At 43.6% G+C, this 72089-nt stretch overlaps 2 long non-coding RNA genes across 6 annotated transcripts; one reads left to right on the top strand and one right to left on the bottom strand.

Moving 5' to 3' along the window:
- Positions 1-18919: 18919 nt before the first annotated feature.
- Positions 18920-26622, bottom strand: LOC140459037 (uncharacterized). Its single transcript, XR_011953832.1, has 3 exons — positions 26492-26622; positions 25390-25506; positions 18920-19276 (listed from the first exon to the last, which is right to left on the bottom strand). It is a non-coding gene; the product is annotated as an uncharacterized lncRNA (long non-coding RNA).
- A 139-nt stretch (positions 26623-26761) lies between these two features.
- On the top strand, positions 26762-53802 carry LOC140458929 (uncharacterized). 5 transcript variants are annotated; one of them, XR_011953773.1, is made up of 6 exons: positions 26762-26826; positions 34005-34220; positions 34332-34438; positions 39886-40011; positions 46404-46512; positions 53067-53802. It is a non-coding gene; the product is annotated as an uncharacterized lncRNA (long non-coding RNA). The 5 variants fall into 5 exon arrangements; XR_011953776.1 differs by lacking the exon at positions 26762-26826 and adding an exon at positions 33234-33282; XR_011953774.1 differs by lacking the exon at positions 46404-46512.
- Positions 53803-72089: the final 18287 nt, after the last annotated feature.

Raw genomic sequence — 72089 nt, forward strand, 5'->3', positions numbered from 1 at the left:
AACATCGGCACAGCCGCCCAGATCCAACCGGAAATGGGGATGAGAATGAGTGCGTGGAGTTACTCTCCGTCTCCAGTGATGCAATTGGTGAGCGTGCGTCCTTCTGCGATGGTATAGAGGCGCAAGAAATTCCTCGGTTGAGTGTGCTCCTGCTCAAGGGAATGGTTGTCCCCGTTTATACTATCATAGCGATTTCCGGTGCATCTTTCTAAGATAGCTGAGTGGCACAAGTGGAGCGTGTTGAGCCCTTAAAAACGCATACACACAGAGAATGTGTGGACTGCCCACAGACAGACACCCGAGGCTGGGATCACACCCGGGTTTGTGGTGTAGCCAGACAGAAACGAACGAGGGGCGAAGAATAAATGTTGTCCTGACCAGTCATACTCACACCCCGTGGGTGAATGAGGAAGAATGAAAACAAATTCTCAACATGGAAAACAGGATTTGTATCTGTGTGGACACAATTTGAAAGGATCGTTCACCCTGTGTAGAAAAAAGGACACAGATACCACAGAGAAAGTAGGGCAATATAGGAACTTCTGGAAAAGATTCAATTAACCACAGCGATGGAATCTCATTTAATCAGTAACACTGGAGCGAGACCGTTCACCAGTCCCGTGTGTGGGAAGGGATCACTGAGCAAAATAACCTCCGGAGACTCCAGCAGGATTACATATCCCATCGGGAGATCGATTATGATGTCAATGCGCCTTTAATCCCAACCAGCTTCCTGCTCCATAGCTTTAGTCAGAGTCAGACAACATGAAAACAGGACTGTCAGTCCAACCGATCCATGCTGAACATACTGCCAAACTCACCCATTCCCGTCTGCCTCCTCCTGTACCCGCTGAGTGGTGATAATGCCCTTGTTGTTTTATTAATGTGTTGTTAATCCAAAACCCAGGTAATATTTTGGGGACAAAGAGTTCAGGTCCTGGCATAACAGATGGTGGAGTTTGAATTCAACAAGCACCTGGAATTGAAGAGTTTCTTGATGACCTGAATCAGTTGTGTGGAAAATCCCATCTGATTCACTCATGCCAGTTCGGGAAGCAAACTGCCCTATTCATCTGCTCTGTCCCACAGGAGACTCCAGATGGATAATATCGTGGTTGACTCTTAAATGCCCTCTGGGAAATAACTGATGTACTAGGCATGAATAAACTTATTTTAAAAATCCCACTTTCCCATTCATGTTTGGAATCAATTGTCCATTAAATGTTGCAAACATACCCTCATCCATCACTTCCTCGGCAAGTTAATTACACACGTAAAATACGGTATCTAAACATGTCTTTTTTAAAAAAAAACTCTCTCTTTTCATCTTAAACATATGCCCTCTCGTCTTGCAATCCCCCTCCTGGGAAAAGGCCGCTATCGTTAACTCTAACTTGCCTCTCAATAATTCATAAACTTCTGTCAGGTCACCGTACAAACCCCTAACCACGAGTGAAAACAGTCTCAACTGGGAGAAAGTGAGAACTGCAGATGAGAGATCAGAGTCGAGAGTGTTGTGCTGGGAAAGCACATCAGGTAAGGCAGCATCCGGGGAGCAGGAGAATCAATGTTTTTTTTCACGCAAGTGTCGTTCATCAGGCTTTTCCCCGAAACGTCGATTCTCCTGCTCCTCAAGTACCCGAATATCCAGTACCCCAAACTCGAATCTGAAAATAGTCTCAGCCTATCCAGCCTTGCATGATAACTCAAAACTTCCACAGGCAACAAACGTTTTGTGAACCTATTCCAGCTGAATAATATCATTCCCACAACTGGGCGACCAGAACTGGACATAATATTCGAGAGGAGGCCTCATCAATGTCCTGCAAAACATAACGTCCCAACTACTATACACAAAGGAATGAGCAATGAAGGGAAGTATGTGAAATGCCTTTGAATCATCTTGTCTGTTGGTAATGCAAATTACAAGGAATTATGAACCTGCACACCGAGCTTCCCTGTTCTCCAACATACGCAAAGCCACACGTATTGTTGTACCAAAATGTAATACCTTTCATTTATCCAGATTGAACGCCATGTTGCATTTTTCAGTACAACGACTCATTGGATTAAGATCCTTTCGAAACTTTGATAATCTTCCTCACTGTCTACAATACTGGTATCGCCTGCAAACCTAAGCAGCATGCCTGCAGTGAGTTCCACTGTTTTCTCATATAGATCAATGATTTATATTTACTTGTAGTGGCCGTGATTTAGCAGTGTGCAGATCACACAACAGTTCGTCATGCAATTAACCATGAGGAAGAAAGCCGCAGACTGCTGGGAGATATTAAACAATTGGAAATAAAAATGGTGAAACCAATTCATTCCAGGGAACTGGGTGATAGTGAAGCAAAATTAAACTTCAAACCATCTGCCCACGCTCCAGTTGTGGCACTCAGCTGTCTCAGCAAGATGCACCGTAGATTGCTGTTATTATAAACGGGAACAAATTTTCCCTTCTGTCCCGCCTTTGACCAGAAGCATTCCCAACCTCGGAATTGCTTGCGACTCTAAACCATCATAGAAACACCGTGCATTCTCCGGTTGAGTCACTTGAGCCATCGAGTCTCTCTGCAACTTCATTCCCATCTTGATTTCAAGTTGGTTATTCGCGACTGCACCACTCAGTCCCTCTGAGTCTGGGGCGAGGAACAGGGACCATGTGGCAGCAGTGGTTACTGCCTTGTGTGGGGAAACTCGAGAAGTAACCGATGGTAAACTGCATTGCTATTGAAGTATATATTTCAACAAAAGCTTGGTAAAAACAATGACTGCAGATGCTGGAAACCAGATTCTGGATTAGTGGTGCTGGGAGAGCACAGCAGTTCAGGCAGTATCCGAGGAGCAGTAAAATTGACGTTTCGGGCAAAAGCTCTTTGTCAAGAATACAGGCAGAGAGTCTGAAGGGTGGAGAGATAAGTGAGAGGAGGGTGGGGGTGGGGAGAAAGTAGCATAGCGTACAATAGTAAAATGGGGGAGGGGATGAAGGTGATTGGTCGGGGTGGGGAGGGTGGAATGGATAGGTGGAATAGAAGATAGGCAGGCAGGACAAGTCAGGACAAGTCATGGGGACAGTGCTGAGCTGGAAGTTTAGAAATGGGGTGAGGTGGGGGAAGGGGAAATGAGGAAACTGTTGAAGTCCAGATTGATGCCCTGGTGTTGAAGTGTTCCGTGGTGGAAGATGAGGCGTTTTTCCTCCAGGTGTCTGGTGGTGAGGGAGCTGCAGTGAAGGAGGCCCAGGACCTCCATGTCCTCGGCTTAGTGGGAGGGAAAGTTGAAATGTTGGGCCACAGGGCTGCGTGGTTGATTGGTGCGGGTTTTCCGGAGATGTTCCCTAAAGCGCTCTGCTTGGAGGCGCCCAGTCTCCCCAATGTACAGGAGACTGCACCGGGAGAAACGGATATAATAAATGATATTGGTGGATGTGCAGGTTATAAAAGCTGCACTGATATTGTGCATTTGCTGCTCTGCCTAACATTCCTTATGATACTGTACTTATTGCGAGCGCTTAGTGCGTGTTAGTGGGCTGCCGTGATCGTATAGTGGTTTGTACTCTGCGTTGTGGCCGCAGCAACCTCGGTTCAAATCCGAGTCGCGGCAGTAATTGCTCTATATGACCCAGTCTTTTGTGAAACACAAAGGAATCAGTTGTTTTAAAGTTTTGATTTTCTCCAAGGTGATTTTTTTTTTCCTTCAATCTCTGCTCGCTCACATCTCTGTGTTTCATATGTCAGAATTCAAATCCACCCGTTCTCAGAGATTTCTTCCCTCCTACGATCACTAACCGAACTTTCCATCCCATAACCCCCATTTCATTAATTTGGAGATGGCGTTGTTGGACTATGGAGTACAAAGTTAAAAATGACCCAACACCAGGTTATGGTCTTACAGGTTTAATTGAAGCACTAGCTTTCAGAGAGCCGCTCTTTCATCACGTGTTTGCGGAGTCTTTTCCCATTTCACTAAGGCATTGTAAAGTCTAATACAGACTCTCAGATTGATACCGATCAGTCTGTGTGGCTGGGGTCACTGTTGCTGGGTGAACGTGCCCCAACCCCACCATCGGGACCTGCAGACCATTTGATCCATTTGTTTACCACTGTTGTGTGATCAATACTCATGGAGCAGCTTTTACTGATATGGACCCGAGATAATTCGGGCGGGGGGGGGGGGGGGGGGGGGTCAAGCTCAGGAAAATGGCACGGGACAGTATCGGGGAAAAGCGACTTTATTGGATAAGATCAGTTTCACTGCTTTTCTGCAATGGCCGAGCGCTATTACCACTGAACATTGAACTGTTAATTCAGACACCAGGCACCTGGCTTTGACTCTGACCAGGCTAGGTGGTAGAATTGGGATTCAATAAATATCTGGAATTACGATCTAACAACTCCTATATATCCATGTTCAATTGTTGAAAAAAAAACATCTGACGTCATTTAAGGAATGTAACAGCCATTCTTAAATGCTCGGGCCTCCATGTGACTCCAGACTCACTACAATATGGTTGAGTTTCAACTATCCGCTGTGCAATTAGGGATAGCAATCAATACTGCCGAGCCAGCGACGCCCTCATACTGTAACAGAATAGAAAAAAGTTCATTCGGCCCTAGCTAGATTACTGTGTGCAGTTCTGCAATTCAGAGTCCTGCATGGATGTGATCGCACTGGGAACGTTGCAGTAGAGATTCACTGGGATATTGTCTGGGCTGAAGAGTTTCAGTTGTGAGGAGAGATTGGACAGACTGGGGTTGTTTGTCACTGAGCAGAGGAGATTGGAGAAGACATGACTGAGATGTACTAAATAATGAGGGTTATGGATAGGATAGACTGAAAGAAGCTTTTGTTATTGATGGAGGGATCGAACACTGGGGCCAAAAGATTTCTGGAAAAGGCAGAAAGGTTTGAGTAGATTTGCGGAAAGGGTCAGAGAGGCAGAAATCATTCTAACCTGAAAGAAAATCGAGATGTTAAATTGTGATGCCAAAACATGTAAAATTATGGGCTAAACGATGGAAAACTTGATTCAGGCCGTTAAGCAGTTGTGTTTGACAAGCGCTGCCACAACAGGCTGAAGGGCCTCCTTCGATGTTGTCATCCTCCACTGTATCGTGGTTAGTGTCCCCGCCTGTCACAGGGCTCAATACTCCGCTGGGGGCATCGTAAAGGTTTTAAACCTGTCGCTCTGTTCCCCAGTGATGGGACATCCATTCTCGATGGGACATGTCACAGGAAGGACAGTGATGTCTGAATCAGCTGGGGAAGGACTGCAGCTCCTGGAGAGACCGAGTGTCATGAAAGTGCAAACACGTAACTTCTGCAAACTGCACATTGTGTTTGTGTTGTAATGAAAACCATTTTTTAGAGTTGTTCCTGACTGATATGTTTATTTAAATCGGGAATCTGAGGAAGAAAACAAAGTAAACCCATTCAGATCTGAGTGCAGAAACATTTCCAGCAGCTTTGTGTACAATGAGGTTGTCCAGCATAGAACCGCGTTTGGATGCATTGAATTCGAGTTGGTGGGCGCGGCTTGCTTTCACTAGGTGGAGTTACCAGTGTGTAAAGCCATTACACATGATTCAAATAGTGTTCAATGTGATGGTACATTTGCTCAGTGGTTCTCACTGCTCTTAAGTCTGTAGGTTAGTTGGATTGGCCATGTTAAATTGCGCTGATGTGTCCAGGGAGTGAATTCAGTCAGTTAAGTGAATTAGCCAGGGGTAACGCAGTGATAAGGTCAGCAGTCACACGATGCCAGGTTTTATTCCAGCAGGTTTATTTGTAATCACAAGCCAGAGGCCTGGAGGGATTGAGATGGGAGCTATGTCTGGTTGAGATGCTGTTCAGAGTCTCCCTACAGACTTGATTGTCTGAACTGTACTTCCTGCCTTGTAGGGAATATGTGATTCTATCAGAAAGGACGCTGCCAGCGTTTACTGGGCTGCTCAGACATTGGAGACGATGCTGACGGCGTTTAGTTGGGATGGAATTTTATTTATTTGTGTGTTGGAAAATTTGACACTGAACCAAGGAAAACCGAATGGAAGTTGTCCGGAGTATATGAGGTTTGGAGTCAGTAAATATGTGGTAAATTCACTCTTTCAAGTTCATAAATTTCTGAAAGTCAAGATTTCAAAACCATCGAAGTCGGACTAATAAATGATGGGAGCAGAATTTCTGTCACTCAGACAATCCGTTTCCAAAATATTTGGAAAAGCACATTTAGAGACACAGAAGCAGTGAGTTTCACCAGGAGAGAGACAGCCTGTGGCCAGGTAAAAGTGTAAAGGAGGGTGTAGGGGGTAGAAGGTGCGAGGAAACAATGTCTTATTTGGACGACTTCAGATGCAAATAAATATCGGAAGCGAATGCAGCTGAGTAAGATTCAGCAAAAAAAAACTCAGTTATGAAAGATTTATATTAATATACCACATGAAGCATTATAAATGGAACAGAGCAGATTTTGTATATTGTCAAGGAAAGCTATTCCATAATGAATAGGAAGTGACCCGTCTCTTGGAGACCGATTTCCTGCTTTAATCCCATGCCTTAAAGATTGGAGGACGATCGCCATGATATTGCGTTCATTTGATACCCACTGAAATCTGCCAAAGTAACTGAGCATCAAAACTGGCATCTTGTTTTGTAGTTCAACCTTCTGTTTTTCTCATCAGTATTTTCTTTAAGCTGAAATAAATTCGGAGCAAAATTGAACACAACATTAAACGTTCCAATCATATAAATCCAATTCACTTCCGATCATTGGAATGAACAGAGTGAAGTTACAGCAAAATTAATAAAATGAAACGAACAAAACTGCATTTCCGGGAATTTTACCCAGTTCAGGTTCAGCCATATGAGAAAGACCATCGAGCTAAAACATCACCTTCACTTCTCTCTCCGTACATACTTCTTCACGTGAGAGAGAAACTATCTGAAGAAATTATGCGTCAAGATTAAATGTGCGTGTGAATGTGACGGGAATTTCATGTTTGCTGGTTCATTCTGAGACAGTTCCGACTCGAAATAAATCAAGGACAAGGTATTCCTTCCAAGGACGAGGTCAATTGCTTGGATTTTGCTGGTATTATTATTCCACTGAAAGCAGAAACATAATGGTGTGGATTCGATTCGGCTCAGGGAATTTCTTATCCCCTAGGTGCACCAAATGTGATCTTGACGGGGTCACATGTGAGCCCCTTTGCAATGGGCTGAAGTCTCCTAGGGGTTCAGGCGACGGGTTGCTCTTCCATTGCTCATGTGTGGAGTTGAATCCTTCTCTGGCTGTTATTTCCATCATAAGCAGCTCTTGTTTTCCTTTGTGCCTCGCATCTTTAGGATACTTTGGGTGGAGAATCTTGCTCTTGCCCTTCATTGCAACGGAGATTTGTGATAAATCGATATCTCATCAAAGTCGAAGTAAAGCAATTTGATTCTGTTGTAAGTTACATTGGGATAATGAAAAGGAGTGCAAACGTTTCCTTCCTCCTTTCATTTCATCTTGACTTTCTATGAATTTACATCGAATGATAACAACATCTCTAATAAGGAAGTTAGCATTAAGGCACTTTACCTGAATGCTCGTAGCATTCATAACAAAGCTGATGAATTAATGGCACAGATAATAGTGAATGATTATGATGTAGTAGGCATCACAGAGACTTGGTTACAGGGGGGTCAGGACTGGCAGTTAAACCTCCATGGTTTTTCGACTTATCGAAAAGACAGAGAGGTGGGCAGAGGGGGTGGGGTTGCCTTGTTAGTTAAGAACAAAATTAAATCAATGGTATTGAATGACATAGCGTCGGATGATGTGTAGTCTGTTTGGGTGGAATTGAGGAACCACAAAGGCAAAAAAACCATAATTGGAGTTGTGTACAGACCTCCTAACAGTGGTCAGGACCAGGGATGCAACATGTACCGGGAAATAGAGAAGGCATGTCAGAAAGGCAAGGTTTCATTGATCATGGGTGACTTCAATATGCAGGTGGTCTGGGTAAATAATGTTGCTAGTGGATCTAAAGAAAGGGAATTCATGGAATGCTTACAGGATGGCTTTTTGGAACAGCTAGTTATGGAGCCCACAAGAGAGCAGGCTATTCTGGACCTAGTGCTTTGCAATGAACCAGACTCTATAAAAGATCTTAAAGTAAGGGAACCCTTAGGAAGTAGCGACCATAATATGGTAGAGTTCAGTCTGGAGTTTGAAAGGGAGGAGGCGAAATCTGATGTAATGGTGTTACAGTTGAATAAAGGTAATTATGAGGGCATGAGAGAGGAACTGACTAAAATAGACTGGAAGCAGAGGCTAACCGGGAAGACACTAGAGCAAAAATGGCAGCAGTTTGTAGGTATAATTGAGGACACTGTACAGAGGTTCATTCCCAAGAAAAGAAAGATTAACCGGGGAGGGATTAGACAACCTTGGCTGACAAAGGAAGTCAGGAAATGTATTAAAGAAAAAGAGAGATCCTATAAAGTGGCTAAGAACAGTGGGAAATCAGAAGATTGGGAAGGATACAAAAGCAAACAGAGGATAACAAAGAGTGTAATAAGAAATGAGAGGATCAAATATGAAGGTAGGCTAGCCAGTAATATTAGAAATAATAGTAAAAGTTTCTTTCAGTACATAAGAAACAAACGACAGGCAAAAGTAGACATTGGGCCACTTCAAACTGATGCAGGGAACCTAGTGATGGGAGATAAGGAAATAGCAGGAGAACTTAACAAGTACTTTGCGTCAGTTTTCACAGTGGAAGACAGGAGTAATATCCCAAAAATTAAAGGGTGTCACGGGGCTGAGTTGAGTATGGTTGCCATTACGAAAGAGATAGTGCTAGAAAAGTTAAAAAGTCTTAAAATTGATAAATCTCCTGGCCCCGATGGGATACACCCTAGAGTTCTGAGAGAGGTTGCTGAGGAAATAGCAGAGGCATTGGTTGAGATCTTTCAAGAGTCACTGGAGTCAGGAAAGGTCCCGGACGATTGGAAGATGGCTGTAGTAACCCCCTTGTTCAAGAAAGGATCAAGGCAAAAGATGGAAAATTATAGGCCAATCAGCTTAACCTCGGTTGTTGGTAAAATTCTAGAATCCATCATTAAGGATGAGGTTTCTAAATTCTTGAAAGAGCAGAGTCTGATTAGAACAAGTCAACATGGATTTAGTAAAGGGAGGTCATGCCTGACAAACCTGTTGGAATTTTTTGAAGATGTAACAAGTAGGTTAGACCAGGGGAACCCAGTGGATGTGGTCTATCTGGACTTTCAAAAGGCCTTTGATAAGGTGCCACACGGGAGACTGCTGAGCAAGGTGAGGGCCCATGGTGTTCGAGGTGAGCTGCTGGGATGGATTGAGGATTGGCTATCTAACAGAAGGCAGAGAGTTGGGATAAAAGGTTCTTTTTCAGAATGGCAGCCGGTGACGAGCGGTGTCCCGCAGGGTTCGGTGCTGGGGCCACAGCTGTTCGCATTATATATTAATGATTTGGATGAGGGAACCGGGGGCATTGTAGCGAAGTTTGCCGATGATACAAAGTTAGGTAGACAGGCAGGTAGTACTGAGGAAGTGGGGAGGCTACAGAAGGATCTAGACAGGTTGGGAGAGTGGTCCAGGAAATGGCTGATGGAATTTAACGTGAGCAAGTGCGAGGTCTTGCACTTTGGCAAAAAGAATATAGGAATGGACTACTTTCTAAATGGTGAGAAACTTAATAAAGCCAAAGCACAAAGGGATCTGGGAGTGCTAGTCGAGGATTCTCTAAAGGTAAACATGCAGGTTGAGTCTGTGATTAAGAAAGCGAATGCAATGTTGTCTCTTATCTCAAGAGGGTTGGAATATAAAAACAGAGATGTACTACTAAGACTTTATAGAGCTCTGGTTAGGCCCCATTTGGAGTACTGTGTCCAGTTTTGGTCCCCACACCTCAGGAAGGACATACTGGCACTGGAACGTGTCCAGCGGAGATTCACACGGATGATCCCTGGAATGACAGGTCTAGCATATGAGGAACGGCTGAGGATACTGGGATTGTATTCGTTGGAGTTTAGAAGATTAAGGGGAGATCTAATAGAAACGTACAAAATAATACATGGCTTTGAAAAGGTGGATGCTAGAAAATTGTTTCTGTTAGGCGAGGAGACTAGGACCCGTGGACACAGCCTTAGAATTAGAGGGGGTCATTTCAGAACGGAAATGCGGAGACATTTCTTCAGCCAGAGAGTGGTGGGCCTGTGGAATTCATTGCCACGGAGTGCAGTGGAAGCCGGGACGCTAAATGTCTTCAAGGCCGAGATTGATAGGTTCTTGTTGTCTAGAGGAATTAAGGGCTACGGGGAGAACGCTGGCAAGTGGAGCTGAAATGCGCATCAGCCATGATTGAATGGCGGAGTGGACTCGATGGGCCGAATGGCCTTACTTCCACTCCTATGTCTTATGGTCTTGTAGTCCACAGCATTTTTCACACATAGTATTGACCATTCTCAGGCCAGAGGACTATTCACACACCGTATTGACCAACCTCAGGCCACAGGATGATTCCCACAGAGTCTTGACCATTCACAGGCCACAGGATTATTCACACACAGCATTGACCGTCCTCAGTCAACAGGATTTTCCCCACACAGAATATGACCATTCTAAAGCCACAGGATTATTCACACACTGTATTGACCATCCTCAGGCTACTGGATCATTCCCACAGAGTGTGGACCATTCACAGGCCATAGGATTATTCACTCGCTGTATTGAACAACTTTGGGTAGCAGGATATTTAACACACACAGTATTGACTATCCTTTGGCCCAAAGGTTATTCACACACAGTATTGACCACCATTCGGCCACATCATTAATGAACACACTATCTTGATCATTTACACGTCACAGGATTATTTCCACGCAGTATTGACAATTCTCAGTCCACAGGATTATTCACACACAGTATTGACTAGCACATGGCACAGGATTAACGAACACTTTGTCTGGACCATTTTCATGTCACAGGATTGTTCCCACATAGTATTGAAAATCCTCAGGCCGCATGATTATTCACACTCAATATTGACCAGCCTACGGCCACAGAATTAATGAACATACTGTCTTGACCATTCACAGGTCACAGGATTATTCCCACACAGTATTGACCATCCTCAGGCCATGGATTATTCCCACACAGTATTGACAATCCTCAAGACACAGGATTATTCCTACACAGTATTGACCATCCTCAGGCCACACAAGTACTCACACACAATATTCAACATTCTCAGCCGACAGGATTATTCCCACACAGTATTGACAAGCATACGGACAGAGGATTCATGAACAAAATGTCTTGACCATTTGCAGGTCACAGGACTATTCCCACACAGTATTTACTATTCTCAGGACACTTGATTATTCGTACTCTGTATTGACATTCAAGGGCCATAGGATTATTCCCACACAGTATTGGCCATTCTCTGGCCACAGGATTATTCACACCCAGCATTGACCATCCTCAGGCCACAGAATTATTCACACACAGTATTGACCATCCTCAGGCAAAGGTTATTCACACACAGTATTGCTGATTCACAGATCACAGAATTATTCACACCCAGTATTGACCATTCTCAAACCACAGGATTATTCACACACAGTATTGCCCATCCACAGGCCACAGTATTATTTGCAATCAGTATTGACCATGCACAGGCCAGAGATTATTAACACATTATATTGACTATCCATAGCCCACAGGTTTATGATCACACAGCATTGAACATCCACAGGCCATATTATTATTCACACACGGTATTGCTCATCATTCGGCAAAGGACTATTCGGACACAGTATTGACAATTCACAGGCCATCGGATTATTCACACAGTATTTACCATCCTCAGGCCGCAGGATTATTCATACAGTGTATTTGCCATTCACAGTTCAAAGGATTATTCACACACAGTATTGACCATTCTTTGGCCAAGGGTAATTCACACACTGTATTGACAATTCTCAGGCCACAGGATCATTCACAAACTGTATGACAATCCTCCGTCCACAGGATTACTCTCACATAGTATTGACCGTTCACAGTCCACAGCATCTTTCAACACAGTATTGACCATCCTCAGACCACACGAGTTTTCACACACATCATTGTGTATCTTCAGGCCACGGAATTACTCCCACACACTATTGACCATCTACAAACCACTGGATTATTAACACACAGCATTTACCATCCACAGGCCACATTATCATTCACACACAGTATTGACAATCATTAGACAAATGGTTAATCACACACAGTATACAGCATTCACAGTGCACAGGATTATTCACACACTGTATTGACCATTCAAATTCCAAAGGATTATTCTCACACAATACTGACCACCCTCATTCCACTGGATTACTCAATCACAGTATTGAACATTCTCAGTCCACAGGATTATTCCCACACAGTATTGACCATGTTCAAGCCTCGGGATTATTCACAAGACGTATTGAGCATTCACAGTGCACAGAATTATTCACACACTCTACTGACCATCCTCAATCCACGGGATTACTCACACACAGTATTGACCAGCATACGGCCACAGGATTATTCACACACACTATTGCCCATCTTTAGACAAAGGATTATTCACACACAGTATTGATGACTCATGGGCCACAGGATTATTTACACACTGTATTGACCATTCACATTCCAAAGGATTATTCACACACAATGTTGACCATCCTCAGTTCACAGGATTACTCATACACAGTATTGACCATCTGAAAACGACAGTATTATTCACACACAGTATTGACCATCCTCAGTCCACAGGATTATTCACACACTGCATTGAACAGACACAGGCCACAGGAAAGTTCACACAGAGTATTGACCAACTACAGGCAACAGGATTAATTACACACGCTTTTTACCATCCTCAGGCCAAAGGATTATGCCCACACTGTATTGATCATTCTCAGGCGACAGGATTATTTAAACGCAGTATTGATCATTCTCAGTCCACACGATTAATCACACACAGTATAGACCATTCTCAGGCCACAGGATTAATCACACACAGTATTGATCATTCTCAGTACTCAGACTTATACACACACTGAACTGACCAACGTCAGGTCACAGGATTATTCCCACACAGTATTGGCCATGTTCAAGCCTCAGGATTATTCACACACAGTATTGAGCATTCACAGTGCACAGGAGTATTCACACACTATATAGACCATCCTCAGTCCACAGGATTGCTCACACGCAGTATGGACCATCCTAAAACCATAGGATTCTTCACATACAGTATTGACCATTTACAGTCCACAGCATTACTCATACACAGCATTGATCATTCACAGGCTAGAGGATTATTCAAACACAGTATTCTACATCCTGAGGCCTCAGGATTATTCAAACACAGTACTGATGATTCAGAGGCCAGAGGATTATGCACACATAATATTGACCGTCCTCTGTCCACAGGAGTTTTCACACACAGATTATGACCACACTCAGGCCACAGTATAATTCACACATAGTATTGACCAAGCTCAGGCCACAGGATTACTCCCACACAGTATTGACAATCCTCAGGCCAGAGAAGTGTTCACACACAGTATTGATAATTCTTAGGCCACAGGATCATTCGCACACTGTCTTGCCCAACCACAGGCCACAGAATTATCCGCACACAATATTCAACATTCTCAGCCAACAGGATTATTCACACACAACATTGACTAGCATATGGCCACAGGATTAATCAACACACTGTCTTGAGCATTTACAGGTCAGAGGATTATTCCCACACAGTATTGACCATTCTCAGACCACAGGATTATTCACATACAGTATTGAACATCCTCAGGGCACAGGATTATTCCCACACAGTATTTTCCATTCTCAGGCCACTGGATTATTCTCACCCTGTTTTGACCATCCTCTTGCAACAGGACTTTTCACACACAGTATTGAACATCCTCAAGCCACAGGATTAGTCACACACATTATTGACCTTTCTGAGCCCAGAGGATTACGCACACACTGTATTAAACATCCTCAAGCCATAGGATTATTCTGACACTCTATTGACCATGCTCAGGCCACAGGATCATTCACACAAAGTATTGATCATACTCAGGCCAAGGTATAGTCACACACAGTAATGACCATTCACATGCCAGAGTATTATTCACACACAGTATTGACTCAACTCAGGCCACAGGAGTATTCACACACAATATTCAATGTTCTCAGCCCAGGATTATTCACAAAGTATAGACCAGCCTACGGCCACAGGATTAATGCACACACTGTCTTGATCATTTGCAGGTCACAGGATTATTACCACGCAGTTTTGTCCATCCTCAGGCCACAGGGGTATTCACAAAGTATTGAACATCCTCAGGCCACAGGATTATTCCCACACAGTATTGAACATCCTCCGTCCACAGGATTACTCACACACAGTATTGATCATCCTCAGGTCAAGGGTTATTCACACACAGTATTGACCATTCACAGGCCACAGGATTATTCACGCACAGTTTCGATCATCCTAAGGACATGAGATCATTCACACACTGTATTGACCAATCCGAGGCCACAGGATTAATGAACACATTCTCTTTACCAATTAACAGGTCACAGGATTATTCCCACACAGTATTGAACATCCTCAAGCCACAGGATTATTCTGACACAGTATTGACCATTCACAGCCATATGATTGTTCACACATAGTATTGATCATGCTCATGCCAAGGATTAGTCACACACAGTATTGACCATTCACAGGCCAGAGGATTACCACACACAGTATTGATCATGCTCAGGTAACAGTATCATTCACACACAGTATTGACCAACCTCAGGCCACAGGAGTATACACACACAATATTCAATATTCTCAGCCAGCAGGATTATTCACACAGAGTATTGACCAGCATATGGACACAGGATTAATGAACACACTGTCTTGACCATTCACAGGGCACATGATTATTCCCACACAGTATTGACTATCCTAAAGCCACGGGATTGTTCACACACAGTATTGACCATTGTCAGGCCATAGGATTATTCACACACAGTGAAGACCATCTTCCGGCCACAGGATTGTTCCCACACAGTATTGTCCAACCTTAGGCCACAGGATTATTCGCACACTTTATTGACCATTCTCAGGCAATAATATTTTTCACACACTGTATTCACCATCCTCAGGCCAGAGGATTATTCACACACTGTATTCACCATCCTCAGGCCAGAGGATTATTCACACACTGTATTCACCATCCTCAGGCCAGAGGATTATTCACACACTGTATTCACCATCCTCAAGCCAGAGGGTTATTCACACACTGTATTCACCATCCTCAGGCCAGAGGATTAGTCACACACAGTATTGAACATATTCAGTCCACTGGATTATTCTCACACAGTATTGACTATTCTTAGGCCAAAAGGTTATTCCAACACAGTATTGGACATTCTCAATCCACATGATTATTCGCACACATTATTCACTACCCTCAGGCCACTGGATTATTAACACACAATATTGACCATCCACGGCTCACAGGATGATTATCGCACAGCATTGACAATCCACAGTCCACATTATTATTCACACACAGTATTGCCCATCCTAATGCAAAGACTTATTTACACAGTATTTACGATTCACAGGCCACAGGATTAGAGACACACAGTATTGACTGGCCTCAGTCCACAGGATTATTCACACATGGTATTGAGCATACACACAGTACTGAACATTCACAGCACACAGGATTATTCACACAATGCATTGAGCATACACACGGTACTGAACATTCACAGCACACAGGATTATTCACACAATGCATTGATCATGCACAGTCCAAAGGATTATTCCCACACAGTATCAACCATCCTCCATCCACAGGATTGCTCATACACAGTATATACCATCCTAAAACCATAGGATTATTCACAGAGTATTGACCATTCACAGTCCACAGCAATATGCACACACACCATTGACCATTCATAGGGCACAGGATTATTCACACCCAGTATTGAACAACCTCAGGCAACAGGATTAATTACATACAGTTCTGACCATCCTCAGGCCACAGGATTGTTCACACATAGTATTGACTATCCTCAGGCCAAGGGGCTTCCACACACGGTATTTACGATTCACAGGCCACAGGAGTAATGAACACAGTGTCTTGACAATTTACAGGCCACAGGATTATTCATACACAGTATTGACTATCCTCATACCACAGGATCATTCATTCACTGTACTGACCAACCTCAGGCTAGAGGAGTATTCTCACACAGTATTCAACATTCTCAACCAACAGGATTATTCCCACACAGTATTGACCAGCCTATGGCTACAGCATTAATGAACACACTGTATTGACAATTTACAAGTCACAGGATTTTACACACACAGTATTGACCATCCTCAATCCACAGGATTGTTCACACACAGTATTGACAAACCTCAGGCCACAGGATTATACACACACAGTATTGAACATCCTCAGGTCACAGGAGTATACGCACACATTATTGACCAGCCTCAGGCCTCAGGATTAATCACACACAGTATTAAACAACCTCAGGCCAGAATAATATTCACACACAGTACTGACTATCCACAGAACAAAGGATTATTCCTACACAGTATTGTCCATCCTCAGGCCAAAGGATTATTTACAAACAGCATTGATAGTACACAGGCCACGGAATTATTCACACACAGTAATGACCATTCACAGGCCACTGTCTTATTCACACAGAGTATTGGTTATCCTCAGACCAAAGGCTTATTTACAAACAATATTGACCATGCAAAGCCCACAGGATTACTCACACATAGTATTGACCATTCAACAGGCTACAGGATTATTATCACACTGCATTTACCATCCACAGGCCACAGGATTATTCACACACAGTATTACCCATCCTTCAGCAAAGAGTTAGTCACACACAGTATTGACCATCCTTCGGCCAATGGTTATTCACACACAGTATTTACAATTCAAAGGCCATAGGGTTATTTACACACAGTATTGACTGCCCTCAGGACACAGGATTTTTCACACTCTGTGTTGAGTATTCACAGTGCACAGGATTATTCACACATAGTACTGAATAACCTCAGGCAACAGGACTAATTACACAAAGTTTGGACCATCCTCAGGCTAAGGGTTATTCACACACAGTATTGACCATTCACAGGCCAAAGGATAATTCACAAACTGTGTTGACCAATCTCAAGCCACACGGGTATTTACACAAAATATTCAACATTCTGAGCCCACACGATTATGCACACACTTTATTGACCAGCATGTGGCCACAGGATTATTCTCACACTGTATTGATCATCCTCAGGCCACAGGATTATTCACACATTTTATTGACATATGTCAGGCCACAAGATTATTCTCACACAGTATGGACCACCCTCAGGCCAAAGGATTATTCACACACAGAATTGATCATCCGCAGGCCACAGGATTATTCTCACATAGTATTGATCTTTCTCAGGCAACATGATTATTTACACACAGAATTGACCAACCGCAGACCACAGGATTATTCTCACACAGTATGGACCACCCTCAGGCCAAAGGATTATTCACACCAGAATTGATCATCCTCAGGCCACAGGATTATTTTCACATAGTATTGATCTTTCTCAGCCAACAGGATTATTTACACACAGAATTGACCAACCGCAGACCACAGAATTATTCTCACACAGTATTGACCATTCTCTGGCGACAGGATTATTCACATACCATATTGTCCATCCACATGCCAAGGGTTATTCACACAGATTACCGGCCACACAAAGTGAGAGTGTTAGAGGTGCTCAGAGGAGCAAACAGAGATGCGGAGTGTTGTGGCGACTGGAAAAGGGTCTGAAAAGGATTTTACAGTGGCAGGGTGGACTGTAGTTATTGTGAAAAACCACAGAAATAGCGATTATTGTACTGAGTGCAGGATGAGATTATTGAGATTCGGCATGTTATCAAGACTAGAGCAATTTACAAATATGAGGAATCATCAGAATTGGAGTAGGGATCAAATTAATAGTGGGATTGTGGGCAGGGTTAAGGTTATAGAAAAAAGAACTTTTCTGGGAATTACAAGCATTCATGGCCCAGGCACAGATAAGTTGGACCGAAAGGAACGTTTCCTTAATGAATGACTCCATCCCATGACAAAAGTTAGCGTGATCGGGGGAAGTGTGGAATATAAAGATCCCAGGATTCAAAACCATCTCCTTGGGGGAGGCCTGCTTTCCCCGCTTTTGTACTGATCCTCACTAAGACAGCACTGGCCTGGATTGATAACTGTCAACTTCCTATATTGACATAGGAAGACTCAATACAGCAGAGAAGAAAGTAAACAAGAGAGTGGGGATTGAGCCTGGGACCATCACACTCTGTGTTCACCCTTCAACTCTGTACCTATGTCATGTCCTCCATACCAAAGATCGATCGCTGAAATGCTCTCTGCTCTGTTCACTGTGAGTGGGCCTATCTCGCTGCAGGATTTCTTGAAGGCTCCAGGTCTCCCTTCCCTCTGAATGAAATGTATCCCAATCTGCTTTGGGAGGTAAGGGAGGAGATTGTTGGGGCCCGGGTGGATATATTTAATACATTGCTGACCACGGATGAAATGCCGAATGACTGGAGGATAGCAAATGTGGTTCCTTTGTTCAAGAAGGGCAGCAGGGATAGGCCAGGAAATGACAGAGCAGATCGGTCACCCCATTAGAGGAACGATGTGTAAGATTTGGAAAGGGTTCAGTGGAGATTTACTAGGATGTTACCTGGTATGGAGGGAATGTGATATGAGGAACTTGAAGCTGTTTTTGTTTGAGTGAAGACGTTTCAGATGAATTAATTGAGATATTAAGATAATCAGAAAGTGAAATGGATTGGACAGTGAGAGCCTTTTCCCTCAGATGGCAATACCGAGCATGAGGGGGGATAGCTTTAAATTGAGGGGTGAAAGATATATGACAGATGTCAGAGATAGTTTCTTTACTCAGGGTAGTAGGAGCATGGAACAGACTGCCTGCAACAGGAGTAGATCTGCTCACCTTAAGGGCATTTAAACGGTCATTGGATAGTCACATGGATGAGAATGGAATAGTGTTGGCTACTTGGGCTTCACATTGTTGCGCCAACCTGTGGAACCCATCGAGAGCCGAAGGGCCTGTACTGTGCCGCCGTCTTCTATGTTCTAGAGGGAATAAATATAAGGTGAGAGGGGAAAGACTTAAAAGGGATTGGAGGAGAACATTTTTCACACAGAGGATGGTGCAGGTGGTAGGGAAAAGTACAATAACAACATGTAAAAAAGATTTGGGCAGAAACATGGAGAGGAGAAGGTTTGAAGGGATTTGGGTCAAATGCAGGGAAATGCGACTCGGTCAGGGACTCTGGTCAACATGGATGAGTTGGATCGAAGGAAATATTTTCGTGCTGCATGACTCAGTCTCCTCCTCCAGTAACTGGAGACAACCGAGATAAGGCATGTTGTAGACACTGAAGCAAGTTACAGTGATAGGGATAGTAACCTGGAATGCAGTACGTTTCAAATACGTGGAGTGACTATTGGGATAGGAGGAGGTTACAGGGATACGAACTGTTATTGGAGTTAAAAATTATTGAAGACACCAGTCCACAAAACATGCCAAAGGTGCAGTGTTGGAGTGTAGCAAGTTTTAGTACAACAGAACTTAAAGTTGGGATGGGGATTGTGCATGGGGTGGGCCTGTACTGTATTCCCCCTCCAGATCTGTATCGATGTCATGTCTTGTTAACAGAGGTTTGGAGCCTTCTCATTCCTCTCTTCTCAGTTATCGAAACTGGATGAAGTTATCAATACCGAGGGTTGAAGAATTAGTAAGGACTCTTCAGACTGGCCAAGGTTACAGGTAGAGAGAGCTGTTGGGACTGGAAGAGGTGACAGTCCTCAATAGGATGGGACACATTCACGGATGATTTTAGTGACTGCAGGAGGTTACAGAGTTAAGAAGGCTAGTAGTGATGGGAGGAGGTCACAGAGATAGATAAGATTGCAGAGATTGGCCAAGGTTACAGATCTGGGGAACGGTCATGTGGCTTCAAAGGGAGGATGGGCAGGAATGGCTGTGGGAGCTGGAGGGATTTATACAAATAAGGAGGTTTATAGGGATGGTAGAAGGTTCATGGGAGTGAGGTGCTGTAGGATAGGATGGAGGAGTGCTGTGGGGACTGGAGAAGTTTGCAGTGATATCATATGATGGAAAGGCTTGAGGAAGGTACAAGCCTTTGGTAACGGCTGGAGGATATTAAAGAGACAGGGTGGGCTGTAGGTACTGAACATTTTGACAGAGATAAGGATAAGGTAGTGTTTGGGGATAATGACCATAATTCTGTACGTTTTGAAGTCATGATGGAAAGAGCTAAGGATCATGCAGAAGTTGTGTGTCCAAATTTGGGGAATGCTACTTATCATTTCATTATCACTATCACTGATCATTATTACTAGCATTAGACAGGATTTGAAAAATATAGACTCAGAGGAACTATTTACAGTCGAGCCTACAATTGGAAAGAGGAGTATTTTCAAGTGATACAGTGAGAATTCAGGGCCAGCGTGTACCATGAACAGTGAATGACAAAGGCACCAAGTTCAGCGAATACTCATCAAGTGATATTGTGAGTTTGGTAAAGAAAATACAGTGCAATCAAACCAGGTGAAGCCCTTCAACAACTATAGAGAGTGCAAGGGGGTCCTTAAAAATGAGGGGCACTCAATGGCCATGAAACCTCCTTGGCAGACACTAGTAAGGAAAAGGTACAAGATATTATATGACGAGAGGCAGAGTAAGAAGATGCCCAGCTAAAGAGTGCGGTCTGTTGGAAACCAAAGGGACGATCTGCGCATGGAGCCAGAGGAAGTAGCTGAGGTCTTCAATGTATGCTTCCCATCTGTATTCACACAGGAGAAAGACACTGTAGCCCAGGGATTTCAGTCAGGATGGTGAGACTCGAGAACATGTTAAGATCAATAAGGAGATATTAAATGCTTTCACAGGCATAAAAGGGGAGAAATCACCAGTGCCCAATGAAATGTATTGCAGGCTGCAGTGGGAGGTAAGGGAGGAGATTGCTGGGGCCCTTTTGGATCTTTTTAATACTTTGCTGACCATAGGGATATTGGGTAAAAATTGGGAACAATTCTGAGGGTCAAGATGTATCAACATTGAAAATGAAGGAACAGATTCAGGACAGATTTTGTAAAGGAGAATCCTGTCTGATGAATTCAATTGAGTTTTTTTGAAAAGTTATCTAAAATTATTTATGAGAGTAGTGCAGATGATGTGGTTATCCTGGCGTTTGGTAAGGCCTTTGACAAGGTCTCAGTCAATATGTAAATGGCCCAACTGGAGAAAGGAGCGAAACCTGACCTCCCCTTGGGAAACAAGGTAGGGAATAGGACTGAGGTGTTAGTGAGGGAGCACTTTGGCAAAGTGACCGCAATTCTATTAGTTTGAAAATAGCTTTGCTGAAAGACAGGCCTGATCCAAACGTTAAAGTTATAAAATGTGGCAAGACAAATCTTGATAGTATTAGACATTAACCTTTTTAAAAGTTGATTAGAGTGTCTATTTGCAGGTAAAGGGAATTCTGACAATTGGGAATATTTTAAATGTGAGATAAAAGGACCGTTGAGCACCAGCATGTTCCTGTTTGTGTGCAGCTCAATGCTGACAGTTTTCAGAAACACTGGCTGTCGACTGAGACTCTGCTCAAGGAAAAGGGGGCACATGTCAGGTATAGCCAGCTGGATCAAGGGAATCCCTGAGGAGCATAGGGGCTGTAGGAATACTCTTTGGATTGAAATCAGGAATGCAGAAAGGGGACATGAAATAACTTTGACACATAAAGTTAAGGAGAATCCAAAGTGTATTAAGAGCAAAAGAAGAGCTCAGGACAAAACCGGTATTCTTAATGATCAACAAATCCAACGACGTGTGGAACTACAAGATCCTAAACAAATATTTCACTTTGGAACTTACCGTGGATAAGGTCTGGGGCGCTCATTGTTTGGCCTGACCACTATTGGAATATTGTGTGCAATTCTGGTCTCAATGCCATCGGATGGATGTTGTGGAACTTGAAAAGGTTCAGAAGAAATGAATAAGGATGTTGCCAGGGTTGGAGGGTTTGCGCTACAGAGAAAAGCTGAAGAGACTGGGATTATTTATACTTTAACATGGGACGCTGAGGAGTTATCTTATAAAGGTTTCTTAAAATCATGATGAGCATGGAAAAGGGTCAATAGATAAAGACTTTTCTCCGGTCGTGGGGGGGTGAGTCCAAACCTACAAGGCATAGCTTTAAGGTGAGAGGAAAAGATTTAGAAGGGACCAAAGGGACAGCTGTTTCCTGCAGAGGTTGGTATATATATATATATATATGATATAAACTGCCAGAAGAAACGGTGGAGGCTAACAGAAATATATTTAGCAGGCATCTGGATGTGTATATAAATATCAGGATTTTAGAGGGATATTGACAAAGTTCTGGCAAATGGGTTTGACAAACGTCATGGAGGAGTTGGACCAAAGGGTCAGTTTCCATGCTGTACATCTCAATGACTCCATGTCTTGAAATGAGTCCACATTATAGAAGAGGCGGTGTTGGAAGATTTAAAACATAGAGGTAGATAAATCCCCAGGACCTGATCAAATGTATCTCAGAACATTGTGGGAAGCTGGGGAAGAAATTGTAGGGGCCTGAGCAGTGATATTTGTGGCATTCTGGGCAGTGATGGAGGTTTTCTGAGTTTACAAAGGGATCTTGATGAAATGCGTGAATGGCTGAAAAACTGCAGACAGAGTTCAATTCGGGTAAATGCGAGGTAATACATTTAGGTTACAACAAACAAGGGTCGAGCTTTCACAATTAATGGTAGGGTCTTCAGTAGTGTTGTACGCCTTGGGGTTCAGGTACGTAGTTCTTTGAAGTTTGCCACAAGGAGAGACAGGATGGTTATAAATGGTACTTGCCTTCATTGTTCAGTCATTCGAGTTTAGGAGTTTGGGAAGTCGTGTGTAGATTGTACAGGACATTGGTAAGGCCTATTCTGGAATACTCTGCCCAGTTATAGGAAGGATATTAAACTGGAGAGGGTTCAGATCACATTTACCAGGATGGTGATGGGTATAGAAAGTTTCAGTTATAAAGGAAGGTTGTATAGTCTGGGACATTTTTCACATGAGCCTGGAGATTGAGAGGTGAGCGTATAGAAGTCTATAAAATAATGAGGGATATAGATAGAGTTAACGTGACTTGTCTTTTCCCAACAGCAGGTCATTTTAGAACTAGGGGCTACATTTCTTAAGGTTAGAAGGGAGAGATTTAAAATCAGAAAACATAAGGAGCAAACTGTTAGAGTGTGTTTTGTGTGTGGAATGAAATTCCCAAGGAAAGGGTGATTGTGTGTACAATTACAAAGCTTGAAATATTAGTACAGGAATAGGAAAGGTTTGAAGGGGTGTGATCCAGGAAGAGGCAGGAGGGACGAGGTTAGTTTAAGATTATGGTCGGTATCAACCCAACAGTCAGTTTCTGTGCTGTATGACTGTCTGACTATGAAAATAATTTTGTGCCCTTATTTAAGAAAGACTGCAAGGGGAAGCCAAGGAACTGCAGACTGAGGAGACAGAAATCAAGGATGGGTAAGGTGTTGGAGATCATTCTGAGACATAGGAGTTACATGCATTTGGAAAGACAGGACTGATTACAGACAGTTAGAGAGGCTTTGTGCGCAGGAAAACATGCCTCACAAACTTGCCTGAGTTTGTTGAAGATGTGACCAAGAAAAGAGATGGAAGCAGAGCAATAGACATTGTTTCTGGGTTCAGCAAGGCCTTTGAAAGGGTTGAGCAGGCTTCACGGGTTAGTAAGGTTCGGTCACATGGGTTCAGGGAGAGCGACCCAACTGGATGCACAATGGGTTTGATAGGAGGAGGGAGAGAGTTGTTCAGACTGGAGGCCTTCGACCAGCAGTGTGCTGTAAGGATTGGTGCTGGGGCCACCAATGTGCATCATTTATATAGAGGATCTGGGTAAAAATATAGGAGTCACTGTTTGTATGTTTGCGGATACCAAAATTAGTGGAAGAGTGGGCAGGGAATATAGTTATCGAAGGGGATGGTAATCAACTGGGCCAGTGGGACAAGGAATGAAAGATGGAATTTAATTCATGTGTTGGATTTAGTTAAGACAAACCAGGGAGGACTAAGACAGGTAATGGTTGGGCTCTGGACAATGTTGTTGAACAGAGAGAGACCAAGGGGTGCAGTTACACTGTTTTGGAATGGAATCACAGGGGGACAGGGTGGGGAAAGCAGCATTTGGCACACTTGTCTTCATTGGTCAGAGCACTGAGTACATGAGTTGGAGATATTTGTAACATTGTCGTCAATATTTCTCCTGGGTAAAGGAGGCTACGGGGTGGCCTTATAAAGGTTTATGAAACCATATAGAGCCTAAATAAGGTGAAAAGCCAAGGGTAGGCGAGTCCGAAGCTTGAGGCATAAACGTGAGGTGAGAGAGCAATGATTTAAAGAGGGAGCTGAGGGGCAACATTTTGCACAGAGGATGGTGCATAGACGGAATGGACCGCCAGAGGAAATGGGAAAAACAAGTACAATTACAACATGGAAAAGATACTTGGGCAGGTACATGGAGAGGAGAAGATTGGAAGGGGTATGGGCGAAACACAGGCAAATGCAACTCATTCCAATTAGGAAACTGCAAACAAAGAGTCATGCAGCACAGAAACAGGCCCGATGTCCCAGTTGTTGGAGGAGGAGACTATCGAGACAAGGCATGTTGTAGAGACTGAAGCAAGTTACAGCGATACGGATGGTCGTCTAGACTGGAGGTTTCAAATATGTCAATTAATTGGTAAGAGGGGAGGGGATGACAGAGATAGGAACTGTTATAGGAGTTAGAATGATTGAAGACACTGGTCCACAAGATGACCCATAGATACAATGTTGGAGAGGGAATAGAGAACAGAAAGATCCCAGGCAGCATTACCACTCTCTCATGTGAGGCCTGCATTCCCCTCTGTTGTCCTGGTGCTCACCAAGATAGCCCACGTCTAGATTGAAAACTGGGAATTCCCGATGCTGTCTCAGTGCAACAAAACTTAAAGTAGGGGTGGTGTATGAGCCTGGGGTGTGCCTGTACTTTGCTCCCCCTCCATCACTATGTCTATGTCATGTCTTGTTAGCTGATGTTTGGAGCCCTCTCATTGCTCTCTGCTCTGTGCACTGTGAGTGATCTTACCTGGCAGCAGGATTTATTAAAGGCTCCCGACCTCCCTGACTTTCATCTCACTGGCTGACCAATCATCTTTCCAACCAGCAGTTGGCAAGTCTATTGAGTCAGGAACTCCCCGAGTACCTGTAGAAGACACAGAAATAAGCAGAGTCGGAAATTAGACTGATGCTGTGAGGGTTACACATGTAGAATGGCCCACAGAGATCTGGGAAATTCTAGTCTCCATCCCTGGCCTGTGCTGCCTCATCTCTCTGGAGTGGAGAATTCTGTTGGCTCAGGATCTGGAGTAGCTGCAAGAGTGAGAGACACTGACAGAGGCAGCAATTAGACGCATACAGTGAGGGTTCACACATGGAAAAATACTGACTGATAGCACCAGAGTTCAGGATCAAATAATTGTGTGGGAAGAAAGGGTTTTGATTCATGTTGCACTTAGATATACAAACTGTGAGCAGGCGAAGTGATGGCCTCGTGCCATTATTGTGTGACAATTTATCCAGAAAGTCAGCAAGTGTTCTCTGGACACAGGTTCAAATCCCACCATTGCAAATGATTGAATGTGAAGTAAATGCTTCAAAAAAGATGTAATAAAAAACCTGTAAGTGAGTATTAAACAATTGCTGATGTTAAGAAAAATCCACCGGGTGCATTTAAGTCTTTAGTGAAGTAATCTAAGATGGGTCTGGGATATCACAGGTATTACAGAAACAACAGCTGAGGGAGGGACAGGACAGGCAGCTCAATGTTCCAGGGGACAGATGCTGCAGGAAGGACAGAAGGGGAGCTGAGAGAGGAGGAGAGCTGCTGGTTCTGATGGGGTGAAACATCCCAGCAGGACTGAGAGAGGATATTCCTGCAGGATCGCCCAGTGAAGCTGTGTTCGTGGAATTGATCAATAACAATGGGGCTTCCCTTTCCTCTGATTGTTCTACAGACCCCGATAACCCCGCCTTCCTGCCCCTTGACCTTCTCAAGATGGCGGCCCTGAGGCCCGGGCTCCCTCTTCCCTCAAACAAATGGCGGCCGTGACTCTGGGCCCCTTCCCTGATCAGAGACCGCCACCTCCTTACCCGGGCCTGGTGGGTCTTTTCCGAGTTTTTTTTTTCACCTTTATCCGGGACTTGTGAATTCTCTCCGCTCCTTTCTCCCGGCGAGGCTCCCACACACCGGCTCTGAGCGCCGCTTTCTGAAGCCGATCGCAGCCGCTGCCGGCCAAAGTAGCTCCATGTCTCTCTGTGTCCTGACCAATGTGATACTGCGCATGCTCTACATAGAAACCAAACTGCGCGTGCGTCTGAGGTGATCAGTGAGTTTATAGAGAATATTCATATCTGCACAGACTGATGGGTAAAATATTAATCATTATCAATTGCTTTGTCGAGTTATAATCATGGAGATGTCTAACATGGAAATTGTCTGGTCCAAATCAACCATACCGGCCAGGTATGTAAATCACCAACTGTGTTGGGAGTTTGAAAAGAAGTTTCTTTCTCGAGTAGTGTGAATCGATTGGAAATATGTACGTTATCCGATTTACATTTCAACTACAGTATTTTTAAAAATCTCACATTGATTTATGAGAGACGTTTAATGCTCCACTATGTCGTGAGAATGATCAATCCTGCAAAATAGTTTGCTCTCTGACCAATCCTGAAGCGTTCACTCCCGAGAATGCTTTGGCCCCTCTCCTCATTCACTCTGGTTAAAGGACCGGCCGCTACTCGGTCCTTCTGTTCCGCCCCTTCCTCCCAATTGCAGAGTTGATTCAGGTGTGACTGAGCAGGCAAGGGACAAAGGAAGTTCAAGTCGATGTTTTGTGACGCGGTGAAAATATCCCGAATCTTGAACGAGAGGCCTGGGTTCAATTCACAGCTTGTGCAGATGTGTGTAATAACAACTTTAGCAGGTTCATTAGGAAAACTAAGGGAAGTCAGGAAGAGAGTGAAAACAAGAGAAAATGCATGCAATGTGATGGGGCTTTCAATGCTCAGATGATTTGACTCTTTACCAAGCGTTTCAGGGTCCCAGTACAAACTGTTGCACTGCTCTTCGTGCACAGCCAGATACCACGATTGTGGGGGCAAAATGTTGTGGTGATTATACAGATGCTTTTCTGGAAGGCGCTCGGTTTTTGTGGTGAAAACAGTTGAGAAGGAGTCGGGTTTTGGATGGAGATACCTGTCTCCCTCCTGTTGCAGCCTCTTATTATTGCCCTGACTCTACCTCGTACATGGAGAAAGTAAGGACTGCAGATGCTGGAGATCAGAGCTGAAAAATGTGTTGCTGGAAAAGCACAGCAGGTCAGGCAGCATTCGCTACCTTGTACATGTTTGGTTGAGATCAGTGACACTTTGTAAGCTCACAATACAAGATCCATCACTCTGTTTAAGACAGTAAAAATCTCTTGTAGCACAATAGCCAGAGAAAAACACAGCGCAGAACAGGCCCTTCAGTCCTTGATGTTGCGCCGACCTGTGAACTATTCTCAGCTCGTCCCCCTACACTATCCTGAAATCACCCATGTGCTTATCTAAAGGACTGTTTAAATCTCACTAAATTGGCTGAGTTAACTACATTAGTAGGTAGTGGATTCCACGCGCTAACCAGTCTCTGAGAAAAGAACCTGCCTCTGACATCTGTCTTAAATCTATCACCCCTCAATTTGTAGTTATGCCCCCTCATACACACTGATGTCATCATCCTAGGAAAAAGACTTTCACTGTCTACCCTATTTAAGCCTCTGATCATCTTTTATGTCTCTATCAAATCCTCTGTTAGCCGCCTTCTTGCCAATGAGAACACGTTCAAATTGCTCAACCTTTCCTCATAAGACCTTCCCTCCAGACCACACAACATCCTGGTAAATCTCCTCTGCACCTCTTCCAATGCTTCCACATCCTTCCCGAAATATGGCACCAAAACTGCACACAATATTCCAAATATGGCCGCACCAGTGTTTTGGAAAGTTGCAGCATGATATTGTGGTTCCAGAACTCAATCCATCTATGAATAAAACCTAACACACTGTATGCCACCTTAACAGTACTGTACACCTGGGTGGCAACGTTCAGGCATTTATGTACGTGGACTCCAACATCCCTCTGCACATCTACATTACCAAGAATGTTTCCATTGACCCAGTACTCTGCCTTCCTGTTATTCTTCACAAAGTGTATCACCTCACATTTAGCTGCATTGAACTACATTTGCCACCCTTCAGCCCAATTCTGCACTTTATCCAAGTCCCCTTGCAACCTGTAATATTCTTCCACACTGTCCACTACTCCACTGACTTTCGTGTCGTCTGCAAATTTACCAATCCATCCACCTATGCCTGCATTTAAGACTTTTATAAAAAATTACAAACAGCAGTGGTCCCAAAACAGATCCTTGTTGCACACCACTAATAACCGCACTGGAGGCTGATTATTTTCCATCATCCACCACTCACTGCCTTCTTTCAGAAAGCCAGTTTCTAATCCAAACTGCTAAATCACACTCAATTCCATGTCGCTGCATTTTATCTAAGAGCCTACCATTTGGAACCTTATCAAAGACTTTACTGAAGTCCATGTATACCACGTCAACTGCCCTACCCTCATCTATATGCTTGGTCACCATCTCAAAAATACTCAATGAAGTTTGTGAGACAAGACCTGCCCTTGACGAAACCATATTGACAATCTGAAATCATATTGTTGTTTGCCAGATGATTACAAATATTGTCTCTTATAATCCTTTCCAAAACCTTTCCGGCAACAGAAGTAAGGCTCACTGGAATATAATTAACTGGGTCATCTCTACTGGCCTTCTTGATCAAGGGCATAACATTTGCAATCATCCAGTCCTCTGGTACTGAACATGTAGGCAATGACGACTCAATATCAAAGCCTAAGTATTTGCTATCTTCTCCCTAGCTTCCCAGAAAATCCACAGATAAATCCCATCCAGCCCAGGGAACTTGTCTACTTTCAATCCTTTTAGAATTGATAACACCTGTTCGTAACTAACCTCGATCCTTTCTCGTCTAACATCTTCTACCTCATTATTGTCTGCGATATTCTCATTTTCCTGAGTGAAAACCAATGAGAAATATTCGTTTAGCACCTCTCCAATTTCAATAGTGTCCACACTCAACTTCCCACTCCTGTCTTTGATTGGCCCTATTCCTACCCTATCCTTTATTCCTCACATACCTAAAGAAAGCTTTAGGGTTCTCCTTTATTCTATTTGCTAAAGACTGCTCATGTCCTCTCTTTGCTCTTCTTAACTCTCTTTAAATCCTTCCGAGGTGATCTGTAAGTCTGCATGGCCTCATCAACACATAAGCCTCCTACTTCTTCTGAACAAGAGATGCAATTTCTGTGGTAAACCACAGTTCCCTTACCTTAACACTTCCTCCCTGCCTGACAGGGACATACCAATCAAGGACACGCAATATTTGTTCCTTAAACCAGCTCCACATTTCTATTGTCTACATCCACTGCATTTTGCTACCCCATTCTATGCATCCTAAATCTTGCTGAATTGCATTATTATTGCCACTGCCCCATTGATAATTCTTCACCTGTGGCACGTACCTATCACTTTTCATCGCTAAACTAAACATAACTGAATTGTACTAATCTCTCCAAAGTGCTCACCTACAACTGAACCAAACACCTAGTCCGGTTCATGACCAAGCACCAGATCCAATGTGGCATCCCCTCTCGTCGGCCCTTCGACATACTGTGTCAGGAAACCCTCCCGTACACCTTGGACAAAAACTGATCCATCCAACATACTAGAGTAATAGCATTTTCAGTCAATGTTTGGGAAGTTAAAGTTCCCCATAATGACCACCATGTTACTTTCGCTCCTACCCAGAGTATTTTTGCTAATACTCTCTTCCCCCTCCCTGGAACTCTGCAGCAGCCTATTAAAAAGTTCAAGCAGTGTGACCTCCCCTCTCCTGTTTCTAACTCAGCCCACACTACTTCAGTAGAGAAGTCCTCATCAAATGTTCTCTCAGCCACCGTTATACTATCCTTGACTAACATAACATGCATGGGCCCATTGCGGTGCTTCAAATTCCATGAGGCAGCCATACTGTCTATGACAGACAGACTCAGTCCAGAACCTCCTCTGTCCTTAAGACTTTAAACACTGCCTGCACTCCTCGATTTCCCCTTTGCACGTTGCCTTTCCAACCCACCCCACCTGCATCACTCCGCAATTGGAGCTGCCAAGGACAGAAGTCTGTGGAATACCCTCCCTAACCTTCTCTATCCTCTTTTAAGATGCATTTTAAAATCATTCTCTTTAATCAATGTTTTGATCATCCATGAAGCACCTTAGGAGATTTGCCATTGTGAAAGATTCCATGCAATGCAAGTAGTTGTTTTTATTGCCATACATTAGGAGAAACAGGAATGATGCTTTCAAAATGTTAACAAGAAAGTCACTGATAGGCGCAGTGTGTAGGCCAAATAATAATGTCACATTGGGATGGGCAATTATCAAAGAAGTAACTAAAGCCTGTAAAAATGGCATGTCTATTACCATGGGTGATTTGAATCTACAAGTAGATTGGTCGAACCAGCTCAGTCAGGGTAGCCATGAGGAGTTCATTAAGTGTATCCATGATAGTTTTTTTGAACAGTATGAAATGGAACTGACAAGGAGCAAGCTATCCAAAATCTGGCCCCTGTGCAATGAGACAGGAATAATTAATGACCTCAGTGTTAGGGATCCTCTTGGAAGAAGTGATCACTGTATGATTGAAGTTAGAACACATATGGAGTGTGTAAAGATAAAATCTAATACCTTGGTCCTGTGCTTGAACACGGGGAACTAAAATAGAATGAGGGAGAACCTGGATAATGTAGACTGGAAACAAAGATTTTATGGTGGGACAGTTGATGAGCAGTGAAAAATTTTCAAAGACATTTTAGGAAGTGCTCAGCAAAAACATATTCCAGTGAAAAGGAAGGACTGTAAGAAAAGGTGGTGGACAAAAGATAGGGAATTCTACACTAGTTCGTTTATTCTCTGTAGTTAGAAAGATGCTTTGGTCTATTATCAAGGAAGAAAAAGCAGGGAATCTCGATAGAAATTGTCCCATTGGGCAGACAGAGCATGGATTCATGAAGGGCAGGTCATGCTTGACAAATCATTTGGAATTCTGTGAAGACATTTCGAGCAAGGTGGACAATGGGGACCCAGTGGATGCGGCGTGCCTGGATTTCCAAATGGCCTTCAACAAGGTGCCACGCAAGAGGCTGTTGCATTATATAAGGGTGCATGGGATAGAGTATTAGCATGGATAGAAGATTGGTTGATTAACAGGAAGCAAAGAGTGGGGATAAATAAGCCTTATTCTGGCTGGCAATCAGTAACTAGTAGTGTGCCTCTAGGATCAGTGTTGGGACTGCAATTATTTAGAATTGATACAGATGATTTGGAGTTGGGGACCACATGTAGGGTGTCAAAGTTTGCATATGAGACTAAGATGAGTAACAGAACAAAGTGTGTGGAGGACTGGGAAACTTTGCAAAGGAACAGAGATACATTGGGTGAGTGGGCAATGGGCTGGCAAGTGGAATATTATGTTCATAAATGTAAAGTCATACTCTTTGGTTGGAGTAATATTAGTAAAAAGTTTACTATTTGAATTTTTAAAAAATGCATTATTTGCTATGCAAAGGCACCTGAACATCCTTCTGTATGAGGGTTGGTCACCAGGTACAACAATCAATTCAGAAGACAAATGGAATATTGTCCTTCATTGCTGAAGGGATTGTGTTTAAAAGCAGAGGTGGGCTATAGTGGGTGCTGGTGAGCCCACACCTGGAGTACTGCATGTAGTTTTTATCTCCTTTCTTGCTCAAGGATGTACTGGCACTAGAGGGGGTGCAGAGGAGGTTAACTATGTTGACTCCGGAGGTGAGGAGTTTGGTTTAACAGAGACTGAGTAGATTGGGATTATATTCATTGGAATTCAGAAGAATGGAAAGATATAAAATAATGAATGGAATGGATAAAATAGAAATAGAGAGAATGTTTCCACTGGCCGGTGAAGCTAGGACAAGAGGGCATCACCACAAGATTAGAGGCAGCAAATTTAGGACTGAATTGAGAAGGAACTTCTTGACCTCTATGGAGTGCATTGCCCAGGGAAGTAGTTGATGCTAGTTCAGAAAATGTTTTTAGAGCTAAGTTAGTTTTTTAAAAAGAGAAATAATTAATTAAGGAATACGGTAAGAACGTGGGTAAATGGTTCTGCGTCCACAAAATGATCAGCCATGATCTTATTGAATGGTAGAGCAGGCTCGAAGGGCAGGACAGCCTTCTACTTTTCCTAGATCTTTTGTTCTTGTATTATGCATGCCTCCATCACTCGTGACTTGGAGTTGTTGGATTAGGATGGACAAAATTAAAATTCACAGAACACCAGGTTATAGTTCAACAGGTTTATTTGGAAGCACTACTTTGCCGGTCCTTCATCAGGTGGTTGTGTGATTTTTAACTTTGTCCCTCACTCTTGTAATTGAGAAACAGCAACAAAAGCCACGAAGCAGTGTGCAAGCTCCAGCCAACAGTTGGTATTGTGCAGAATGAAGAAGGTTATCTCAGAATACAATGGGATATTGATCAGATGGGCCAGTGGGCTGAGGACAGGCAGATAGGATTTAATTTAGTTAGATGAGGTTAGTATATCTGGTCGTCATAGACAGGTTGGACCGAAGAAGTGATTGATGTCAGCGGCGGACCAATGGAAAGGCAGGGGCGGAGCTGGAGGACCTGGCGGGGCAGTTGGTCCTCCGACCAATCAGTGAATAAGAGCGGCACTAGACTATACCACGTGATCACCCTCGCGGTGGGCGTGGATTTTAGGGACATATGTGCGGAGAGCTGTCGGTAAGGAAAGAAACAGCAGGAAGTGGGAGGGAAATGGTGTTGGTATGGTCTGAGAGGTTTTACTATCATTTGCTACACATCGGAAAATACAAATTTGAAACTTACAGTCGCGTTTTTGCAGCAAATGGGAATATGCCTCGTTGAGTAATCGGCCCGAGTGAGCGCCGCCATCTTTATTCGGGGCAATGAGTCACTGGACACGTGCGCGGCCGCCAGCTTTGTAGGGGGCAAAGTTCAGAGGGATGTATGTACAGCCTTCCCTGGGAAAAAGAGTCATAGGGCAGGATTTACACAGAGCACATTCAAACCCAGAGAAATGGACTTTTTTCTGGATTTGTTTCGTCATTCACTTAAATGATTTGGATGTGAATAGAGGCCGTATAGTTAGGAAGTTTGCAGGTGACACCAAAATTGGAGGTATTGTGGACAATGAAGACGGTTATCTCAGAGTACAGTGGGATATTGATCAGATGGGCCAATGGGCTGAGGAGTGCCAAAAAGGATTAAATTTGGGGAAATTAGGTTAGGCTATCTGGTTGGCATAGGTTGGACCGAAGAAGTCTGTTTCTGTGTTAGACATCTTTTACTGTGGGATCATAAAAGTGAACTCTGCTCTGGTTCACCTCTGGGTTCTCTGATGTCCACTTGTTCATTATCTAGCTTCCTCAGTCTCTCGTGGGTAAATTTTTGATCTGTATAGTATTTTACTATTACTTTCACAGCTGCTTTGTAAATGAATTGAAGAATGTAGAGCTGGAAAAACACAGCAGCGCAGGCAGCATTCGAGGAGCAGGAGTATCAACGATTCGGCATAAGCCCTTCTTCAGGAATGCAAATGAATTGTCCACTGCTGCCCGGCTCCTGACCGTATGATGTTCCATTATCAGTTTATCTTTTCCACAATATCTTTGACGGTCAAGAATTCTTTTTTCCAATAAGTGAGTGCATTTTCCTTCAATTTTCTGACAGTCAAATTCTGCACCATTTTCATTCCCTGTAATTCATATTGCACTCCCTGAAACATCAACTGTGTATTTCTCCTTCCACAGAAACCAGTGATCAATGCCAAAGCCTTGTTGCCTGTGGAGAGGGTGATGTTTGACTTCCTTGTACTGCTGCAGTTTGTGTGGTGAAGGTGCTCCCACAACGTGGTTGGGTAAGAGACATTACAGATTATTCACTCAGCGATATTGAAGAGTAGAAGATATCTGTACAAATCATCATGGTTTTAATTTCACAAAAATATGATTGAGAACTTTTGACATAAGGCTACAGATGGAGAATATTGTGTCCAGTGATCAAAACCATTGCCAAATAAGCAGTTTTTCAAGAATGCCTTAAAGGAAGAAAGTAGATCTTAGAGGGTTAGAGTGGGGATTCCAGACCATGTTCCCTTGGAGTCTATAGAAACAGTCACACAGGTGAACTCAAAAATAAACACATCATTGAGAGTCTGAACTAAAATGAGTTATTGAGATATGAAAGGGTGTGTGGTGCAGGGAGATAGGAATGATTACAGCCAGGAATTAATTCAAAGGTGCGAAAGTAAATTGTTGTCGCTTACAAATGGGAGTCTTTTGATTGATCAGCAAGTTTTGGTACAAGTGAGCACTTCGGCAGTAGAGTTTTCAATATTCCAGAGATTATTGGGAGGGTGAATGTGGGATGCTGGCCAGGAGTGGGTTTAGATAATGAAATCTAGAGTTAACAAAAGGAATGAATGAGAGATTCAGTAAATGAGCTGAGACTGTGGTGACGTCAGGTGATATGACTGAAGTCGAAATAGTGGTCTTGGAGGGGGTCTGGCCTGTCATCCTCACCTCATTCAGCTGTTTGTCAGTTTGTGAATCAAGTGTGTAACAAGCTCAGGAACTGAGTGGCCCTGGCAGAACCCAAAATGGGCATCGCTGAGCAGTTGCTTGACAGCACTGTTGATGACACCTTCCATCACGTCACTGCTGAGCGAATGTGGACTGACGGAGGGCAATTGTCTGAGTTGGATCTACCCTGCTTTTTTGTGTTGGAACATCCCTGAGCAATGTTCCACAAAGTCGGTAGGTGCCAGTGCTGGAGCAGTACTTGTCTTGGTGGGCAGCAAGTTCTGGAGCACAGCCAACAGTATTATTGCCAGAATATTGGCAGGGCCCATACCTTTACACTGCTTATCCATTTCTTGATCTGATTTGAAATGAGTTTTCAACCAAGTTGATTCATATCTGTGATGTGAGGGACCAATGGAGAAGGCTCATCCACTTGGCACTGCTGGCTGAGAATCGCTGCTAATGCTGTCCTCTTATCTGTTGCATGAATGTGTGAGACCCTTACAACGTTAAGGGTGGGGATATCTGTGATGCTTCCTCCAGTGAGTTGTTTAATTGTCCATCACTATTCTTGACTAGGTGTGGCAGAACTGCAGAAATCAGATCTAATCTGTTGGTTATGGGATCACTTAGTTCTATTTGGTGTTGCTTGTGGTGTTTGGCATGCAGGTTTGGTAGCTGCACCAGGTATGACTGGTACTGCTCCTGGCATGCCCTCCTGCATTCACCATTGAACCAGGGTTGATTCCCCTGCCTTGATGTTAATGGTTAAGTGGGGGATATCAGGCAATGAGATTTCAGATTGGGCTGGAGTACAGTTCTGCTGCTGTTGTTGGCCCACAGTGAGGCGGAAGTTGCAGGGTCAAGAGGGCTGATTTTGTGGTTGTATTTGCTTGTGCATTGGTCGATGTAATGTGGTCCATCTAGTTTCATTCCTTTGTTGAAACTGTGCAGTGATTAATACAATGAGTGACTTGATGGTCCACTGTCGGGTTTCTTTCCCTCAAGGACATTGTCAATAGCAGAAAAACATCCCCAGTGGTTCCATGGCAAACAGTAGATTCTTCATTCCAGTTAATTTTTTCTTGACTTCAGAGCCACCCTCTACCAATTTGGGATTCAAACCTGAACTTCAGTTGTATATTTTAATATTCTTGATAAATCCGACAGGTTTGTTCACTTATTTTTAGAATCACTATCACAGGTTTTGTTTATTGTTTTGGAAATAAAAACAATGTCCATTATCCTGTCTCCTCCATCCTCCCCTCCAACAACAAGAGTGAGGAGCACATGGAGTTTCTCTGTCAATAACATTGAGACAATCCGATCAGCTGCCTCTGCTTCTTTCCTCCCTCTCCACGAGCCCACCAAGCCATTCTGCCTCACAAGGATGCTCCTCATGTAAGTCCTAAACTTGCATTTCCTAGAGTCCCTTGTCAAGCCTTATTTGAGGTCATCTTGGCCATTTACCCTAGTGTAGCTAAATCATGGACATTCCAAATCTCTGTCTCATCCTCCTGCTTGTCACCGTCATTTCCGCCCGCACCTCCCCCCCACCCCCCGCCTTGCAATTCACAGATATTGTTCCTTGTTCTGTCTGTCTGTCTTTTCTGGTTATGTCCTTCTCTCCCATTCTGCTAAAACCTAATATTTGACCTCACCCTCATTGGAAAATCCTGCTCGATCTCCACTCTCCCTTTCTGAATTCATTGTATTTGGTGTCCCTCCAGGATCTATCCTTAGTCCGTCCTGTTTCTCACCTACATACTGACACGAGGTAACATCGCCCAAAAGCACTGTGTTAGGTTTCACATGTACACTGACAATGTCCAGCTCTCCCTTCCCATCTTCCGTCTCCATTTCTCCACTATTACTCAGTTATCAATCTGCTTACCACGCTTCGATTAGCTGCAATTCACTCCAATGAAACACTGTAATTGTTAAACCCATTGCCTTCAGTTGCTATTCCAAATTCATTTCCTTACTGCTGTGCCCCTCCCTCTCACTGGGAAGTGTCTACACTCTTCATAATATTGCTTTCATATCTGACCCCAAGGTGTCCTTCTGATCAGACATCTACACAATCACAAACACCAGGAATTCCAATCTCTAAAATGCTGCTTGTCTCCTTCTCACCCCAGCTTCATTGCGACTGAAACCCTAACCTGTGTCAGTGTTGCCTTTAACTTAACAAATCTGAAACAGAACCCTTGATTCCGCGACTGACCCAGAATCTGGTTCAAGACTCACCCGTAATGGGACACATCCTCTCCATATTTATCCTGTCAAACCTCGACAGCATTCTGTATGTTTCAGAGATCATCTCTCATTCTTCCAAAGTCCAGTGAGTAGATTCCCAACTTATTCAGCCTTTGCTTACAGGATAATCCCTTCAAAACAGGGATCATCCCAATGGATCTTCTCTGAAATGCCTCCAATAAACTGCTCTATTTCATGAACTAAAGTGACCAAATCTGTTCACGTTACTCCAGATGTGGTCTCACTTGCCATTTGTTTAGTTGCCCTAAGGTATATGCACCAAACTCTGAAATTGCAAACTCTTTGAAATAAGGGACAGCATTCCATTCCCTTTCCTGATTCCATGTTGTAACTGTGTGCTCGCTTTCTGTGTTTCCTGCTCATTTTCCCCCAGTCCCTTTGTGGTGCAGCTTTCTACAGTTTATCCCAAGTTATACTCTATTTGCCAACTAGTTGCCCAGGTTTCCTGTGCATATTTCTCTCTAAACTGTTTATAATCCTTTTGGAACTTTCCTGTTATGCCTTTTCTCGGAGATTTCCCCCCTCATTATTCGAAACATGTACTGTGAGCACTGGGCAGTGGGAAGCATGCTCAGTTGCTATCTTTCAGGGATACTCTGTTTCATGACTGAGAGGAGGTTGTTGCCCATTGGTCAGAATGGAGACATCTTGCCCATCAAGGTGCATGAGCCTTTCACACCCCCATGTCTTATTGAGGAGGCACAGCGGCAGAACGGAAGGAAAGAAAAGGAAGCAAATCCTGCTCTCCACATCTCACTGAATCTTGGGACATTCTGTCTCATGTTCAGTCACATGAAGTCCCAAGGTGGAAACTCATCAATACCCACATAGATTTGCCCTTGAAGTTCCTGCTAACCTCCGCCAGGGGTAATGTGTACAGTCCTCCTGTGCCAGGAGGAGGGGATTGTATGTGTTTCAAACTTGAACTGACAGTGACGGATTTTATAAACTTGTATTACAGGCAGATATTCAGATGGAAATCTCAGTCATTATAACGCCAAACTCTGACAGAATTACTCAATACATCAGGACCTGGATATTCATATTGTGTGAGAGTATTGTGTTCCAGATCAATACCATTTGCTGAATAAAAGATCTCCTTTGAATCAAACCATCCTCTCAATAGATCTTCCCAAATCTTCAACATGTGTCCTGTAACCCTTGTATAATGAGCTGATGGGTCTAAGGTTTATTATTACAACGTGTAACTTTTGTAAACCGCTTTGTCACAGCTCTCCAAATTTCCTTTGCTACAAGGAGAACTCCTCAGTTTCCCCAAACCCCTGATTCCCCAATGTCTGTTTTCTCTCTATAAGGTACACATCAGGATTGTGTTGGAACATTCTCCACTTGCCTGCATCAGTGCACCCCCCCACCCCCCAACAATATTAAAGAAAGTGAACATCCTCCAGGGTAAAGCACTGTACCTGAGTGGTTTCCCGTCCACCACCTTCAGCATTCCCTTTCCCCACCCTCGAGGCACAGTGGCATCACTGTAAAAGATCAAGTCAGCATTGTCCTACCCGACCATAGGACTGCTCACTCATTAGAGAGAGATGTCTAGTAGTGGTTAACCTGAATATTACCACAGCACATGCAAGGGGAGAGGTTGAAAAGGAGAGTCCATTAATTGCGGATGGTTATTCTTGATGTGTATTAGCAACACACATGTCACGTGAACAATTAATGTTAAAAAAGCCCCACAAATTCTGCAACTAAAATCCCCCATTCCTTGAACCATCCTGGTAAATCTCCTGTGCCCCCTGTCAGGGACCCTGCCATCCTTCCCAATGTGTGGGCGATCTGTGGTGCGCACAGACCCAGCATCTCTGAACCCTGTGGGTGATAGCATAAAACAACAGTTGCACTAAACCTCACTGTCTGGAAGAGAGCGAGAGACAGAAATCCCGAAGGCATTTAAAATCTATTTAGGATCACACGTGCAAGGCCAAGACTAACAGGTCTATGGCCTCTGTGCTGGAAAATGGGATTAAAATAGTTAGCTGGGAGATTTCTTTACAGCATAAACCCAATGGACCACAAAACCGTTTTCTGTCATGTAGACCACAGATGCGTAATATAGGAATATGACAAGCCACAAATAGAAACCGGGTCAGAGAAGGTGATATTAGAATAGATGATACGTGATTGATTAATGTTTTTTGGAGGAAATGTGACAGAGGTTAAGTGGGACATTGTGGAGCACTGGGTGCAGGAATCTGAAATAAAAATGGGTTATCCTGAAGGCTGGAATGAAAGAAAGGCACATCACAGAGATTTGAGAGGGTGGACAAGATTAAAGATACAAAGTGTGTTGAGACTGGAGGAGATTAGAGGTTGGAGGATGTTGCAGAGATTTTGAGATGTCTTTGATACAGAGATAGTGATAGTTCTGAGGCTAGAGATGAATTATAGAGATAAGGATGAGTTGTTAGCTTTCCCAACCCGACCTCTTCACTGATAATGATTGTTTCTCTGTCCTCATCTGCCATTGCCTCCATAGGCCTGCGACAATGAGAGTACACAGATAGTATGTTCCTGTTAAGGCCAAGGCTGGGAGGCATCGAGAATGCTGCATGACCTGAGAAATTGAGGCTCTGGTCAAGAAAATGAAGGAAGGATATGGCAGGTACAGACCCCTCTGTGTTTGTGTGAATCCATAGAGGATGATAAGAGAAGTAGGAGTATACTCGCAGAAAACCAGAAGGCAAAAAAGGGGACATGAGATAGCTTTGGGAAATAGGTTTAAGGAGAATCCAAAGAGATTCTACAAATACACTAAAGAGAAAAGAATAACTAGGCAGAGAATAGCCACCCTCAAAGATCAACAAGACTGTCTATGGAACAGCAGGAGGTGGGAGAGATTTTAAGTATTTGATGTCAGATTTTAATGAAAGGGGATATGAAAGTTAGAGAAGTTGGAGAAATAAATAGTGATAACTTGGCAAGTGTACATATTACAGAGGAGGTGGTACTGGATGTCTTAAAATGCATAAAGGTGGATAAATCCCTGAATCTGATCAGGTGTATCCCAGAACTTTGTGGGTAATTAGGGAAGCTTTTGCCGGGCCCCTCGCTGCGATATTTGTATCATCGATCGCCACAGGTGAGGTGCTGGAAGACTGGCGCCATTATTTGAGAAAGGTGGTAAGGAAAAGCCAGGGAACTATAGACCGGTGAGCCTGAAGTCAGTGGCAGAGAAGTTGTTGGAGGGGATTCTCAGGGACAGGATTTACGTGTCATTGGAAAAACAAGAAATGATTCGGGAGAGTCAGCATGGCTTTTCTTTTGAAATCAGTAACTTGGACTTGAGAAAGACACAAGGTTTCACATAACACACTGGTTAGCAGGTTCAGTACCATAGAATTCTGGCGGAACTAGCTGTTTGGATACGGAATTGGCTGGAAGGTCAACGAGTCAGAGATGGATAGCACAGAAACAGAGACCCGTCGGTCCAACCAGTACATGCTGATCAGATATCCCAATGCAATCTAGTCCCACCTGTCAGCACCCGGCCCATATCCTTCCTATTCATATACACATGAAGATGCCTTTTAAATGTTGCAATCGTAATGGCCTCCACCAATTCCTCTGGCAGCACATTCCATACACGTACCACCCTCTGTGTGAAAACGTTGCCTCTCAAGTCTCTTTAAAGTCTTTCCCTATGTCCTCTAGTGCTGGGATCCCCGATGCCAGGGAAAAGCCCTTGTCTATTTATCCTATCCATGCACCTCAGGTTTTCATATACATCAATAAGATCACCTCTCAGCCTCCGACTCTGCAGGGAAAACAGCCCCAATCTATTCAACCTCTATTCAACCCCCAGCCTAGCTCAAATCCTCCAACCATGGCAACATTCTTGTAAATCTTTTCTGAACCCTTTCAAGTTTCACAACATCCTTCCAATAGGAGGGTGACCAGATTTGTACGCAACATTCCAAAAGTGGCCTAACCAATGTCCTGTACAGCTGCAGCATGATCTCATAACTCCTGTACTCAATACTTTGTCCGATAAAGGCAAGCATACCAAATGCCGCCTTCGCTATCCTATCTACCCGCACTCCAGGGCCTCTTTGTTCAGTAACACTCCTCAGGACCTTACCATTAAGTGTATATGTCCTGCTAAGATTTACTTTCCCAAAATACCACTCCTCAGCCATTCACCCATCTGATCAAGATCCCATTGTACTCTGAGGTAATCTTTTTCACTGTCCACTGCACCTCCAGTTTTGGTGTCATCTCACTAACTATACCTCCGATGTTCACATCTAAGTCATTGATATAAATGACGAAAGATAGTGGATCCAGCAGTGATCCTTGTAACACTCCACTAGTCACAGGCCTCCAGTCTGAAAAGCAACTCTCCATCACCACCCTCTGTCTTCTGCCTTTGAGCCAGTTCTGTATCCAAATGGTTAGATCTCCCTGTATACCATGAGCTCTAACCTTGCAGAGCAGTCAGTGTCATAGTGCAGGATGCTTTTTGGTCTGGAAGCCTGTGATGAGCAATATGCTGTCAGGCTGGGTACTGGGTCCACTGCTTTTTGCCACTTATATAAATGATTTCTATGTGAATATAGGAGCTATGGTTACAATAGATACCAAAATTAGAGGTGCAGTGGACAGCAAAGCTACCTGAGAGTACAATGCGACTCCGATCAAATGGGCTGAGGAGTGGCAGATGCAGTTTAATTTAGATAAATGTGAGGTTCTGCATTTTGGAAAAGCAAATCAGGGTATGACTTATACACTTAATGGGAAGATCTTGGGGAGTGTTGCTGAACAAAGAGATCTTGGAGTGCAGGCTCATAGTTCCTTGAAAGTGGAATCATCGGCAGGGTAGTGAAGAAAGTGTTTGGTGTACTTGCCTTTCTGGGACTGTGCATTGAGTACAGGAGTTGTGACATCAGTGTGCAGCTGTACAGGACATTCATTCAGCCACTTCTGGAATTCTGCTTTCAGTCCTGGTCTCCCCGCTATTGGAATGATATTGTGAAACTTGAAAGGATTCAGAAAAGATGCACAGATGTGGCCAGGGTTGTGGGATTGAGCTACAGGGAGAGGCTGAATAGACTGAAGCTGTTCTCACTGGAGAATCGGATGCTGAGAGGTGACCATAGAGGTTGATAAAATCGTGAGGGGCATGGATAGGGTAAACAGCCAGGGTCTTATTCCTGTTCAGGTGAGTCCAACACCAGAAAGCACAGGCATGAGGGAAAAGATTGAAAAGGGATATTAGGGGCAAAGTTTAAAGCTGAACGTAGTATATGTATGGAATGAGCTGCCAGAGAAAGTGTGGAGGCCGGTACAGTTACAACATTTAAAAGGCATCTCATTGGATATGTGATTGGGAAAGGTTTAGAAGGCTATGGGCCAAGGGCTGGCATATGGGACGAAATTAATTTAGGATATCTGGTTGGCATGGACAAGTTGAACTGAAGGGTCTGTTTCTGTGCTGTACAACTCTATGGCACTAATAAATTAAAATTAAGATAGGTTTCTCTTTTATGGAGAGTTAGCAGAAGGCCAGACAATTCTCCTCGGAGCTGAGAAGGTTAAGCAGTGATTTCGACCAGGAGTTGATTTGTTTCTAGGGTATAGAGTGAGAAATTTTTAACGTCACAATTTTTAGTAACTATTTTCAGGTAACTGGCAAATAATGCAAAGAAAAATGTGAAGATTATTTTGTTCACTAAGTTCTGAGCATCTGGAACAGTTTGACCGACAGCTGGATGAAGATTCAGTAGTTATTGTCAAAACAAATTTGAAATTTAACAATTTTAAGGAAGGATTTGGAGGGCTATGTCCGAATGGGAGGTGAGTTGGGACTGACTGGCACCATCTCCAGAAGGAGAGAGTACAGCCCCAATGGGCTGAATAGCCTCCAGCCCCTGTGCTCTGTGATACTGACCCATTCACTGTGAATGATGAAGCTCATCACAGGGCAGAGCCGTAGAGATGTACAGCATGAAAATAAACCCTTTGGTTAAACTGGTCCATGCTGACCAGATATCCCAACCTAATCTAGTCCCATTTGCCAACACTTGGCACATATCACTCTACACCCTTCCTATTCATATACCCATCCAGATGCCAAATGGTTTAATTGTACCAACATCCTCCACTTCCCGAATGAAGATTCCATACAAGCACCAACCTCAGTGAGGAAAGAAAATTGCCCCTCAGATCCATTTTAAATTCTTCCCCTCTCATCTTAAACCTATGCCCCCTCATTCTGGGCTCCCCCACCCCAGGGAAATGACCTTGTCTATTTATCCTACCCATGCCCCTCATGGTTTTATAAATGTCTATGAGGTCACCCCTCAGCCTCTGATGCACCTGGGAGGATCCCACCCCTCATGTCACAATGGGGCCTGGCTGATTGACACAGCTTCAGACCAATAGGAGAGTTGGCATGATCCTCCAGCCAATGGGAGTGAATGAGGGGTGGGTCCAGCAGGTCAACACATGACCATCAGCTTTGCAGGCGCAGTGTCACTGTGAGGGGGGACTGAATGTGAAGGAGTGGGAGAGACAGCAGATACTGGGAGAGAGATGGAGTTAGTGTGGACTGGGAAGGTTGATAAACACTGTTTCAGTCTGCTGGACCTGAATTAGATACTCCGGGTAAATTAGAACCAAAAGAACTGCGGATGCTGTAAATCACACACAACAACCAGAAGGTGCTGGAAAAGCTCAGCAGATCAGGCAGCATCTGTGAAAAGAAATCAGTTCACATTTTCGATCCAGTGACTCTTCCTCAGGAACTGATGTTACTGAGAAAAAAAAAGTCTGTTTTTATGCAGAAGGTAGGGGTTAAGGAGTAAATGATAAGTGGGGATAGAGTCCAAAGAGAGAGATAGGAGCAGTTGGACAAAGGAGTGAATAATGATCGGACGGGGGGAGGGTGAATAGCTGTTTATGGGGACTGTTAGTGGCTAACCATAGGTAGTGTGTAATGGCAGGCTACGTAATAACAAGGCCTGGTATGTGGGGTAGGGGGCAAAGACACAAGGACGTGGGAGAGTTCAGAACCTAAAATTATTGAATTTGATGTTGAAGCCAGAGGGTTGCAGGGTCCCCGAGTGGGAGATGAGGTGTTGTTCTTCCAGTTTGTGTTAAAGTGTGGCTCTGAAAAAGCACAGCAGGTCAGGCAGCATCCAAGGAGCAGGAGAATAGATGTATTGGGCATGTCAGCACTTCATCAGAAATATGGGTGGTGGAATATGGCTGAGAGATAAATAGGGAGGGGTGTTTGGGGTTGGGGTAAAGGGAGCTCGGAAGGCAATAGGTGGTTGTAGATGGAGGGTCGTGGTGAGAGGGTGGAATGGATAATTGGAAAGGAAGATAGACAGGTGGGACTGTTCAAGAGGCCAGTGCTGAGTTGGAGGGTTGAATCTGAGATAAGTTGGGGGGTGGGAGATGAGGAAACCTTGATGCCGTGTGGTTGAAAGTTCCCAAGGTGGAAGATGAGGTGTTCTTCCTCCAGGTGTCGGGTGGCTCGGATTTGGGTTGGAGGACTTGCATGTCCTTGGCAGCGTGGTGACGGAGGGGGTGGGGGGTAACCGAAGTGGTCGGCCACAGGGCGGTGGGGTTGGTTGGTGAATGTGTCCCAGAAATGTTCCCTGAAATATTCCACAATTTGGTGTCCTGAGAGCAAGGGACACAATAGGTGAGGTGTTTGGGTGGGCAGGGAAATCTCTGCTGGATGTAGGAGGATCCAGTGGTGCCTTCGATGGAGGTGAGGGGAAGGTGTGGGCACAGGTTTTCCACCTCTTGCCGTGGCAAGCGAAGATGCCTGGAGTGGAGGGTGGGTTGGTGGGGATCGTGGATCTAACGTGGAAGTCACAGAAGGTATGGTCTCTGTGGAATGCTGAAAGGGGTGGGGAGGGGAAATATATCTCAGGGGGTTGGATCTGATGGTGGAAAGAGCAGAGGATGACGCGTTGTATATGGGTGGAAGGTGAGGATGGTGGGATTCAATCTTTGTTGCATTTGGAGGGGTGGGGTTCAAGGGCAGTGGTGTGGGAAGTGGAGGAGATACACTGGAGGGCATTGTTGACCACATGTGAGGGGAAATTGCAGTCCTTGAAATAGGAAGCCATTTGGTATGGTCTGAAGTGTTCTTCCAGCTTGCATCAAGCTTCACTGGAACACCGCAGTAAGCATGAGACAGAGATGTTGGACAGGGATACAGTCTTGTTTGTTAAAGAGCAGGCAATTGGAAGCTCAGGGTCTTTTTTGCAGGCACAATGTAGATCATCAGCCACCATTTCCACCACCGCCACTGAGATGCGAGAAGGTTCCTGTCTCCTCCATTAACAGCTTTCCACCTTCCCACTCCTTTATCTTTCCAAATGTTCCTGTCTCTCTTTGGGCTCTGTCCCCACCTATTATTTACTCTTTAACCCCTATCTCCTGTAGCCCAAAGATCTGTAGGTTCGGTGAATTGGCCCAGCTAAGGTTCCCGTAGGGTTCAGGAATGTGCATTAGGTCGGGGGAAATGGAGAGTAATAGAATAGGAGAATGGGTCTGGGTGGGATAAACTTCGGAGGGTGGGTGTGGAATTGTTGGGCCAAAGGGCCTGTTTCCTGAAGGGATTCTAATTTTCCCAGGTTCTGAGGAAGGGTCACTGGACCCATGATGACCCATGGTGTGTGCAGGAGGCGGAAAGGGGAGAGTGGTAGCAGAAACCGGATGAAATGTATCAGTGTAGACTGGGAGGGTTTAGTTACACTCTGTGCAGGTCGTTAGTCTGAATTAGAAACTCTTGGTCCCACGTTTGCAGCAAAGGGGAAGATGGCTTGGGCCTCAGGCAGTGAGAAGTCCTGGGTTATGGCCAGCATCTTTATTTGGGGCAAGGTACAGCAAGGAGCATGCACGTGTCCTCTTCCTGGGTGGGGGCGGGGTGATTTGAAGAGGAGCATTTACACATCAAACACGTACCAAGAGAAGTGTTTGTCTTCACTATTCCTCTTGCAATGACTGTGAGCTTTGTTTTGTGAATTCATTTTATAGGATATTAATTGAGAATAATTGAGACTGGGATCTCAATAAACAAGTTTCTACAGTCAGCGCAGTCCTCAGGATCTGAATATCATTGGGATTTAACTGTGGAACGAGAAAGGTTTGTCTGTTCTATCTGTGGGAAAATATCTTCAATATTTTTGTCAAGCCAAAAGCAGAAAGATGTTCAAGTTCATGGTTGGATCCCACTTGGGGTATGTGTTCAATTCTTGGCCCTGCAGCTGTGGAAGGAGGTATTGGCCTGAGAGAGAGCACAGATTTATCCAAATTACACCTCGTCTTTTTGCAGGAACTGTCAGATTTAGTCTCACTCATCCACTTTATAATGTTAATCTGTAAACTCCCAACTTCCAATTCTCTGCAAATTTCTCGTGGACTCAAATTCCAGCACCATTTCAGGTGGAACGTTCCAGATTCTGACAACTGTCTGTTCATTCAGAAACTGCTGAAGTCCATTTTGACTCTGGGGTTACAAAGGGCTGAATTGAAAGATGCAATGCTGGTCCTGAGCTCCCATTGAGGTGCATTGGAACAGTACAGTGTAGGTGTGAGCAGACAATGAAAATGACAGGGCTGCACTGTGGGGGCTGCTTGGCTCAATGAGAGTGTTTTGGAGTTGGGTGTAAATAGTGAGGTGAGACAGGGAGAAGGTGAAGCTGAAACTCCATTTTAGTTCAGGCCTTTCAGAAATTCAGTCCCAATGGGAATAGTCAATTTGTCAGTGATACCTGTGGAGTATTTAAGTTTTTAAGGTATGACATATCAGCTTAAGTGAAGATTTTTTTTTTGTTGTTATAATGGACATGTTTGAAGTGAAGGAATGTTACTAACTCATTTAAATTCTCTTAATGGGAGTAACTAGTGAATGTAGAGAGACGTTGTGACAGGAGCCCTCAGACCCGTGGTGTGCTCCTCTTGCACAATGTGGGAAATAAGGGCCGCTTCCAGTGTCCCTGACGGCTATTTGTGCAGCAAGGGTTCCCATCTGCAGCTACTGGGAAACTGCTTTTCAAAGCTGGAGCTGGGAGTGGACTCACTGTGGAGTATCTGCAATACTGAGAATGTTATGGACAGCACGTTTAGTGAGTTAGTCACACTGCAGGTGAGGGTTACACAGGCAGAAAGGGAATGGGTGAACATCAGATCCAATAAAAGGCTCAGGAAGTGAGTACAGGAGTCCCCCATTGTTATCCCCTTCTCATACAGATACTGTATACCACTTGGGATTCTGTAAGGGCGGGAATGGGTGGGGTGGCTTCTCGGGAAATCAGCATCAGCCAGGTTCATGACACCACAGAGAGCTCTGCTGATCAGAACAAGAGGAATGAGAGTGGCAGGGCTACAGTGGCAGAGGATTCAATAATCAGGGGTACAGCCAGGCACTTCTCTGCCCACAGGCATGTATCCAGGATGGGATGTAATCTCCCTGGTGCCAAGATCCATGATATCATGGAGTGGCTGTAGGACATTCTGGAGCTGAAGGGTAAACAGGCCGTTGTTGTGCAACACACAGATACCAACAATATCGCTAAACAGAGGGATGAGGGCCTGAAAGCTGGACATAGGGAGAGCAGAGATACATTAAAATGTAGCTCCTGAAATGTAATAATGTCAGACTTAGTCCCAGTGCCATGTGCTAATGAGAGCAGGAATGAGAAGGTAGATCAGCTGGATGTGTGGCTGGGGAAATGGTGTACCAGAGAAGGGTTTTGATTCTTCAGGCACTGGGACTGTTTCTGGGTGGGACCTGTACCAGCCTGACCGGTTACCCCCGGGCAGAGCTGAGATAAGTCCGATGGGGGCTTTTGCCAGTTCTATTGGTGAGTTTGTAACTAGTCTGGCAGGGGGATGGGAACGAAAGTGTAGGCTTAGATGGGTCAGATTCAGGACAGGGAATGGGAGGTAGAATATTAGTGATGTAGTTAGCGGCTCAGAAAGCCAAAGGAAAGGAGGATTAAACGGAGATTGAGTCCCTGTTCAGCCATCAGTCCTGATATCCCAGGACGGTGAGTCAACAAAATCTGGAGCTGTTTACATGTCTATGACTCAATGTGCTTCAGCAAAATGGTGGAAATATGCAATAAAAACAAAAAGCGCTGGAGATCCTCAGCAAGTCTGTCAGTGTCTGAAATGATGACAGATGCAGGAAACATTGCAGCCTTGAAGAAGTGTTCAGATGATCACACCAGGCACTGCAATATCGGTTACACGCTGAGTGCCAGAACGTGGGACTAGAATAAATAGGTGCTTGATGACCAGCATGAATACGATGGGGCTGGAAAGTTGACGATTTGGGTAAGGGCTATTTATCAAGACTGACAAATGGTCCCCACCCAAAACATCAACCTTCCTGCTCCTCTGATGCTGCCTGACCTGCTGCACCTCCCCAGGTCCACATTGTACAGACTCTGACTTCCAGCATCTGCAGTCCTTAACTATCTTCCCATCCCAGGACTCATCTGGTGATCCTCCTTTACACTCTCTCAATAACCAGGAGAGCCTTCCTTGGAAAAGGGGAACAAAGGTGTACACAGTACTCCAGGTGTGGTCTCACCAAGGCCCTTCCAGAAAGGGATCCCTGTCCCCATCTTATCCATAATGGTCATCAAGCACACGGGCCTGGTGTGATCATCTCAACACTTCTTCAAGGCTGCAATGTTTCCTGCATCTGTCACCATTTCAGATGCTGCCAGACCCGCTGAGGATCTCCAGCACTTTCTGTTTTCTCTGTTATAGAGTATTGAAAGGGGGGATTTGCAGTTGAGAAATTCAAATTGAACTTCATGTTACTTGATCCGTGCCGATCTGAATATCATTGGCCTTTTCATCTGGAAGGAAAGGTTTGCATTCTGTTCATGGGCTAATATTTCAAATGTCCGTGTGACGAAAAAAGTACTGAGACAGTGAAGTCCATGTTAGCGTGGGGACTTGGTTTTTGAAAGTCTAAAAAAAATCATGGCACATTTCCCTGGAACAGTCAAGCCACAGATTGGTTTTGTATGAGGACAATTAGCCATGAAACCACAAAGACCAAAGGATTCCTGCATCATGGAAAAAGCTATGAAAATGGGATTGTTGTAATGGAGTGAATTATTGATCATTGATTGTAATCCATTGGTGTTGTCACATCGGTTCCAGCGCCGTAGGGAAACACGGGAAATGTGATGAATGCAGTGTCAGTTTAAGTTATTCAACTGGAAAGGTGAAGAAGAAATTTACAAGGATGATGCCAGGTCTCAGGGGTCTGAGTTACAGGGAGAGGTTGGACAAGCGAGGACTTTTTTGTTTAGAGCATAGGTAACTGTGGGGGAATATTTTATAGTAGTGTATAAGACCATGAGAGGCATGGGTAAGGTGAATGCCTCGGTCTTTTTCGCAGGGACTCAAGGATTGGAGGGCATCCGGTTTAAGTTAGAGGAGAAAGAATACATGGGAACCTGAGGGGCAACTGTTCTACACAAAGGTGGTATGTATATGGAATGAACTGCCAGTGGAAGTGGTTGAGGTGGGTATATTAACAACAAGTAAAAGACATTTGGACAAATACATGGATAGGAAGGTTTCAGAGGCAGATGGGCCAAGTGCAGGGATATGGGGTTAGCGTGGATGGACATTCTGATCGGCATGGGCCAGTTTGGGCCAAAGGGCCTGTCTCTGCTGTAGGATTCTATAACTCTAAGTGCATTTGCTATTTCTCCCCCTAACTCTGTTGGTATCCTGGGATGTATTCCATCAGGGCAAGGAGACTTGTTTACCTTTAGCTCCATTAACTTGCCCAGCTCTAACTCTTTCATGATAACGGTTATTATCTAGGTCCTCACCTTCCTCAGTCTCCTTATCACTTACTGCCATGTTCTTCGTATCCTCCACTGTGAAGACTGACTGCTGTGTCCTCATATTCCTGAACCCTGCTGGATAGGAATAACTAGGCACAGAACTCTGAGAGGTCTTCTTTGAGTCTTTATTGATGAGACACGGCAGTACCTGGATAGTGTACATGCAAAACACCTCCCGGTAGCATCAGGTAACTCCCCGCCTGTCGGATGTGCCACTCCCATTCTTAAACCTTTGTGGTTTGGGACCTTGAATAGAGACTGTCTCTCAGTATTATCTCCATGGCAACGGCAGTTAGAAAGTCTAGTTCAGTTCAGCACTTTGTGGCTAAAACACACACCCCTTCCCCACACCCCTGTGGCTCCCTCAAGTATCTGACAGGCACTTCAGTTTCAGTGGGGTATCTATCAGGATTCTGATGTGGAGGAGCTGGTGGTGGGGTGGACAAAGTTTAAAAACCACACATCACCAGGTTATAGTCCAACAGGATTATTTGGAAGTACAAGCTTTTGGAGTGTGCTGTGATTTTTAACTTGATCAGGATTATCTCTATGGTAACTGTTAAATGCTTCAACAATTACAGAGGCCATATGTTCCCTACACAATAAGTTTCCCTCTAGCAGTGTAAACTGCTATTCTGGCCCTGGGGATAGCTACTCATCACTTTTTATCCCCAATTTCATCATGCTTTCTGTAGATCTTTGAAGTTTTTCCAATCTCCGAATTTATCCTTGGTCTTTGACAGTTTGTATGCCTTCTACTTCAATTTGACAGTCTCCCTTATTTCCTTAGACATGGCAGATTACTCCTTTTCCTACAGTCCTTCCTTTTCACTGATATGTACTTTTGCTGAGAAATTTGAAAAATTACTTTGATATTCCTCCACTGTCTGTCAACTGTCCCACAGTAAAGTCTTTGCTTCCATTCTGCATTCGCCAACTCCTGCCTCATCATATTGTAGTCTCCTTTGTTTAAGCACAGGTTCTTGGGATTGGATTTAATCTTCCCGCTTTCCATCTGTATTCTAAATTCAACCAGATTAATGACAAGTCTTTTATCAGATTACAAGGGGAGGCAATGTTTCCTGGGTGTTTTGGTTTCATTGTCAGTGACCTTGGCTTTGTAATAAAGTACAGGATAGATATTCACAACAGAGTATTCTGGACGCTGTGAATGTACTACACAGTCTAAAACCATAAATCACTGTCTCCCCTCAGTTTAAAATTGCAAAACCATTATCTCCTACACGCTTCCTCACTATCTAAGTTTGGAACACTAATCCACCTGACTATCCTGCTGTTTCTGAAAATCTCCTTTGGTGAAGATGGTGAGTTTTGGATTCATCTTTCTGGTTAGTACCATAAGAAGATAAGCCCTGGGCACAGGAGAGGCAAAGCAGCCCTTTGAATCAGCTCTACCATTTAATACGGTGATGATTGAGCTCACCTCGGTCACAGCTGGATTTTCCTGCCTGCTCTCTCTCACGCTTCAACTCATTGCAAATTAAAAATCTGTATCTCTTCATTAAATTTGCTCATTGTCTTGGCATCCACCGCATTTTGGATAGGAAATTCCACAGATTCACAACACATTGAGATAGGTACATTCTTCTTCATGAGAATAGAATAGAGTCCCTATAGTGCAGAAACAGGGTATTCATCCCTCTAATCCACACCAACCCTATGATGAACATCCCATTCAGACCCACCCATTCCCTGTAACCCTGCATTTCCCGTGGCTAATTGCCTAACCAGCACATGCATGGACCCTGTGAGCAGTTTGGCATGACCAATCCACCTAACCTGCACATCTTTGGACTGTGGGAGGAAACTGGAGCACCGAACAAAACCATGCAGACATGGGGAGAATGTGTAAACTCCACACAGTTGCCGAACGCTGGAATCAAACCCGGGTCGCTGACGCTATGAGGCAGCAGTGTTAGCCACTGAGCCACCTCTGCTTAAAATCTGCTGCCCATTATTAACCTCCCCACCCCGCAATTGGCTGAATGTATATTCCTTACGTCAGAAATCGAGGTGTCTGAGCGGATGTCTTCGTAAATCCCAGTAACAGCCCACATGTCCTGTGTGTCTGAATAGATATCCTATACACAACACCCTCCAGCCCACACTTTCTTTCACTTTCCAGGGATAGGTCTCCAGAGGCTTCATGGGGACTACAAATCCCACAGTCCCTGAGGCAGGGACCACACGTGTGTGGGGAAACCCACCATTGTACATGTACAGAATGTGGGCGGGTTTTGGAGCATGGTCTTTGGGGTAACTAGCGGAAAGCATTTCACACTGTGATTGGCTGGAGAAGGGACGCATCTGCCTATGGTATTGATCAGTTGGGGGGGGGGGGGGTCAAAGTGACACTGCGCCCAGATGGGACCAAGTTCCATTCGCAACGTGTCATAACACTGGAAATTGACCAATGGGAAACAAGGAAGAATCTGACCCATTCTCCCAGTCTGAAGGTTCCTCTTCTGTCCAGGATCTGCCACCTCCCATTCTGTTTCCTTTTGTTTTATTCAGCGGTTACATTATTGACTTTGCAGCAACTGAAGGGAAAGGAAGTGAACCCAGAAAGGGTGCAGAGTCTAACCAGGGACGGGAAGTGGTGGCATGGATCTGTTTATCAGTTACTCCATGAGAATGTAGAGGGCGTACGTTAGGGGGTAGCCGAGTCAGAATGATGGGAGAGAGTAAGAGGGCTGGAGGGTTACAGCTTTGGGAGAAGAAAGGGGAGAAAGATATTCCAGAGAAACTAGAATTGTCTGTTCTGAATTTCTAATCTGTACATATTCCTTTTATACAGGGTGCTAGATGGTGAAGATTTGCAGACTGAAATCTCAACATCACGTGCAGATCGTGATTAAGTTACACAACATTTGATGAACCAAAGATGGAGAATCACTGGACCAAAATCCTGCAACACTCTCTCTCCCAGCGTTGTCGGTCTCTCTGCGCCAAATGGACTGTGAATGGTACAAGACAGCAGCTCCCTACCATCTTCCCAAGGGTAACGAGAGATGGGGAATAAATGCTGGCTGAGCCAGTGATGCCCATATCCTGGAAACGTTTTCTATCACTAGTTCCTGAAACCCAATTGATATTCCTGCAGGATGATGAGGGATGCTGAGTGTATCCTCCAGGAGGCAGCACCATCACATTACCCCTGCCTACACCCACACAGTAACACCGCAACGCCACTGGAACAAAAGGCAGTGAAGCCAAAGGAGGACTGAGATATAGTTCTTCAAGGTAAAGTCATGAATGGGGATTGGAACAGAGCAGGAACAGGAGACTGAGCTGGATGGTCAGCTGTTTCCCATTGAATGGTGGAGCAGGATTGAAAGGCCGAATGGTCTCCTCCTGCTGCTATCTCCCAGGTATGTATATAACCATGGAGCCCGGGTAGGAAGAAGGGGGCAGGGATTCTCCAGGAGATTGCACTTCCACAACAGTTTTCAGTGAGGGATGGTTTGATGGATTTTATTTAACATTTATCTTTAACACGAGGTTTGTAAATTTTGGTTTAAAATGTTGTAAAAGCTTTTTGCACCGCAAATAAAATTAAAGAAAATAAATTGAACTGTCTGAATATAACAGTTTTAAAACTTTCAACCTCCTGTAAAATTAAATCCTGTCTATTCCCAGACACCATCACTTTCCAGCTACTCAAACTCCAGGGAAATATTCCCTCCTTGTCTGAACCTTTGGTTTGATTTAACTGCTTTTCAGTTCTCGTTCTGTGAGATGTGAAGTGTTCTTTTTCCCCTTTTCTCTGACCCAGAAATATTATCACAGCAAACTTCCCACCATCAAAATCATCATTATGCCATTTTGCTTTTGGTTACCATATAATCACCAGCAGTGCGAAAGTGAGGACTGCAGCTGCTGGAAACCAGAGCCTAGATTAGAGGCGTGTTGGAAAAGGGCTTTTGCCAAAACATTCATTTTCCAGCTCCTCGGATCCTGCTTAACCTGCTGTGCTTTTCCAGCACCACTCTAATCTACTCATATCATCACCAGCAGTAAACCATTCGTGTGACTAATAGAATATCTCCAAACAAAGCCCATTATGGGCCAAGCAAACCATTACAAGTGACAGAGTGAGAAGGGACTAAATCAATATAGAGTTGTGGGGAGGGGGCAGCGGTGGAGATAAAGTACTGTATCCCCTACGGTGCCCACCTCTATCTAAAGGCATAGACAGCATTTGTTCTGTTGCATTTATCCTCAGTCAGTGAATAAAATCCCTACAGTGTGGGAGGAGAGCATTGGCCCATCAAACGCCACCGACCATCCGAAGAACATCACGCCCAGAGCACTCTAACACTGTAACCCTGCATTTCCCATGGCTGATCCACCTAGTCTGCACAATCCTGGATCCTGTGGACATTTTAGCATGACTGTTCCACCTAACCTGCACATCTTTGGATTATGGGAGGAAACCAGAGCACCTGGAGAAGACTCACACTATAATGGGGAGAATGTGGGAACTCCACACAGGCCGTTGGACAAGGCTGGACTCCAACCTTGTGCCTGATGCTGTGAAGCAGCCGTGCTACAGTCACAATTTAAATAAAAGCAGATGATCCCTGCTCATTGTCACAGTGCTGTTCGTGGAGACTTACTGCCCAGAGAGACATCCTGAGGTTTAGAAAGTGGCAACGTAAGTTCAGTCACATCCAGCCCAGTTAATGTGGTTAACAACAACATCAATACTCCAGCAGTGTCATCAAGTACAAGGTCCACTCCTGACTCTGATGGAAAGTAACATCAGAATCAGAATCCTGCAGTCCACATGGAGCAGGGGGGATGACCACTTCCCTGTGAGCACTCACTGGGCTCTCAATAGTGTTGAAGATGCAGCAAATCCCTTGTCACACAGAGGGGTGAACAGCTCCTACCCAGAGTGAACCCACTGGGGTCTCGGGGGATGGGATGAATCACTGAATTCCTTCTCCCACACTGACCATCGGAATGGCCTCTCCCCCTGTGTGGGCTCACTGGGGACTCCACAGGTGCTGCATTTGAGTGTAAAACCCCCACACTGGGAACAAGTGAATGACCCTTCCCCAGAGTGAGCTCGCTGGTGTTTAAGCAGGTCAGAGGACTGAGTGAATGCTTTCCCACACACTGAGCAGGTGAATGGCCTCTCCCCGGTGGGAATGCACCAATGTCTCCTCAGGTGAGAGGTTTTAATTGTTAGCACTGCTGCCTCACAGGGCCAGAGACCCGGGTTCAATTCCCGCCTCAGGCGACTGACTGTGTGGAGTTTGCACGTTCTCCCCGTGTCTGCGTGGGTTTCCTCCGGGTGCTCCGGTTTCCTCCCACAGTCCAAAGATGTGCAGGCCAGGTGAATTGGCCATGCTAAATTGCCCGTAGTGTTCGGTAAGGGGTAAATGTAGATGTAGGGGTATGGGTGGGTTACGCTTCGGCGGGGCGGTGTGGACATGTTGGGCCGAAGGGCCTGTTTCCACACTGTAAGTAATCTAATCTAATCTAATCTAATCTAATCTAATCTTTCTCAAAGATGGAGCAGGTGAAGGGTCTAAACCAACTGTGCCATCTCTGGTGCCTCAGCAGATTGTAAGATCAAGTAAATCCCTTCCCATACGTGGTGCAGGTGAAGGGCCTCTCCGCAGTGTGACTGTGTTGGTGAGTGTTCCACTGGGAGGGTTAAGTGAATTCCTTAATCTGATTGAGCCCATCCTCCTGTTTCTCTCAGTTATTATTGACAATCTCACACCAGAACCTGTTCCAGAGAGTGTTCCAGAACAGGCAGAATGGTCAGCTGCAGCTGGTCACCTGACCGGTCACTGGTCCTGAAAGATTCACTCTCCACAGATGCTGCCAGAACTGTTCAATTTTTCCAGCGATTTCTATTTTTTTTTTCTGATTTCCCAGCATTTGCAGATGTTTAGTTTTCCAATACTCATCTTGTCTGTTACAGAGGAGTTTATTGATGAAATTAGAGGGTTTTGAAAATTGTCCGTTAGGTCACACATCAGCTATGATCATCATGAATGGCAGAGCAAAGTCGAGGGGCTGAATGGCCTCCTCCTGTTCCAATGAAAGTTTTATTGTCAGCTTGTGGTAACATTTCCCCTCACTGCTCCCTTCCCCTCCATGTCGAACACATTGTTACTGACTGAACAAACCTCCTGTGTTTGAAATTAACTTGCTAATGTTCAGTGACTCCCTCTCCTGCCACCCGGGTTTAACTCTCATCATGGAATGCTGTCTCGTATTACTGCAGGAATGCCCACAAGGACTAATCCTGGAGTCTGTATCCCCTGGGATCCACAATCACCGTTTATTTCCTTCTTCCTATTTCATTCGGGTTATTGAACTCTCGGTTTCAATCCAGTCTCCTGTCATGCTCTTCAACGTGTCCATGTGGGTGGACGAGAGGCAGCTGGGATATAATGAAGGGAAGTGGGGATTAGGCGGAAGTACGAGGAGCGGTGACAGCAAAGACAGTTCTCATTGTAACAGCAGAGGTTCTCCATGACCCAGTGAGTGGTGAGGCACCTGAGTTTGTGAGCGGAGACAGATTCAATCAGGGATTTGGTAAGACACTCAGACATTGACCTGTCCATCTGATTGTTAACTCAGACAGATAGAAAGAAATATGCACATTTAGACAGCACCTTTGATGATCTGGGGCAATGAGACACGCTTCCAAACCAATGATTTCAACCACAAATCTCTGAAAACACAGACACAAAGCTTTCTACTTGTAACAGCTTGTCTCTGAGCCTCCTCTTTCCTTGAGAAAGAGCTGGTCAGCCTTTCCTGGTGAGTATAACCGCTATGGTCCTGTAAGATCCGTGACAGAACCTTTATTTTCCTCTTCCTTGTGAGTGATGAAAGTAGCAGAAACAGTTCCTGACCTGTGAGGGGTTTTGGTTGGAGTATTTATATTTACAAATCCATTCCCACCCTTACATACAGTGTGAAATTGATGTAAAACTGAAGGAAATGAGTGAGTGAGCACCCACAGAATCATAAAGGAAGCATATGTATCTGAGTTGAATGAACCTGGCATGAGGAAAACATGACAACAAACACAACTAGTTAGAATCACAGAATCCCGTGGGTGCAGAAAGACTCTATTCATCCCATCGAGTCTGCAATGACCTGCTTACCCACGCTACCACAATAACCACACATTAACCATGGCTAGCCCAACCCACCTAAATTGCACACTGCGACCATGTTAGCATGCCCAATCCAGTAACGTTACACATCTGTGGGAGGGTGACAAATTACATCCAAATGCTAGGAATTTTGGATGAAGGCTCACAAATACTTGACTCTGACACAAATGCTCTGTTTTTCAAAATAAAATCTGGGGGACACTGCAACCGGAAAAAATTCTGATTATCTCAGGAGGAAGAGAATTCAAAACTCACACCAATCACCCAGGGGGTGCAATGAAAGTTACAGAGGTCTGGGAACCATCAGAAATGTAACAGGTTGTGAGCAAGGTGGGGTGAGACAAGGATATAAAGACAGTCTGTCACATGGGGGAAGGTAGGAGAGATTAAATGGCAGAAATGGTCGTCCCTCAAGGCCACGGGGAATGGAGTTCGAGCTGGGAAAGAAACAAGGAAACAAGGTGTCCAGCTGCCAGAGTAACATGTTAAAAACAGATTATAAAAGCATAGAGGGCACAGTTCAGTCTGAAATCGTTGCTCTCAATGGTGAGTACAAAAAGCTGTAAAGCCTGGGGAGTTCTATTACAGCCAACACATACCCAGGATTGGCCAAGTGTGCTGTAAATATCTGATATTTCTTTTTTCTGACATTTGTAGTTCAAGTCTGATGGCGCTAGTAACTTTTCAATTTGTACTGGAGTTTAATATTCTGGAGAAATGTCAAATAAATCACATTGATCATATTCTGCAGATCTTAGTCCATTACCCTGCATGTTCCAGCATTTCAGTTACATCCATGTCCTGCCGGTGGGACAGGACACACAGGGATGGTGACGATGGTGTCTAGGGCATTGTAAGCTATGATTCTGTGCATATGACTGTGTCAGCTTGTTACTTGACTAGACTGCATTCCAAATCACCCAATAAGATGTTAGCAGGTTGAGACACTACAGTTGGAGCTCCTCTGCTCGCCAGTTCCTTTCCTTTCTGCTTTTTCAGAATTTCTTACTCTCTCACTCTCCCCTTTGCAGACTCTGACACCAGTGTCTCAACCTTGAATCATGACAATTTAAAAAAAAATGTATCTACAAGAAAACCAATGGAGGAAAATATACTATTCTTGCATCAACTGCATTTTTAAACAAAAACAATCCTGCTCAATAGACGCTGTCTCATTTTTTTCCTTCAATTCAATCAATCAATATTTTGTCCCTCAGTTTACCGATCTTCATAAATATCCAATCAATTTCAGAGGAAGATGCTGATAAAGTATTGAACCAATTTATCTGTTTAGGTTTTAGCATTAGTTATCAAGTCATTACCATTGCAATAATTGCATAATAATTGGCCTGGGTAACAAGTGTACGGAGGTTCACGACTTAATTTATTGACTTTTTGAAAAATGGTGCAATATATCCATTTTTCAGGATTCTAACAGTAACTGTTAATGCATTTGAATGACAATAATTATAGTATGCTTCAATGTAGTTGTTAGCAAGACTAAACTAAAGTTTATATTTGAATTTAATCCAATCTTCCCTAGTACCTATACAGTAATATAAAAATCCATTTTATTTCCAATCAACACACCTACAAAAGAATCCATTATTTCTGATGCAATGTGCACTGTCAAAAATATGACTTTTGCTCATTTGAATGATCTGTGTAATTCCAGCTTTATAAATTTAGAAAATCCTAATTACTTTTCCCTGCAATAATTCCGTTCATTTCTGCAGATATCACAGTCAAATAACAAGATGAAATTTATCATTATTCTTAAGTATGGTAATAGAATTTTGAAAATCTATGTGTTGTTAATATAAAATAATTGTTAATTTCAATCCATAGAATATAGAACAGTGCAGCACAGTACAGGCCCTTTGGCCACAATGTTGTTCCGACATTTTATCCAACTCTAAGATCAAACTAACCAACATGCCCTTCATTTACTATCATCCATGTGCCTATCCAAGAGTCGCTTAGATGTCCCTGATGGATCTGAATCTTCTCCCACCACTGGCAGTGCATTCCACACACTCACCACTATCTATAAAGAAACTATCTCTGACATCTCCGCACAACTTCCCCCATTCATCTTAAAATTATGCCACTTTGCAGGGAAAAGTCTTTCATTATCCACTCTATCTATGCCTCTCATCAACTTACCCAAAGCTATCAAGTAAACTATCATCCTCTTTCATTGCAATGACCAAAGCCCAAGCTCTGTCAACCTTTATTCATAAGACATGCCTTCCAGTCCAGACAACATTTTGATAAATCGCATCTGCACTTTTTCTAAAGCTTCCACATCCTATGTCTTATGAGGTGATCAGAACAGAACACAATATTCCAAGTATAGTCTCATCAGGGATCCATAGCGCTGCAGCATAATCTCGTGGCTCTTAAACTCAACCTCCCCATTAATGAAAGCCAACACGCTATGCACTGTCTTAATAACCCGATCACCTTAGATGTCAGCGATGAGGGATGTATGGACATGCACCCCACGATCCCTCTGTTTCTTCACATTGTCAAGAATCCTGTATTTAATCTGAAAAATGTGCATTCAAATTTGAAATTCCAAAATGAATAATTTCACATTTTCCGAGGTTGAACTCCACCTGCCATTTCTCAGCCCACCTCTGCATCCTGTCAATGTCCTCGAGCAACCTACAAAAGCCCTCCACACTATCCACAACTCCACCAACCCTCGTGTCATTGGCAAACTTCCTAACCCACCCTTCCACTTCCTCATCCAAGTCATTTGTAAAAATCACAAAAAGCAGAGGTCCCACAACTGATCCCTTCAGAACACCATTGGTCACCGTGCTCCAAGCTGAAAACTAACCATTTAATCTCACCCTGTCCTCTATGGGTCAACCAATTTATTATCTAACCAGGCAGGTTTCCCTATATCCCATGTCTCATTACTTTCTGAATGAGCCTACAATGGAGAACCTTATCACACACCTTGCTAAAATCCTTATACACCACATCCACTATTCTGTCCTCACCAATGTGTTTGCCACAACCTCAAATAATTCAATGAGGCTTGTGAGGCATAATCTGCCACTCACAAAGCCATGTTGACCATCTCTAATTAATCTATGCTTTTCCAAATAATCATAAATCCTGTCTCTCAGAATTCTCTCCAAGAATTTGCCCACAACTGATGTAAGACTGACTCATCGATGATTCCCAGGATCATCTCAATTGCCTTTCTTCAATAAGGGAATAACTTTTGCCAACCTTCAATCATCTGGTATGACTCGAGTGGACAGTGAGGATGCAAAGATCATTGCCAAAACACAGTAATCAATTGCCTCCCTTCCCATAACAACATAGGTTATATCCTTTCTGGCCCAGGGCACTTATCTATCCCCATGATTTTTAAATATTTTCAGCACATTCTCTGTCTGAACATCGACCTGTTCCTCCATATCAACCTGTTTCACGTTGTCCTAACAAGGAACAAGGTCCCACTCACTTGTGAATACTGAAGCAAAGTACTCAGTAAAGACCTCCCCTACCTGCTCAGACTCCTGGCACAAGTGTGCTTCACTATAAGGGGTATAAATGTGGAATTATGTCTCAGCACTGAATTAATGTAAAGATATTGCAGTGTACAATCACTCGACTACTTTGAATATTGAACGGTATTTTAACTGAGAAAACACAGTTAAATTGATTTGATTATGTTTCACTTCATGCTAACACTTATTGTATTTAGAACCACAATAAGAGTTTCCTTTTTACATATATGAAACTTACTTAAAATTCATCGCACGTTTATGTGAAGAAAATAGAATTAGCATCTGTTTGTTCCTTCCTTTATCAATGACTGTTCATTTTGAAATTGTGGAAGTTCTACGTTGTTGACAGGAAGGGAACTTGACTTCGGCTGAATGTTCATATTGAATGACTGATGCATTTTTAAAATTAAAGTACAATGATCACGCAGTTTTGTCAATTTGTCTTTCAAAGAATTGTCATGAGATTCTCTTTATTTAAGACTATCATTCATTTATTCTATTGTTAGTGTAAAATATTGTTTAATTTCCAGTCCATTACACACAGAAACTACCTAATTAATTCCCATTCAAATTACTAGAATAGACAGCTGATTAATTTTCATTTTGAGTAACCATATTAAACATAATATTGTAGTCCTGCCGTCCTGAGTGGGAACATTACGAAAGGAGCCTGTGGAGCTGTGGCAGTGTCTCTATTACTAAACCCGAGGGAAGGTTTCAAATCAAACCTTCACCACAAATATATCAAGAGCTATCTGAATGGAGATTAGAGAGTACCTAAGCACAGATTGAACTGCTTTTCAATCCAACATTAGACCTGCTTTTATCTATTATATCAATAATCACAAAATCTGATGCTTATTTGTGTCAGGTTACCAAGAAATATGTGTTGGAAAATTCGCTTTAGCCACTTTGCTTTTACAAAAGACTTCCATCTGTCCCTGTTTTCTCTGACTGGAAGAAATCTGAAGAGGATTTTCACTTTTACGAAGAAAAGGGGAGGTGTTTCCCATATAAATTAATGCTTCTTCGACGAACGCCTTTTCAGTTTATGTAAGGTTTCATAATAACGCTTTACTTTTGGACAGTGGGGAGACCTGTATCTAATTCTGTCGCTTATAAATTCCTGGAGAATATTTGAAAATGTTGCAGAATTAAAGATTACCATGTCTAAGTAATGAGATTGATCTTTTATTGCTGCAAAGGGGCAAGTCCAAAAAAATTGAAACACATTAAACATTATTCTGTCGTTGTATAAATTGAAAATAAAGTTGATATCTTCTTCAGTAAACTAACAAATGCTACCACGTATTACTTGTCAGTCAGCTGATTACCTACTTTGTTACTAAATGTTGTGATTCATCTATATATTACTCTGTCCTTTGATCAAAGTGAATTTGTAATTGTTGTTCAGTTTATGAATTGTCAGAAATTTGTTTTTATTTTTCCATTCAGCTGTTCATTTTGACCGTAAGATTGAAATGCTTTGGAAATATTGGAGTTTGTTCATTTAAAAATAAGGTTTGCACATCTCACTTCTTGTATTATGATTCAAGTATGTTTTCTGGTGGAATTCTAGGAAATATCAAACATTTGTTGGCTTCAAATAAGGTCTTTAACACCCAGTTACCAATCTGTTGTTAATGTTTCAGCTGTTACATTGACATTGATTAGGTACTCATTCAGAGAGATCAACTGACAATTATAAACTTGCAGGATTATTGAATTGAGAAAAAGATACAGACGTGGAAACATTTTTTAGAAGGAATTGCTTTTTCATTCAAATGTGTAGGCTGTTCAAGAATTCTATATCGCCTTCCATTGGTTTTCTTGTCGAGAACGTAAATTTATAATTCATGTGAATTTTAATGTGTTCTGTATTTTGAAATTTGTATCAGATTTAAGAAGAAAAAGAGGAGCGATTAACATCAAACGTTCCGTGAATAGAAAGCACAGTCAATTAAATTGACAGAGGTAACTTTTAGTATTGTCTCTGAATATTTCGTCAAATATTTCTAATGGCAAGAGCGTTGAACCGGTAAAGCACAGCAGGTCAGGCAGCATTCAAGGAGAAGCAGAATCGATGTTTTGGGCATAAGCCCTTCATCAGGAATCTTTTTGATACTCCTGCTCTTTGAATGTGCCTGCACTTTTGCAACACCACAGCTTTCCTCACTTTCTCCAAATATGCTTAATGAACATGAACTGAAAATGTTAGCATCAGCAGCTGAACAATACCAAATAAACACATTTTTTGCAATATTTATAGTGAAAACTTGTTTGAGAACATGCATCAGATCGAACAACATCTCTTGCCGTAAGAACACTTGGCCCTTCATAATACAGAATAACCATGCTTTGAACTACCAGTATGGTGTATAACGACTGAACTGAAATACCAGAGGACAACGATTGCATTTATTGAAGGGAATGATAACCTGATCCTTACTGTGATAGTGGGGATTGATCTCAGAAACAGTAAAATTTTACTGTGATTATTCCACTGAACAGTAATTAGATGGTCATGAAGATCTTTGTGCAGCTTTATGTGCAGTGTTTTGTTTGAACATTGATTTCAGTAACATTGAGATATTTTACATATTGACAATTGACAGCTAAAGGTAAGTTTTTAATGCAACAGTTAAAAAAAAGGTCAGTTTTGTTTCGCGAAACACAATTCTAAGTTTATACAATCCCTACTGTGTGGAAACAGGCCATTTGGCCCAACAAGTCGACACTGACGTTCCAAAGAATAATCCACTCAGCACCATTCTGCTCTCAGATTACTGGACACTTACCCCTGACTAATGCATATAACCTACACATCCCTGAACAGAACGTGCAGCTCAGCATGGTCAATTTACCTAACCTGCATATCTTTGGATTGTGGGAGAAAACCAGAAGGTGGCCCTGTGTATTGTTCCAAGACCATTATACCAAGTACCATCCCCAAAGGATTTAAGATGTATCTCTGAGCTGCGGTACTGTCTCTGATTATCGACATCCCACAATTTACTAAACTGCATGCATCAGCGTCTATTTCTTGCGGATTATCAGATGCAGGGACCGTTAATAATACATATGAAATTATATTTGACAAAATCCCAATACGAAGAGAGCTAGCATCATAACTCTAAGATCCCCAGCATTCTAAAAATTCTGCTGAAGTACAATAAAACTTAATACACAATCCTACAGAAATAATCCTGCGCTCGCGTCGCCACTGTATAATCAGTTACTCTAAGTCTCTTCAGCCTGAGTTTCAGCGGGTCTTCCGTTGATTCGGCTGTCCAGACTTCTTCCCCAACTGGAGATTTCACTGGCCCTTTGATCCGAGTGTAGTGAGTCCAGCCTTTCTCCGCTGTCCTTATTGTCGTTTCGGTAATCAAAGGATCCTGATACGGCCTTCCCAGTCCGGCTGCAATTTAGTCTCTGTCCATGATTTTACTAAGACCCAATCTCCCGGCCGGATGGGATGAACGGTGAATTCAAGGGGTGGAGTCTGTGCCAATAAACTCTGTTTCCTGAGGAAATTCCCAACCCTTTCATTATCTCCTGTAACACTTTAGAGGTAAAATGAGTTCCTTGGTCGAAATCTATATGGTTCACTAGCCCATATCGGGGAATTATGTGCTCCAATATTGTTTTACACACCACACTCGCAGTGGCAGTAGCCTGAACCCAACCAGATAGATGATCTACTATGACTAGTATATATTTTAGTCTTCCTGCTCTGGGTAGTTCAGTATAATCTTCTTGTATACTCTGGAAGAGTCTCAATCCCGGGTCTCTTCCTCCCGAGGTCTGTTTTCTCAAGACTTTCTTATTTACCTTTCTGCTTATGATACATCCCTCACATATGTGTTTAGCAATTATATATATTCCTTTACATCCATATTCCCTAAGAACTAAAAAATACGTTGCTTGTACGGCCCAATGGCTGACTTGATGTAGGACAGCCATAATTTCTCCCATCATCATTTTGTTTAACATTTCCCTTCCATCAGGTAACATCCAATGCCCATCTGCTGTTTTTTTCAGCCCCAAAATCTGTCAATTCTTTTTCAATTCTTTCAGTAAATATTAGAGCTTCCGGGGATCAGGAACAGGAGATATTCGGGAATGAATTACCACTCCTCGTGTGTCCAGGCCTGCTTCCTTAGCCACTTTATCGCCTAATCTTTTCCCCCTAACTTCTGGTTCATTTCCTTTCTGATGACCATTTACATGCACTACCGCTATTTCTCCGGGAAGTAATAGGGATTCCAAGACCCGTTTAATCAACTCCTCGTGTGCAAATTCCTTCCCCTGGCTATTGATCAGTCCTCTTTCCTGCCATATCTTTCCGAAAGTGCCAACACCAAATACATATTTAGAGTCTCTGTATGCTGCTCCCTCTTTATTTCTAAAGCCCTAAGGACACTTTCCAATGCATAGAGTTCGCAGGTCTGAGCTGACCACCCATTTGGCAACCTTCCTGCCTCTACCACACCACCTTCCATCCCGTCTACAAGTACATACCCATTATGTCTTTTCTTTTCCGTCACCCGGGATGATCTGTCTATAAACAGTCAGGCTCCTGCATGAAGCGGAACATTTCTCAGGTCCAGGAAGACCTTAGTTTGGTATTCTATAATGTCAAGGCAGTCGTGCCCTGGATTCTAAGGATATTCTCCTTCCCCTTTCCAAAGAAAGGCAGCTGGATTTAAAGAATAATGCGTGACCAACACTAGATCATCCTTTCCTACTAATATTGCCTCATATTTCAGAACCCGCGAATCTGTCAACCATCACCCAGCTTTTTGGTTTAGGATCGTTCTCACTTGGTGTGGAGTGCTTACTCGTGTAAGCACCCAAGTGTAAGCTTCCTGCTTTCCTCCACCAACAGTGCAGTGGCAGCCACGGCCTGCACACACTCAGGCCACCCCCGGGATACTGGATCCAACAGCATTGAAAGATATGCTACTGGCTGTTTCATTACTCCCCACCTCTGGGTTAATACTCCCAAACCGCGCTCTTCATATATGGTAGCAAAGAGATGGAAAGGTTTATCTAGAGAAGGTAAGGCTGACCCGGGGGCATGGATCAGATCTCTTTTAAATTCTTTCATAGTTCTTTTTCCTCTTCTTCCCAACTCAGACTCAGCGTGTTATAAATAGCTCCATAATACTCCCCCTTTGATTTTATCTATATCTTTAATCAGTTAGACTCGAAACGTTCCCTTCAACGATCGATCACTTCTTCTGGATACTCACAGACCTTTGGAGTCAGGGTTATGTGCTGCTGATTAACTGCTACGAACCTTATGCCAAATGCATTTGAATTGTAATCTATCAGTGGGGTTCTTTCTGCTCCCGAACGACGCAGTTGCTTTGGTGTCAGCAACAGCTCAGAAGTCAATTGCACGTTTTGCTCAGTGACTCATGTTGCTTATGAAATCTTCGTTTGACAGCATATTTAGCAAGTTGTCAGTCCTTCCTGCAGAGTTTGTCAGCGACAGGTCAGCTGCTAAAATGATTGCTTCAGACAGCATGCTACATCATCCTACATTTGTAAATGGAAAAGGTGCAAACGTTTACAGGCTGAACGCTCGCTCACTATTTCGCCTGGCGCGTCAGAGGCTGGGAGCTGATCTTACGGAGGTTTTTCAATCATGAGGGGAATGAATCGGGTAAATAGACAAGTTCCTTTCGCTCAGGTCGGGCAGTTCAGAACTAGAGGGTATAAATCTGGTGTGGGAGGGTGAGAATTCGAAAGGCAGTGAGGGGCAACGGCTGCACGCAGAGGGTGGTGCGTTTCTGGAATAAGTTACCAGACGAGCTGGTGATGGGTGGTATAATTCCAATACTGTTAAGGAATCTGGACGTGTACTTGAATAGGAAAGGGTTAGAGAGAAATGGGTCAAGTGCATGCAATCGCGGCTGGATCAGTTGAGGATATCTGTTCGGAATGGGCGAGTGCGACCGAAGACTGTGTTTTCAGTGCTGTCCATATCTAATGGCTCTATGATAGTGCAGGTGAAATGATAAAAAAGAAAAATAAAAAAAAGAAGTAAAATTGTCTGAAGTTGTTGAATTCAAACAACTTCAGGTAATTTTATTTCAATTATTTTATTTATCTTTTTTATTTGTGTTTTTTTTTTCAATGATCTGTACCTATTTTTCTTGATTCTCTCTCTCTCTCTCGCTCCCCACTCTCTCAATACATTTTTCCTCTCCTCTTCCCGCTTTGCTACCCTTCTCCCCTGTTTTCCATTTTGTCTCTGCTTCACCCATCCCTCACATATTTTGTCACATAGCGCTGGCTTCAGCCTGTGGTTGGGTAAGAGACATTACAGATTATTCATTACAGCACATTGATTATTTGAAGATAATGTTCAAATCAAGAACAGTTTGTAGTTTTATCATCATGCTTATAATTTCACAAAAATACTATTGAAAGTTTTAGATATAAGGCCAGAGGTGGAGATATTAGGTCAGGTGATTAAAAGCATTGCCAAAAAGCAGGTTTTGAGGGATGTCTTCAAGGTGGAAAGCAGACCTGTGAGGTTTTGTCTGCAAATTCCAGACCATGTTGCTTTAGCAACTATAGAATCAGCCACACAGTTGAAGTAATGAATTAACAAATCGTTGGGAGTCTCATAGAAAATGGGTTGTTGAGGTCTCAAAGGATGTTTGGTGCAGGGAGCTAGGGATGATCACAGCCAGGAATCAAATCAAGAATGAGAATTTTAAATTGTTGTCGCTTATGAATTTGAGCCTTTTGATGGATGAACATGTTTGGGGAGAAGTGAGCACTTTGACGATAGAGCTTTTATTTTTTTTCTTGAGATTACAGGGAGGTTGAATTTGGGTGGCTGGCCAGGAGTGTGTTTGGATAATTAAGTCTGGATATAACACACGATGTATGAGAGTTTCAGTATATGAGCTGAGATCAGGGTGGAATCAGCTAGAAATAGTGGTGTTGGAGTGGGACTGGGCTGTCACTCTCACCTCACCTCTGGGATTCAGCTTGTGAGAAACAAAGCTCACACACTTCAATAATTGCAGTCCGAGACAAAATCTGAATCAGCAGTGTCCTTTATTTTACACTTGCAAGTGGGTGAGATGTCCAGTGCCTATAAGGCAGAGGACATACACACACCAAATTCAATTCATACACAATATTTATATGATTTGATTTCTATTGTTTTACACTGCTCCCTCCCCTGTTTACATCCTCCATTTCCCTAAGACCGGCCCCAATTACCCCTGTTTATCTCTTGCCTTATCCGGCCTTGTCTGTGACAAAATGCTTATTCCTGGTCTCACAAGGCTGTTTGACCTCATCCTGCTGTAGGTCATTGTTAGGCATATTCTTTCTTCATCATTATCTACCCCCTTCATCTGTGCCTTTCCCGAGGCCGTTCTGATCCCTATGACCCTTTTAATTGGGGTTTGTTCCTCTGTTTCTGTAAAAGTGGGAAACAGATGTTTATACCTACTGTTTGTACAGGCATATCTAGCTTAACTTCATCCCCTCACAACATCTTATCTATTTGCCCGTAATGTCTACCATTGTTTTACTGGCACATCTCATTCTGACATACAATTTTAGCTAATACAAAAACAATTATATATTTCCTCCACATCGTTTCCATTCTTGTTGACTCAGCTCGTGGCTAAAACAATTACACACTGGCGTGAGTCCATTTTACTTTGTAAAATGGAATTGCAGAATTGCAGAAGTAACATTAATTTACCTGTATCCCACAAGCGGGTTGTCAGGTTGTGAATCAGGGCGGTAACACAATAGGGAGCTGAGTGGCCCTGGTGGAGCCGAAAATGAGTGTCGCTCAGCTGGCTGTTGCTGAGCAGCTGCTGCTTGGTAGCCCTGTTGATGACATCTTCCATCACTTTACTGCTGATCGAGTGTAGACTGACAGAGGGAAATTTCCTGGTTTGGATTGCCCTGTGTTTTTGTGTTGAACATCACTGGGCAATGTTCCACATTGTCGGTAGATGCCAGTGCTGGAGCGGTACATGGCTTGGTGGGTGGCAAGTTCTGGAGCACAAGCTATCAGTATTATTGCCAGAATATTGGCAGGGCCCGTAGCCTTTACACTACTTAACCATTTCTCGATATTATTCGAATTAAATTGAATTGGCTTAAAGCTCACATCTGTGACGTTAGGAACCACTAGAGAATGCTGAGATGGATCAAGCCACTTTGCATCTGGCTGAAAATTGCTGCAAATGCTGTCATCTTATCTTTTACATGGATGTATGAAACCCCTCCATCATTAAGGGTGGGGACATCTGTAGTGCTTCCTGCAATGAGTTGTTTAATTGTCCATTACCATTCACAACTGGGTGTGGCAGAATTGCAGAGCTCTGATCTGATCCCTTGATTGTTAGGATTACTTAGCTCTGTTGCTTGCTGCTGATGCTGTTTGATATGCAGATAGTCCTGCTTGGTAGCTTCACCAGGTTGGCACTTCATTTTTAGCTATGCCTGGTGCTGCTCATGGCATGCCGTCCTTTCTTGTCCACTGTGATGGGTGAGTGCGGGATGTACAAACCCATGAGATTACAGATTGTGTTACAGTACCGTTCTGCTGCTGTTATTATCCCACAGGGAGATCCACTTTGAGTTCCTACATCTGTCCCATTTAGCACGGTGATAGAACCACTCAGCACAATGGAGGTTTTTCTCAACTTTAAGGTGAGGCTTTGTCTCCACAAAGACTGTGGGATGGTCGATCTTTCCGATACTGTCTTGGACAGATGCATTTGCAGCTGGCAGATTCATACTGATAAGATCTCGTATGTTTTTCCCTCTTGCTGGTTCCATTACCACCTGCTGCAAACCCAGTTGAGCAGCTATGTCCTTGAGGACACGACCAGCTCAGTCAGTAATCCAGCTGCTGAGCTACTCTTGGTAGAGGACATTGAAATCCTGTACCCAGAGTAGGCTTGTCACCATTTTATTGCCTCAGTGCTTCCTCTAAGTGTTGATCAACATAGCGGAGCACTGATTCATCAGCCGTGGGAGCACGGTACGTGGTACTCAGCAGGAGCCATGAGACTTCCTGGTGTCCAAAGTCAATGCTGAGTACTCCCAAGGCAAATGGTTCCTGTGTGTACACCACTGTGCCATCACCTCCGCCTGGTTTGTCCTGCTGGTGGGAAGGACATATCCAGAGATTTCAGGAGAAAGTGAAGGCTGCAGATGCTGGAGATCAGAGTCGAGAGTGTGGTGCTGGAAAAGCACAGCAGGTCAGGCTGATGAAGGGCTTCGGCTCGAAACCTCGATTCTCCTTCTCCTTGGATGCTGCCTGACCTGTTGTGCTTTTCCAGCACCACACTCTGTCTAGGGATGGTGATGGTGGTGTCTGGCCATTATCTGTAAGGGGTTACTCTGTGAGTATGACTATGCCAGGCTGTTCCTTGACTAGTCTGTGAGACAGCTTGCCACGTTTTGGCACAAAGAAACAGATGTTAGTGAGCAGGATGTTGCAGAGTCGAGAGGGCTGATTCTGTGGTTGTATTTTCTAATGCCTTGTTAGATGCCAAGTGGTCCATTCAGTTTCATTCCTTTGTTGAGACTTTGCAGTGATTAATACAGTGAGTAGCTTGTTGGGCGACTGTCACGTTGTGAGGATTTTTTTCGCCATTGACAATGGTTCCATGGAGATCAGGAGATTCCTAATTCATTATTGTTTCTTGCATTCAGTTTCTACCATTTGCCGAGCTGCGATTCGAACAAGGACTTCAGTTGTACATTTTAATATTCTGGATAAAAGTTAAATACATTAGGTTTGTTCACTCATTTTAAATATCACTAACCCTGGTTTTGTTTCTATGTAAAACACTGTCCATCATCCTGTCTCCTTCAGCCTTCCCTCCAACAACAAGAGCAAGGAGCACATTGAGTTTCTCTGTCACTAAGACTGAGACAATCCGATCAGCTGCTTCTGCTGCTTCTCTCCCTCCCACTAGCCCACCGAGACAAGCTGCCTCACATGGTGTTCCTGATTTTTGTCCCAAACTTACATCTTTCTCCAGTCTCTTGTCAAGCCTCATCAGAGCTCACCTTGATCTTTTACTAGTCTCGCTAAACTAGATATTCCAACTCTGTTTCCTCCTCATCACTCCCCCTCCCCAATTCACAGGTATTGTTCCTTGTTCTGTCTGTCTGTCTTTTCTGATTATGTCCTTCTCATCCATTCTGCAAAACAAACTAACATTTGTCCTCACCATCATTTGTAAATCCTGCTCCATCTCCACTCTCCCTTTCTTTTCTGAATTCCTTGTATTTGGTGTCTCTCAAGGATATATCCTTGGTCCCTCCTGTTTCTCACCTACACACTGCCAGGAAGTGACATTGTCGAAAAGCACAGTATGAGGTTTCACATGTACACTGACGATGTCCAGCTCTCCTTCCCCACCATCCCTCTCCATTGCTCCACTGTTGCTCAGTTACCAAACTGCTTATCACATTCCCACTACTCGATTAACTGCAATTTCCTCCAAAGAAACATTGCTATGGTTAAACCCATTACATTCAGTTGCTATTACAAATTCCTTTCCCTTACTGCTGAGCCCCTCCCTCTCTCTGGGTGCAGTCTGAGATAGAACTAGACTCTTCACAAAATTGCTGTCATATCTGTAACCCCAAGGTGACCTTCTGATCAGACATCTACATAATCACAAACACCAGGAATTCCAATCTCTAAAATGTTGCTTGTCTCCACCTCACCCTAGCTCCATTGTTACTGAAACCCCTTACCCGTGTTGGTGTTACCTTAAACTTGACGAATCTGAAATGAACCCTTGATTTCATGACTGACCCAGAATCTGCGAGCTTACAGTGTTTCCTGCACAATTACACCCCGATCCCTTTGTGGTGCAGCTTTCTACAGTTTTCACCATGAAAATAGCACTCTGTTCTCTTATCATCCCCTCCAAAATGACCGACTTCACTTTTTCCCAAATTATACTCCATCTGACATCTTGTTGCCCCCATTCTCCTGTGCATCTCTCTCTCTTCACAATCCTCTTAGAACTTTACAGTTATGCCTTTTCCAGGAGTTCCCCCCCCCCCCCCTCCCCATTCTTCTAAACATTTACTGGGAGCACTGGGCAGTGTGAAGCA

This window comes from Chiloscyllium punctatum, chromosome 34 (assembly GCF_047496795.1).
Source record: "Chiloscyllium punctatum isolate Juve2018m chromosome 34, sChiPun1.3, whole genome shotgun sequence".
Lineage (NCBI taxonomy): Eukaryota > Metazoa > Chordata > Chondrichthyes > Orectolobiformes > Hemiscylliidae > Chiloscyllium > Chiloscyllium punctatum.